Source organism: Nelumbo nucifera, chromosome 3, assembly GCF_055504915.1.
Source record: "Nelumbo nucifera cultivar China Antique chromosome 3, China Antique-T2T, whole genome shotgun sequence".
NCBI classification, from domain to species: domain Eukaryota; kingdom Viridiplantae; phylum Streptophyta; class Magnoliopsida; order Proteales; family Nelumbonaceae; genus Nelumbo; species Nelumbo nucifera.
The window spans coordinates 104878839-104948304 of NC_142651.1; the positions used below are offsets into that span (position 1 = coordinate 104878839).

The 69466-nt window shown below is 42.4% G+C and overlaps 5 protein-coding genes, 7 non-coding genes and 2 pseudogenes across 18 annotated transcripts; 11 read left to right on the forward strand and 3 right to left on the reverse strand.

The window, feature by feature from the left end:
- Positions 1 to 5238: 5238 nt before the first annotated feature.
- Positions 5239 to 11922, forward strand: LOC104598874 (putative polygalacturonase). The gene is made up of 7 exons (XM_010261144.3): positions 5239 to 5352; positions 5578 to 5654; positions 6847 to 7164; positions 8801 to 8921; positions 9013 to 9187; positions 9308 to 9378; positions 10751 to 11922. Exons 2-7 carry the CDS (start codon positions 5643 to 5645, stop codon positions 11428 to 11430), a joined length of 1377 nt encoding a protein of 458 aa, XP_010259446.1. The 5' UTR covers positions 5239 to 5352; positions 5578 to 5642; the 3' UTR covers positions 11431 to 11922.
- Positions 11923 to 20040: 8118 nt separating this feature from the next.
- LOC109114808 (uncharacterized) lies at positions 20041 to 20631 on the forward strand (annotated as a pseudogene).
- A 1184-nt stretch (positions 20632 to 21815) lies between these two features.
- LOC104598873 (uncharacterized) lies at positions 21816 to 26638 on the forward strand. Of its 6 annotated transcripts, none has more exons than XM_088899803.1 (6): positions 21816 to 22136; positions 22239 to 22499; positions 25181 to 25335; positions 25453 to 25587; positions 25999 to 26087; positions 26191 to 26638. In XM_088899803.1, the coding sequence occupies exons 2-6, from the start codon at positions 22462 to 22464 to the stop codon at positions 26365 to 26367; spliced, it is 594 nt and encodes a 197-aa protein (XP_088755929.1). In that variant the 5' UTR covers positions 21816 to 22136; positions 22239 to 22461; the 3' UTR covers positions 26368 to 26638. The 6 variants fall into 6 exon arrangements, with proteins under 6 accessions (XP_088755929.1, XP_088755930.1, XP_010259444.1 ...); XM_088899804.1 differs by having other exon boundaries at positions 21816 to 22111; XM_010261142.3 differs by lacking the exon at positions 25453 to 25587 and having other exon boundaries at positions 21844 to 22136.
- Positions 22954 to 23023, forward strand: LOC148801804 (small nucleolar RNA Z199). Its single transcript, XR_016085076.1, has one exon. It is a non-coding gene; the product is annotated as a small nucleolar RNA Z199 (small nucleolar RNA).
- Positions 23360 to 23427, forward strand: LOC148801805 (small nucleolar RNA Z199). Its single transcript, XR_016085080.1, has one exon. It is a non-coding gene; the product is annotated as a small nucleolar RNA Z199 (small nucleolar RNA).
- Positions 23479 to 23552, forward strand: LOC148801806 (small nucleolar RNA U18). The gene has a single exon (XR_016085087.1). It is a non-coding gene; the product is annotated as a small nucleolar RNA U18 (small nucleolar RNA).
- On the forward strand, positions 23787 to 23856 carry LOC148801807 (small nucleolar RNA Z199). Its single transcript, XR_016085079.1, has one exon. It is a non-coding gene; the product is annotated as a small nucleolar RNA Z199 (small nucleolar RNA).
- Positions 24527 to 24610, forward strand: LOC148801808 (small nucleolar RNA U54). The gene has a single exon (XR_016085073.1). It is a non-coding gene; the product is annotated as a small nucleolar RNA U54 (small nucleolar RNA).
- On the forward strand, positions 24672 to 24768 carry LOC148801809 (small nucleolar RNA R64/Z200 family). The gene has a single exon (XR_016085093.1). It is a non-coding gene; the product is annotated as a small nucleolar RNA R64/Z200 family (small nucleolar RNA).
- Positions 24842 to 24938, forward strand: LOC148801810 (small nucleolar RNA R64/Z200 family). The gene has a single exon (XR_016085091.1). It is a non-coding gene; the product is annotated as a small nucleolar RNA R64/Z200 family (small nucleolar RNA).
- A 4879-nt stretch (positions 26639 to 31517) lies between the features above and the next one.
- LOC104598872 (uncharacterized) lies at positions 31518 to 33109 on the reverse strand. Its single transcript, XM_010261139.3, has 4 exons — positions 32888 to 33109; positions 32696 to 32780; positions 31868 to 32574; positions 31518 to 31782 (listed from the first exon to the last, which is right to left on the reverse strand). Exons 1-3 carry the CDS (start codon positions 32903 to 32905, stop codon positions 31892 to 31894), a joined length of 786 nt encoding a protein of 261 aa, XP_010259441.1. The 5' UTR covers positions 32906 to 33109; the 3' UTR covers positions 31518 to 31782; positions 31868 to 31891.
- A 19104-nt stretch (positions 33110 to 52213) lies between these two features.
- On the forward strand, positions 52214 to 53372 carry LOC104598871 (major strawberry allergen Fra a 1-2-like). The gene is made up of 2 exons (XM_010261137.3): positions 52214 to 52502; positions 52853 to 53372. The coding sequence occupies exons 1-2, from the start codon at positions 52319 to 52321 to the stop codon at positions 53149 to 53151; spliced, it is 483 nt and encodes a 160-aa protein (XP_010259439.1). The 5' UTR covers positions 52214 to 52318; the 3' UTR covers positions 53152 to 53372.
- An 8186-nt stretch (positions 53373 to 61558) lies between these two features.
- On the reverse strand, positions 61559 to 63157 carry LOC104599051 (ammonium transporter 3 member 1-like; annotated as a pseudogene). Its single transcript, XR_016084380.1, has 2 exons — positions 62171 to 63157; positions 61559 to 62077 (listed from the first exon to the last, which is right to left on the reverse strand). The product of XR_016084380.1 is annotated as an ammonium transporter 3 member 1-like (transcript).
- A 1363-nt stretch (positions 63158 to 64520) lies between these two features.
- LOC104598870 (major allergen Pru ar 1-like) lies at positions 64521 to 65671 on the reverse strand. Its single transcript, XM_010261136.3, has 2 exons — positions 65362 to 65671; positions 64521 to 65060 (listed from the first exon to the last, which is right to left on the reverse strand). The coding sequence occupies exons 1-2, from the start codon at positions 65540 to 65542 to the stop codon at positions 64762 to 64764; spliced, it is 480 nt and encodes a 159-aa protein (XP_010259438.1). The 5' UTR covers positions 65543 to 65671; the 3' UTR covers positions 64521 to 64761.
- Between the last annotated feature and the right edge of the window lie 3795 nt (positions 65672 to 69466).

Below are 69466 nucleotides of genomic sequence, written 5' to 3' on the forward strand. Positions count from 1 at the left end.
GGCCATCCGTTCGAACCGAACAGTTGAATCGTCGACTTGAAAACTGGTGGCCAGAATGATTTTGTTTTCAGGTCATATGAGTCACACGCTCGAATAACATAACTCGTATGGTATTGCTTAATGGACCTCAAACACTCAATTTTTTGCTTGTAATTTTTTTTTTGTCAAAATGGGCTGTCATTTTTTTTATTATTTAATTGGGAACCGTCCAGGCAACCAGTTCCATTTTACCCTAATCCTGGTCATTGACAAAAAACCATTGAATCAGTTAATGACCTACTGACCTGAGTGATCGAACCGTTATCCCGTTGACATGTTCAATGGTTTTGACCGTTTTTTATTTTTTAATTTTTGTTGTCAGAATGGGCCGTCCGTTCGAACCGGATAGTCAAACCATCAACTCGAAAACTGGTGGCCAGAACGGTTCCATTTTCGGGTCGTATGAATCACACGCTCGAATGATATAACATCATGGTTTTTAAAACTGACCTAGAGACTGAATTGGTCAGGGGTCTAGTTATTAGGTTGAACCGTCCGATCATTCGAACTGGACGGTCGAATCGTCGACCCAAAAAGCGGTGGCTAGAATGGTTCCATTTTCGGGTCGTATGAATCACACACTCGAATGACATAGCATCATGGTTTTTAAAACCGACGCGGAGACTGAACCGGTCAGGGGTCCGGTTACTGGGTCGAACGGTTGGCCGTTTTGACAAAACTGTTCGAACGATTCGATATAATAACTATTATATATTTGTATAATTAGATAATTATAATTATAATATTTATAATTATATATAATAACTATTATATATTTATCTAACAATATTTATATAATTAATTGGAAATGGAATTAACAATATTTATAATAACTATTATATATTTATATAATTAGATAATTATATAACAATATCGTTTAATTAGATAATTACATCCCAATCCAATTAATATATATATTTTGTAGATGAAGCAATACATTTTAATTTTCAAGAGGTTAATTACTTTTTAATATTACTTGAGAGATGAGACCATGGAAAATGTATAGACACTTCTTTCCCGGTCTCTCCTAAATGGAGCAAACTTCTTGTTCCTACCAAATGTGGGACAAAGAAAATAATATGTGAAATTACGAAGCACAATGTGTAGTAAAACACTTCGTGTTTTGATGGAAACACTAAGGCCTTGTGTTTACCACCCGAGTGAGTCTTTTAGTCTTTTACCCCTAGGTAAGTGAATCTGTCTTCTTTTTAATTCAATCAAGTTTTCCCTATTTTTAATTTTATCCTTGTATTTTTTTATTATTTATTTAATGAACATTTTTGTCTCGTTAAATTTTAACATTTTTTTTCAGCTAAAAAATTACTTATTCACTTAAGAACAGAGAAAGAATTATTCGAATAAATGACCAAAAACATTATTCGACCATCGCCCAGGATTAAGGCTACTGCAAACTAGTGGGGCTTAACGAGTAACTTGAGTCATGAAATAAGGTTAAAGGGCCCGAAATTAAAGCAGCTCGTCTAATTTTAAAATTGGGTTATTCACGTTGAGGTCATTATCTTACTACCCCAGGAATTGAATTGGAAATAAAAAAAAAAACTTATTCTCAAGTCTCAACTCGAGTTTCTTTCGTATTGAGCATTCATCTCTGGCCAAATTTTATCAAAACCGTCCCAAAGCTAATTAGCCTGGCTATTAGATAGAAAAAGGCGACCCAAAATCATTAACCCTATCAGGTATCTCTACTGAAGAATTTAAAATAGCGAAAATTTTGGATTAGTATCTTATATTTTGGTTCAAGTGATAATTTGGTTCCCGAATTTTAAAATGTGATAATTCAATATCTGAACTTTTAAAATGTGACAATTCAATATTCAAATTTTCAAAATGTGATAATTCGATATCTGAACTTTTAAAGTGTGACAATTCAGTACCTATTGTTAATCAGCCGTTAAGTAACATTTGAAAAGTAAAAAATGTCTTAAAAATGCCATATAATTCTCTTTATCAACCATCCAAAGGTTTACAAAAAACTGAAGAGTCCCAAATCTTACTGACCTCTTCTATTCAAAAAAGTTGGTGATTGTTTAGAAGAATCTAGAATTTGGGACTATTCATTTTATTGTCAATCTTTGGATGGTTGATAAAGAGAATTAGATGGCATTCGTAAGACATTTTTGACTTTTCAAATGTCACTTAACGACTGATTAACGGACTGGTTAACGACAGTACTAGATTATCACATTTTAAAAGTTTGGGTATTGGATTGTCGCATTGTAAAGTTCGGGGACCAAATTGTCATTCGAGCCAAAGTACAGGGTAGTGATGGGGAGTTTTCCCTTTAAAATATTAAAAAAAAAGAACTAAATTCAATTGTTTAAAAACTAAAATAGAACAAACACTTCGTGACGGGATCGACTGCCCAAATAGCACATGCCCCATAGGTGTCTCACCACCATCCCCTCTGCGCATTGAGAATATCTCCTCATGACAAGCACGAGAGATGTCCCTGTGCACGGATAAAGGTGTAAATCGGGCCAGCACGGCATGGCCCGCAGGCGGCCAGTGTAAAGTGTGGGCTATCCCGAGCCGTGCTACCCTCCCCTAGGATAACTTGGGGGGTCGGCCTGGCATGGCCCACGACCCAAGCTTGTGCAGGTCTGTGTTGTGTCGTGGGCTGGGTTAATCTGTGGATCAAGCCTTGGGCCAGGCCGGGCCGTGGACTAGGCTAAAACTATTTATTTAAAAAATTTGAAAAAAACTTAATTTTTTAATTTTATATGAATTTTGATGTATATAATTGCTTATATATATACAATAATTAATTAAATTAATATAATAAAATTGAAAATAATTGTTTCTATATATATATATATGGGTCATACTGGGCCGGGCCGTAGATAGCATGGCTTGCTCGATAATACTATGCCGATCCGACCCATAAACCTAAAACCACAGTCTCAACACAACCCACATGATCATACCAAATCTAACATGACTTGTGTGCTGTCGTGCCAGATCACGGACGGCACAGCCCGATTTACACCTCTCTGCACGGAGGGGATGGGCTGTGGGCCTGTGGGGGCACGCTGTGTGGGCAGCCGATCATATCACCTGCACTTCACCCTACAATATTGGATCAACTTCCGATGCTGCTGCACTCCCCATCCCTCGACGACAAGCTAAAGGCCTAAAGGCTAAAGCTGTAAAATTTTTGAATATGAAAGTAAAACCATTGTTACTTAACAGTCAACACATCTCGATTCTTGGTGGTGTAGGTGATCTAGGTCTAGGGTAATGTGAAAGACTTTTCGGTGTTGATTCGAGTTGGACCAATAAAGTGAGTCCACGGGTGTTGCACATTAGAAGAGCGGCGGACCCACAGATGCTGGCACATGGAATGGAAGAGGTACGGCCCACGGAATCATCTAACCCCACATTATTTAATACACCGCAGGCCGATCTCAGACAGTCCAACTGTAATCCAATTCGGTAAACACTGAAACCATCTAAGCCTTCAATTTCAACGAGCCTCTGGAGATGTCTCATTCTCGTACAGTGATACTGTGATACCCAGCAGCCCACCCCCACCACCGCGTTTTGCCTGCATTATTATTCCTCCTCTTCATTATCATCATCACATCACACATACACACACTCACTCTTCTTCTTCAGGACTCAGGAGAGAGGGGGGAGAGAGATGTGCCCATTACATTTAGGCCCACCACCACTATCATCCCCTATTCAGACAGAGACCCATCTATTATTTCTCTTAAGGGTATTTTCGCCATTTAATTCCCCTCGGCAATATTAAAAACAAAAATGGCTATTTAGTAAAGCAACTCTTATAGTTTGCAATGGATTTACTTATTCTATCTTAATGTATTAAATGACAGTAAATAATGATAATTTTGATCTTAATGTTTATTTGAATAATTTTAATAAAAAATAAAAATAACTAATATTATTTTTGCCCTTATTAAAACTCAAACAACCATTTTATTTGTCTTTATTTGATTAATTTTAATATTATGATAATTTTAGAATAAACAATATTGCGCTTATATCCTAATATTTTACATTCGATTTAGGTAATCATGTTACTATTTTCCGATGGTAAAACAAATACTTATTATAGAAAAGGGTGTTTTACGAAAATAAAAAAAAATTATAAAGGATAGGTTTTAATAAATTTGTAAAGATATGAAAGGTATTATAATAAATGACCTAAACAAAAAACTTGTCATTTCCTTTCTTGAGAGTTCAGATCTGTGCCCCATAGACAGTACATTCCCCTCATGGGAACATCTTCCGATGATAGTATCAAATTAATAAATATCATAATCGCGAGATGTTCTTAATACACGGCGAAGATATGCTGTGGGACGTTGTAGAGCGCCCCTTTTGAGGGGCGCAGATGTGAACTCCTTTTTGAATGACTGCAGAGGCAGTGTTCTGCGGTCAATAAATGGGTTCATGCCTCATGGGCTGCAGCGCTGCAGTGGGGCTTGCCGGTCAAAGGTTGATTGTGAGGAGAGGCGGGGGTATTATAGTCATTGCGAAGGTTGTCCAGTCCAGCTAAGAGTTGTCGAAGACCTAAGATGTCCATTGTCCAGTCCAGTAAGCTCCAGCCAGCAAGGCAGCAAGGAAAGGGCGATCCAACAGTGTTGTGTTTTCTTTATTTTGGTGGGAATTTACATTATCGCCCCACAACTTGTCTCACAAGCGTCCCACAACGCATTCCAACCGTGTATTTAGAACATATGTCAATAACAACTTCGAAAAATATTTCTAATGCAGGCTGAGATGTATATGTGGGGCGCGCTTAATGGGGCGCTGATGTGACCTCCTATTGTGGATGGGTGGCCCAGTGGGGTCAGGAATGACGGCAAAACGAGTTGTGGTCTGTCACGGTGAGTAATGCCAGCCTAGCATTGGGGACATGATTGATGTGAGACCCACACCCGTCAGGCCGTCCTGGCATCCACATGCGACCCGAAACCCATGCACACTCTGGTCTCTATACACTCTTCCATTTTTTTTTATTTTCCTACATATTTCCACTATTTTTTATTATTTATTTATTTTTTCTTATTTCTCCTAATATATTAATACAATCATCCATCTAATTAATATAATTATATTAACCATTGACGAGTTTAGAGTTTACACTGACCAAAACCTACCATCTTCTCCTCTCTCTCTCTGTTGTCTGTGTATGTTTCATGTGGGAGAGATGGTGCTGGTGTCATTTTCATGTCTGTATGTCTGTGAAACTGCGGATGTGATGCAGCCGTTTCTAAGTGAATTTAAGTAGTAATAATTTGTATACGTGGGAGAGTGTAATTACTGGTAATTAATTTTAAATTTTAATTATTATTTCTCCTTGCACTTTTAGTAATTCTGTATTTTGATTGATTTGTTTATCGAAGATTTTTTTTCTTACTATATACAATATTGTTCAGTATTTTTCTTCTTACCATTCTTATATTTCATTTTTTTTTCTGAATTCCATATTAGTTAATGCTTATGTACTTCTTGTTTCCTTTATTTTGTTGCTGCTTCTTTGCGTTGCAGAGTCTGTTGTTATTGTTCTTGTTGCCTTTTTTCTGGGTTGGTGTTCACGGAAGGAGCAGAAGCTCATGAAGAGGCTAGTAAGTACGTTGTTTTAGTTTCCTTTATTTTTCTGAATTAGAACGTTTTTGTCTGATCAAGAAGTTTTTCAAGCCTTGGTTGTCCCGAGGTTTTTGTTTCGGTAGTGTGTAATTTGCTGGCAGGAGTGACTTTCGAAGGTGATACACTGATACTTTTCTTCTGGGTGTCCTAAATCTATTTTTAGGATTTAGAGTGGTTTCGAGGCGGTTACTGAGTTCTAAATCATGTGTGCTGTCCGGATTTTTTCGTTATTTCGGTAACAAACGGATGCTGGATTTTAAGAGTTTTCCCCTGTTTGTAATGGATGTATACTCTGCAATGTTTAGTTAATCGGTGTAGAGTCTAGATATCGTCATTTCTGGCTTTAATCGAGTTTGTCTATGTTCTATTTTTTTCTCCTTTTTTGTTGTTTTCCACTATTCACTTGTTTCTCTTTCTTGTTGCTTTGTTTTGGAATCTGATGTCGTGCTAGGTTTTGTTTTCTTGTTCATGAATACTGGCAATCAGAATGATACTTTTGGTGGTTTGTTTTTGTCTATGACATTGTCTTCCTGTTGCTGCAATCACACGTATCTATTAGTCTTCATTTTATTTTCACTTAGGTTACAAGTTCATTACTGTCTAGTTCTTCATTAATCCTATTCCCTGCTTTTATTTTTTTCTAGCCTTTTAAGTTTCATGTTCTGTTGCGCGATCAGTTGCGGATCAAAATTTCTGCTTTATAGAGTTTTCTAGCTGACTTCCCAATTCTGGATCTGGTTACCAGGAAGTTTTAGCTGAAGTTGTTCAGTGCTATCGAGTAGTGATTGTTCTGCTACTCAGTTTACTCATTCAAATTGATCGAATTTCCTCAACTCATCTATATCAATTCGTCGTTATGGATTTCAGTCACTTTTTTTTTTTTTGAACATGCTTTATTTATGCTTGTTTCTCTGAGTGGACCTCTTTTCTCATTGTCGCAGTAGTAACTGAACCTAAAACTTCGTTCAAGTTTCTTGTCTTCCTTGTTTCTTTGTCTGTTATAGTTCCCTTCTAGGAATATCTTTCACTGTTTGTCTTCCTTGTTAATTTATATTGCTTCTGCTTATTTTAGCATCCTTGTGGATGTGAGAAGGTAGAAAATGTGCTGAGAGTTGTGTCCGCAGGGTATCTCTTTTGTTTTAACTCATCTTACTTTTATTCCTTTCTCAGGTGACACTTTTCTTGCTTCTCTCTCTGTGCAATGCTGTTGAAATTGATGGAGAAGATAGTGAGGGAAAATGCAGATTAAAGAAGGCTTTGGACCCCAGACCTCACAGTGTATCTATCTTGGAATTTGGTGCGGTTGGGGATGGGAAAACACTGAACACAATTGCCTTTCAGAATGCCATCTTTTATCTAAAATCTTTTGCTGACAAAGGAGGTGCTCAGCTCTATGTGCCTCCAGGTAGATGGCTTACTGGAAGTTTCAACCTCACCAGCCACCTCACACTATTCTTGGAGAAAGGTGCCTTCATTCTTGGATCCCAGGTCCTTATCTCATCTCTAGCTTGGCACTTTTCTTTTCTTGGTCGTTATCCCTTTCTTTCAGTTGGTGAAGAAGTTTATTATATAAAAGAAGGAGATTCCTTGTACTAGAAAACTAGACGTTTTCCCTTTTGGTGAGTTAGCTTGGAATATGCAAACCCCAACCTGATCTTTAGAGCACCAAAACAATTGCAACCATCTATGTTTACAATTTCAGATATATCAATAAAAAACTCAATTCACAGAGGTGTGTATCGGGATAAACAAAAGCATTACATTTAGATGGAAATATTGGAAGAAATAAATTCTTTTGTTTTTTCCCCGTCCTTTCCTATGACCAATTTAACTCCAAAGCAGTCCTAAGGCTTCATGTTTTTGATGGCTGAGGTCCTTACTTTCAAAAGACCCAACTTTCAGCTGTGAATGCAGCTGATCCTCATGTTGAAGAATATGCTCCCTCACATTCTTGATGGTCTGCAGTAGCATGCAGCTGCACCATAAACAAAGATTCTCTATTGACATTTTTTATTGACTCCAGTAAGCATTATACCTGAGTTCTCCATAAAAACCCAACCCAATGAACACAAGTGAATGGGAGTTCTGGTAAGAGTAATATACAAGGTTGTTGAGGATCACACTAAGGACTATTGGACAACCTCTGCTGCAAAATGACAGGGGGAGGGGTCTAGAATATGATCTTTTGGAAAACAGGTTTTTCACCTTGAGAGTTGATGTTGAAAATTCTCTTGCTTCTTTCATGTGGTAAAGATAAGGCAGTAACTTCCTTGCAGATGGTAAATATCTTTGATTTATATTTTGTGAGATTTTAGACCATTAGTTTGGCAAGACAAACCCTCATTCTTTGAATAAAATTTAGCTATACGGACTTCTAGATAAGGCAATTGTGCCAATTTGTCAAAATTTTCATCCTCAATTTCTTGGAAGTCACTCTGCCTATATTCTACTTTAGGCTTTCCTTTACATCATTTGAGGGCTTGATAATTCATAAACTGTTTACCTTACTAGTAGGTACTAAACCCTTTCCTGGTAGTGCATATATTTGTGGGCCTTCCCAGTAGGCACTGAATTTGCACCCCTCAGAGATTTCTTCCTAGGAACTCAGTTGAGTTATATCACAACCTCACAAAAGAGAAAAGAAAGAAGAAACTTATGTTTAACAACAATTTTATTTTAAAATTTTCTAATGCTTCCACCATCTGCTGTGTGAAGATTGAAATGCTTGTCATGTGCAACTAGATTAACTATGGAACCAGTGGACTAGTGGTTTGGTGCAAACTTACTATGTTAGGAAGATAGGGGAAACCAGGAAAGCTGAAAGTCGACTGTTTTGATGTGGCAAGATATAGTTGAAGAATAAAGTTTAACAAAAATCATGACCCTAGATATCACCGATTGGCATAATGAGATTCATAGACGTCCCAAATAGTTGGTATTTAGGTTTCCTTAAAAGTAATTGATGATGATTATCGACATTTCTATTTATCATGAATGCCAAATTTGTCTCTTGTATCCACACAAAGAGGCAGTAAATTAGTAATGGTACTCTAGATAAGCTACCAATACATTTTCATTAGAGTATTTTCTTTATCTCTAACCTCCATTTTTCTTGTTCTTGTAGGATTCATCTCACTGGGAAGTTGTTGAACCATTACCATCATATGGTCGTGGTATTGAACTCCCAGGTGGAAGATACCACAGCTTGATAACGGGATATAGGTTGACAGATGTGGTGATAACAGGCAAATATACTTCTTAGGAATTTCTCTTGGTTTTTGTTTGATCATCCTGCTTGTTTCTATGATATAACATGCTTCTTTCATAATTAACCAGGTGATAATGGAACCATTGATGGTCAGGGTTCCATCTGGTGGGAATGGTTCAATTCTCATTCCTTAAATTACAGTCGTCCTCATCTTGTGGAATTTATTGGCTGCAATGATGTCATAGTATCAAATATTACCTTCCTGAATTCCCCTGCTTGGAGCATCCATCCAGTCTATTGCAGGTATTTGTCCATCCATTCTTGTGAGTTAACTGTCTATCTTATTCCAGAAATCTTCATTGTTTTAAATAAAATATTGAGCATATGGAATAATTTTATATTTATTTGGTGGATACCATGCAGTAATGTGCAAGTTCAAAATATAACAATCCATGCTCCACCTGAATCTCCTTACACCAGTGGTATAGTCCCAGGTTTGTGGTTATTACTATTAAATCTGAAAAAGGTTATTTATATCGTAAGATTTGTATTATCATATCTTATTTTTTTGGTAGTGGTATTATCATATCTTAGAGTTAGAGTCTTGACTCCCCCATCCCCGTTTATGTGTGTTTATTTCTTGTACCCCCCTGATTTTTTCATGGGGAGAGAATATAATCAACTTCTTTGATGGGTAAAACATAATCAACTTTAGCCACGTCAACCATATGTTTTGCTTCAATTATAATTCATTGAGTGCATAAATGACTGCTAGTTTTTCTTTTAAATTTCCAAACAACAGTTAAAGTAGACATGCGTGTTTTTGCCTTTTGAGATGCTATTTTTAAACTGATACATATGATGAGATGATTGGGTAGACAAATTTTGAAATCTTTTTGGGTTCACTCAAATTCCTTTCTAGATTCATGAAATATAATTTCATCTTTGAACCAAGTATACTATTGTGGTTGGAAGTTTGAATTTATTAGTACACACTAAAATTGGAAGAACTGATCGTTGTTGTGAATGCAAATTGGCAAACTTTTGTGGTAAAGTTTCAGACTTAGAAATTGGATAACTAGGTGTTGTAATTTATGCATACAACGTTTGGATGATTTTTAACACAGTTTTTTGTATTGGTAAATTAGACAAAAAAAAGGATGGAAACAATCACTCCATGTATGCAAACATATACTTGCATGTTATCATTAACCTATGAATACATTGTTTTGATACTACCCTGGAAAAATGAACAATGAGACCATCATCTAAACTCAGACCCTCCCTTTACAAATAAATAAATAAATAAATAAATAGGTTTTAAACATGCTTAACCTATACACCTTTCAACTATGATATAATTTGATAGGGAACAATAAGATGAAAAATTCATTACTACTTAAGACTGAAGTATCTAGTATACATGCAATATTTCTGTAACTTCTTTTTAGACTTTATTACCAATCTTTCTCCAGCATGTGTTTTTAATTTAGCGTGTCACTCTCGTTAAGATCTTGTTTTCAGGTTTTAAAGATCTGATTTTTGTGTCTAACTCATCAGATTACCATAAGTGATAGAAAAGCTATTTTATAACTTTATTGTAGGTCTTCTGAGCTGTTTGGTGAATAATAACATGACAACTTTCACATGTTTTTTAATTTAAACGGTTCACCTGCCACCAAACTTTTTAAATGAGTGGACTTATGTTCAAATATGGCTACCTGATTATATGTTATAATTTGATTTTTAAATGCAATTGTATCAAATCCACATATTCATAGAAGTTATATATCTTGTTTTTCTTCTTTGGAACTCAAAGTTATATGAAGTCTAAAGTATTGCATATTACACAAATGATATTTTCAGATTCTTCAGACAATGTGTGCATTGAGGATTGCAACATTAGCGTTGGCTATGATGCCATAGTGCTCAAGAGTGGTTGGGATGAGTATGGCATTGCTTACGGAAAACCTACAAAAGATGTCCACATTAGGAAGGTTCACCTCCGAGCTTATAGGGGTTCTGGTCTTGCATTTGGCAGTGAGATGTCTGGTGGCATTTCCAACATTGTTGTGGAGCACCTCAACCTACAAAACTCATTTACTGGTATCGGTCTTAGGACTGTTACAGGCAGAGGTGGTTATATAAAAGATGTTTTCATGTCAGATTTGGAGATGAGAGACATCTACATAGCAATTTGGGCTACTGGGCAATGGGGGTCCCATCCAGATGACAATTTTGATCCCAATGCACTCCCTGTTGTCTATGGGATTACCTTGAAGGACATTACGGGCACAAATATCACTATAGCTGGAGAATTTTCTGGAATTCAAGAATCACCCTTCACCTCTATTTGTCTTTCAAATATATCCCTCTCAATCACTTCTCATGCCTATTCCCCTTGGATTTGTTCGAGTGTTTCAGGATTCTCTGATTCAGTATCCCCTGAGCCATGTTCTGACCTCCAAAGCTCACATTCAAATTCTTCATTGGCCTGCTTTTCTCTCCTATATTTCACTGGTCAAGCTAGGGCTGGAGCTTTGTGAGATCACCTCTTCTTTCACCACCATTAGTTGTTTCAGCCCCTTGTACAATTGAGAGAAATTAAACTCTTCTTACATGTCCATCTCAAAATTGTCCTAATTCTTTTCCAATAAAATGCAGATGTTGAATCTTCAATTCCTCAGTTTTCATTTGTTTATATTCTCCAAGTTTCGGCCATACACACACTCTGAAGAAGCTTTTTAGGCCCAGCTGGCAGTTTATATCATCATATGTACAGTTTCATTTCTTCATTTATGTGTAATGAAATTTTTGGTAGTTAGTACCCAAGTTATGTGAGATTTCTAGGAATAGAGTTACTTTTTTAATTTGGTTTTAATATATGTTATCATATTGTCATTATATTGTAAATTTGCCACATTGGAGGATGGGTGGATGGACAGAGGAGATGGAGGCGTCCACAGGGAGCATGTTATTTGAATAAAGTATTGATTGTTATTCAAATTTAGAGATGGAAAAAAGGAAAATTTGTTGAAGGAGCTTGAGTTTTCTTGATCAATTATCCTGCTTCTTTTGTCCGCTCTCTCGTGTCACCATTTCATATTGTGTTTTGTCTGGACAAGAGCTCCTACTGTCTACTCTTGATATGTTCAATTCTCAATTTCAGCTTGGCACTAGTAGAATAATTTGCCAAACTCTGAGTTTAGTAGGCATCATTGTCACTTGGCAAATGCTGGCTGGTGATATGGTTGTTATTATGCTTCCAATAGAGAACCATATTCATCCTTCCAATGGTGTCTATGATTAAAGCCATGGCCCATGGGGCTCACTAATAACAAAACTATTGGCCCTTTCTTTTCTTCTCTTTTTCACCCCTTTCGGATGAAAATATGAAAAGCAATTGACATTGTACTGAAAAAGTTTTTGTACCTTCAGGTCTTATTACAGACAGCTAAATGCGTAAATCAAAATATAAACAAATCTGTTTATACTTTACAGATGATAAGAGCACCAATGTTCACCATTGGGTGTTGTGGTCAATAGGGGTAGTACAATAACGAATAAATCCTGAAGATCAGGAAAAGTATATATTTTATCAGGCTGAGAAGGATGTGATCCTTCATCTTCATGTGGCCCTGTAATAATGAATTCTGCCATTGTAGGCCACCTGGGGAAGCCGGGAGTTGGCAACTTCTTGGAGGGCCACCGGACACCCACGAGCAGCACCTGTTGTCGTGTTCTAGTTTTAAAGTATAAATTACTGGTGTGGATAGCTTGTGGTCTATGGCTGAAAAGTCATCAACTGCACAAACACATGTCCAGGGCCCAACATTTCCGTTGTCCTTTTTGTCTTGTTCTCTTTTCCTTGTTACAAGTTCATTTTCTATTGGGTCAATACCACATCCACACCACCACCCATGATGACCACCGGGTGGATTATTTGATTGAGATGAGCTAGCGTTGAAAAGAAAAATAAAAAATAAAAAATAAAAAATCCATCCTTTCTCCTTTTGACGGTGGAAGATGGATGAAAATGCCGTCTGGGTCATGTTTGACGTGGCTCTATCATATCTACCGTGAGCATTTCTCCAGTGAGATGTAAACAAAAATTGATGCGATGCGGCATCAAAGGATGAAACAGCTTTCAATCATGCCTTTTAGTCACTTTTGTTTTTTCCAGGAACCAGGAATGTATTTATTTATGTTATTTTGATTCAAAGGTAAATTAAAAATTTTTCCCCGACTGTATGTGTAGGAAAGTTATTTATTCATATGAAGATGAGTATCACTTTTGGAAACAAAATAATTTAGATATATAGGAAAAATAATGGTAGACAACAATAAAATCAACCACTTTCCTATTTACCAAATTTCAAAAAACGAACGGGCTTAGTGGAAGAAAGTTATTTATATATGGGCCGTTTGGGAGTATTCTGTACATACATATTTCCCTGCTTGTTTATTTATTTATTTATTTTATTAAAAGAATATCAATTGCAAATGCATTCTACCTCACCAATTCAGTTCACTAAATAAAAAATAAAAGGACATTCCTATGACTGCAAATGGTTCAGATCAGATTCAAATCAGGGTATATCTGGAATCTGATCTGATAGTATATATTCTTGACTTGGTCCGATCGGATCTCAAAAATGATGATTTGAATCCAAAATTATTAAAGATGTTGGATATTCAAATATAATATGATCTGATTTAAATTCTGAACAATTTAATAAATTATTAAAAGAAGGGACATAATAGTTTATATAAAAACAATATATATATATATATATACACATGCCTTTTTATAAGTAAATATGGTTACAAATATATACAAATATAGGTCGGGTTGAATCGGATAAGGGTGATCCAAATTCGATCCAATTCAATTGAGTCCTATTATTCGATCCAAAAAAAATCCGACAAAATAGGATCGGATCGTATATGATCCATTTACACCCTTAAACATTCCATCTTGTAAACATGCAAATAAAACATTTATAAGTTGTGTTTAATTGCTCGTAAAATGAGATAAAAAGTAAAAACAATTGATTTCCTCGTAAGATGATATTCAATAAGAAAATAAACGACGTTCTTAATTTCCAAGGTGAGTACAACAACATGCTCATTAGAGATTTAGAGGCCCAATGGCTTAAATTGGGGATTTAAAGGCCACATGCCCAAATGGCTTAAATGCAGGTTTCTTTAAGAAATATCGGCACATTATCAATGACTCGGTGGCGGTTCAAGCTTTTTTTTTCCACTCAGGAAAATGATTAAAGAGCTAAACAAAGCCTTCTTAGCACTAATTCCCAAAAAAAAAAAAAAACCCTGAGAAACCATTTCAGTTTAAGCCAATTAATCTCTGCAGTGTTATATATAAAGTAATAGTAAAAAATTTGGTCAACAATTGAAGCCTTTTCTAAGTAAAATTGTCTCTCCTCTTCAGTCATCAAAAATTGCTGACAATGTACTAATATCTCATGATATCTTCCACACAATGAGTAAGAAAAAGTGGAAAACAGGGGTAGTAGCTTACAAAATTGATGTAGAAAAAACTTTTGACAGATTGGAATGGGACTACTTAAAAACAGCTCTCTAAAAAATGAGATTCCATGAAAAATGGATTAGATGAATAATGGAGTGTGTCACAATTGTTAACCTTGTCATAATATCATGAATGTTTTGAATTAGATTGCAAACGCTTCAGATTAAAAACCAAAAATTCAAAATCGACAACGATTTTTTTCCAAAAATATCCCATGAAGGTTCCAAAGAATCTTAGCCAAAGCTTCGGGTATCACAAGGTCAAATATAGAAGAAATGGGAGCCCCTATTATCAAAGGGTGACAAAAAGCACCTTATGGAGCGCTTGAGAAAATTAAAAACAAATTGGAAGGGTAGAAAGAAAAGCATGTCCTTAATGCAGCCAAATCGTTAAGGGGCTAGATAGAAGAACCCAGTGGTTTTGGGAAAGAATAACTTCCACCTTAATGCAGCCAAAGCAACAAATACCCCTTTCTAACTCTCAACTAGCAAAACAGCCAAAAAGTTTACGTTGGATAAGATGGATAGCCACTTATTCCGTTATTTGGGTTGCCTTAAAGATAAATTTTGACACCTCAGTGAAAGGCATATGGGACTGGTTGTTTTGGCTGCATTATGAAGGATTCAGGGGAAAAGGTTTTGACACTCAATTGCGGAAAGATAAGTAACTCTTTAGTTGTTGTGGCAGAAATGTGGGCAACCTTTAAAACCCACAAGTTAGCTCTTCTTGGTCTAGAGAGAGTCCATCACCATTTAAGGAGATTCCCTTCTTGTCATCAACATTCTTCAAGGTTGCTCGAGAATCTCGTGGCGGTGTGGTGTTTCAAGGTAGTGAAGGAGTGCAAGCTGATAGCCCAAAGGATAGCAGGTCAAATCTCTTACTCGTACACACACAGAAGGAAATGCAGTTGCTAACTAGCTGGCCAATAAGAGCTTGGATCGGGAAGTTCTCCTCGAGTGCCCCTTGCCCTGGGAACTAAATTCACAACAAGGAGCTTTGATTGGTCAAAGCTCTTCCGGTACCATACATTTTCGGTATCATAGATTTTCCCATTTTAATAAGTTTGACTTATCATTCAGGGGTAGTTTGGTCATATAAAATATTAAAAATGTTTATATAGACAACTTTTGTTAATGATGTAACAAAAAGCTTAAGGTGATTTTTAGACAATAAAATTTCACTTCTAGAAAGCAGAAACACTCCTCCCGCCGAAAAATACACGAAAATGCGAAATAGGTAAGTAGAACTAAGGCCATGTTTGGAAATGCTTAAATTAAAAAAAAGTGCTTAAAAACAAGTGCTTATTCGAATAAGCACTTATTTGCATTTGGCACTCAACTTTTTTTTTGAAAAAGATAACACATTTCATTATATCAAAAAAGGGGAGGGATGTACATGAGGAGATGTACAAAACCTTGTCACCAAAACAAAAGACAAAGCCCACTACCCACTACAAAGGAAAAGTATAATCACTATACAAAAAAGCCCTTCCCAGCCCATATTTGTCTAGATTATCAGTCACATGATTTAATTCTCTAGGAATCCATTCGAAGCTGCATTGTAAGTAGGAGTCCAACTCCCTGATTTCTAACAACAAATGAGATAGTTTCCACGGGTCCAAAGTCTGTCCTAAAAGGTAGCAGAAATGAGAACTTCTTTGTCACGCACTAGCTTGAAGAGAGAAGGGAAGGCTTCACAGAGAGAAATGTTTCCCCACCATAGGTCTGTCTAGAATTTTATAATGTTTCCATTTCCTTCTTCCAATCTAATCAGGGTAGAAAAAGGATTTTGGGAGGAATGAGCTGGTAAGGGGAAAGAGTTGCCCCATCTCCAATTGCTTCTACCATATTTACTGCAAATTACAGAGGCCCACAGAGAGTTTTGTTTCGTTTTGAACCTCCAAAGCCACTTCCCAAGGAGAGCCTGATTTCTTTCTAAGATGTGACCCAACCCTAATCCTCCTTCTTTCCTTCCCTTGCACACAACTTTCCAATTTACTAGGTGGTAGCCTTTCTCTCCTCCTCCCTCCCATAGGAAATGTCTTTGTATTTCTTTCCAATCTATTTCTGATCTTAGCAGGAACTTTGAAGAGGGAGAGGAAGTAGGTGGGGAGATTTGAAAGTGTGGCCTTGATGAGGGTTAGTTGACCACCTTTGGAGAGATAATTTCGCTTCCAAGTGCCCAACCGTCTCTCACATTTCTCAATGATAGCATCCCAAAAACTTGTAGATCTCGGGTTTCCCCCAAGGAGGAGGCCCAAGTATGAGAAAGGGAGGAACTCCACCCTGCAACCCAAAGTTTAAGAGATAATTTCGCTTCAGCCTTGTTACTACTTCAAAACATTTCAAGATCCTTTTCAAGTTTAAGAGAAAATCTTGTTTTTTTTTTTTTCTTCAATAAAGAAAATGGTATCATCTGCATATTGATGGTGAGAAATTTGGATATTCTCTTGCCCCACCGAAAAACCTTTTATAAGATCACATTAAGCCTTTTTCATGAAGGCATCCAGAATGTCTGCTACTAAAGTAAAAAGGAGAAGGGAGAGCGGGCAGCCTTGCCTTAAGCCTCTGGATGTTTTGAAATAATCAACTGAGGAGCCATTTACTAGGATTGAGAGCCAAACCGATCTAATGCACCCTTTCATCCACTCAATCCAAACTTCCCCGAAGCATTTGAGTTCTATGATCCTCGGGAGGCAATTCCAATCAACCTTGTCATAAGCCTTCTCCATATCTATTTTGTATATAGCCCAACCTTTTCAAGTTTTTATATCAGGTGTTTGGTAGCATTTTTCTCTAATAAGCACTTAAATTAGCATTTATGACTATTTTGTCCTTCAATTTCAAATTATACCATTTGAAAGCACTTTTATTAAATTACATTTGTAAAAATACTTTTATGAAAGCACTTTTCTAAAAATACTTTTATAAAGTGCTTTCATAAAAGTACATTTATAAAAGTGTTTTTGTAAAGTACTTTCATAAAAGTATTTTTATAAAATTCAACTACGGATAATTTTATAAGTGGTATTTTAAAATTCAACTAGGAATAATTTTGGAAGAAAAAAATTGAATAAGTGCTTATTGTATAAGCACTTGAAAAAAAGTTGGAAATTTGAGCTTAAAAAATAACCCATTATTTTTAAAATAAGCACTTATTTCAGGCTTATTTCCCAATTACCAATAAATGCTTAATGACCCAAATAAGCACTTATTTTGAATAAACTCTTATTTTTAAGCATTCCCAAACATGGCCTAGTATTTCTTCTTCAAACCCTAACCGGTCATGATAAATCGGTTTAATCCAAAGGTTTTTTTTTTTGATAGATATCCAAAGATTGGGTTGTGCTAGGGTTAGGTTCTTTGAGTTTAGGGTTGGGTTGGTTGGGTTATGGTTGAGTTGTTAAGGACCTGAGGTACCTTTCCCTTGGGCTTGGCTTGGTTTTTGACCTCAACTAGATCCAACAAAGCCCGAGTTGAACCCCATACTTGGGAGAACTACTGCTATCCATTCTCCATGATAGAAGGGTTTAGGGTTTTACTAGTAGGAAAGGTAAATTTCTTAAACTACCCTTATGGTTTAGGTAATTGACTAAATGTATCCTTACTATTTGAAAATTGACTAATACTTCCTTTAAGTTAGCATCCCTTAGTAGAAAGAAGAAAAAGACTCTTTTACCCTTTATTCTTCTTCAAATATTTAAAATAAAAATGGAGATAAGGGGAAAGAGATGCTAGTTCATCAAACCCTAACCTTTCAAACCCAAAGCCCCACTCTGTGGTGAATCAAAAAGAAGAATAAAGGGTGGTGTGGAGCGGCACCCCATTGCATAAGTCTTTGCACATCACTTGTCGCTAAATCATTCTTCATAGGTGCATCCTTTTTGGTGAAGAAGGTAAGGAAAGGGAGAGAACTCGAAAGGGGGAAGTGAGAAAAACAGATCCTGTAAACACATCTCCATCTATTGCCTTTAAATCTGTGAGACGAATTTGCTTTGGAACCATTTCAAGTTCTGGACCAAAATGATTTGAAGAGCTACGTGAGGCTTGAAATTGAATTCCATCTTCGTGCACATCATTTGGCGAGAAAAGCCTCTCGCTGCTCTTGGTACCTCCCATCTCTCCCCAAAACAACAGTGGAATTTGATTCGAACTCCAATGGGTCTCACATCTCTGCACCTCTGCCTAGTGGAGATCCAAAACCTTCAGAAGCTCCTCATCTTTCTCCTCTCAAAAAATCTGCTATTAATCGGCATGGGGTTTCATCTTGCACAAACTCCATTTCAAGATAGAAGCCCATCTCCTCAAGGCAGAAACCCCTGAAAACCAAAGCCAAAGCCAGAACTTAAACTAAAGAACCTGAGGATACCGAACAAGGAGTGTCTATGAAGAAATGGATACCAGAGAGCGAAGAACCAAGAAAACATAAAGCACTTTCTAACAAGCTTTATAAAGCTCAAAAAACACTGGCCGTCCATTTCTAACTGCGAGTAATAGATGCCAGTGCCAGTGCATCAGAGCTGGTGCGCTATAGTTTAAGAAATAATGGTTCGTCTTATCTCTCATGAGAATGTAACACTGTAGAACTCAGACTCTTAGAAGAACATAAATAATGGCATCAAATTTGGGATGCATCTCTTGATCAGAATCTTAAAATGAAAAAAAAAAAACAAAAACAAAATTAACCTAATGTATATACCCGAGTATCCTAGGTTTTGTGCAATCTAGTGTCCATCTCTATTCCTCAGCAAAGTGCATTGGGAAGGATTGGGAAGAATATGCTTGATCGATCCGACCTAGTTTCAAAGGTTGCGTTTGAGTCTGTTGGGAGGTTGTTTTAGGAGTTTGATTAAAAAAGAATGAGCTGTTTAGCTGGGGATAAACTTGTTGATAGTGAGAATTAGTCAATTGTCATGTGAGAACTTGTTGACACGATCGGGAAATACAAAACAACATCAATGTCAGTGTTGGAAGTTATAATAAGGGTAAATTGGGTATTTTTGGAAGTTATAACAGTCACGTGATACACATTTGAATGGTTAATGATGGAACATTAATGATAAGGGAAGTATTAATCAATTGTTAGAAACAATAGGGGTAGCATTTGTTAATTTTCAAACAGTAAGGGTACACTTAGTCAATTAACTAAACCATAAGGGTAGTTTAAGAAATTTACCCTAGGAATTTTGAAATGAGAGGTTCCGTGGCTCTGGTGCCACTATTAACATTTCATCGTTAAAATTTGGGATTATAGCATATAAGGGAAACTTTTGGGTCCTAATATCAATAAAAGTAATATATTTAATAAAATTTAAAAAAAAGTTAACTTTTTTAAAAATAATATAAAAAAGGGGCAAAGTTATTATTCATCTTCTTCTTCTTATATATTATTCATCATAACTGCCTGCCACTGCCTCCGGCACGCCTCCACCCACCTTCGGCAACTTTGGTCTCCAGCGACCTCTGTCGCCTCTCTCTCTCTCTCTCACCTGCTCTCTCTAGAACACCCGGGCACACTTTTCTTCTGTTGGGCCTTACTTTGGTTTGTTTGGGGTTCATCAAAGACCAGGATAGAAGCTTCTCTCCTTCCTTAACAGAGGAGGAATATGTCTCATTGGTGTGGAGCTGAGTGTGTCGTCTGCATAAGCATCTCTCGCTGGGTATGGAAATGCTACACCTATGTCGGCTCCGACGACAACTCCACCTAGCCACTGTCCACCTCAGAAGAATTCGAACCCGTCCCTCGTATGTGCCACTGCATCCTCGCCGTCTACGAGGAAGACCTCCGCAATCCCAAAGTCCTTCCCAGGGATAGATGTCGTATGAACCCGGACTGGGTCGTGAAGCGCGTCACATACGAGCAGACCCAGGGCCATGCTCTGCCTTACCTCATCTACATCGACCACAACCATTGTGAAATCATTCTCGCCATTAGAGGTCTGAATCTTGTCAAGGAGAGTGATTACAAGCTCTTGTTTGATAATAAATTGGGAATGTAGATGTTCGATGGTGGGTATGTCCACCATGGGTTGTTGAAATCCGCAATTTGGTTGTTGAATCAGGAATCTGAGACGTTAAAGAAGTTGTGGGTTGATAATGGGTCATCGTATAAGATGGTCTTCGCTGGGCATTCGTTGGGCTCTAGCAACCTTCGGAGGCGGAGGCGTGCTGAAGGCAGTGGTGGGCGGCTCGGATGAATAATATAGAAGAAGAAGATGAACAATAACTTTGCCCCTTTTTGATATTATTTTTAAAAAGTTAAATTATTTTTGAATTTTATTAAATATATTACTTTTATTGATATTAGGGCTCAAAAATTACTCTTACATGCTATAATCCCTTAAAATTTTCTCACCGGATTCTTTTAAGCCCCAAAATTGACTCTTGCCACTTTCAACTTGTTAAACTTCACATCATATAATATATATGGATGAATGGATGTGCTCTCCGTCCAATAAATGGAATCTACTCATGCGAGTAGATTGGCGATCTCACGTGCATGCAATTCATGCGTGTAGATGGAAGCTAAACAAGCAACCCAATCGTGCGAGAGTCCCACGTGGGTTTTGGGTCTCCTTTCAGAGAGGTCCTTGGCCTTTCGAGTTTCCTTGTTATTGTGAAGGGAGAACAAGGAGGCCTTCCCGTTTCTTTGTCTACTTTTCGGCGACCTTCGAGGGAAGTGTAATGCGATCCGACAACCTTTGAGGAAAGTGTAATGCAACCTTCGATGGCCCTGTTTACGCTGTTGTCTGAAGGAGAGCTTGTCTCCTCTTTGAATGAAGGTCTCTTTCGTTTTGCTATCTCCTCTTCGCATAGATCTGATCGATGGCCCTATTTTTGGCCTTTCGAGTTACTAGCCATTGCGAAGGGAGAACGAAAGAGGCCTTCCCCGTTTTGCTGTCTACTTTCTAGTGACCTTCGAGGGATGTGTAATGTGATCCAGCGACCTTCGAGGGAAGTGTAATGCGACCTTTGATGGCCCTGTTTATGTTGCTGTCCGAAGGAGAACTCTGTCTCTTTCGTTTTGTTGTCTCTTCTTCGCGTAGATCTGATTGATGCTACCTATCCAATGAAAATGCAAAGTAACATTACTTTTTAGGCATTATGGAAGAAGGGGGGTGGTTAAGGTAAACTTAGTTACAAGCCCGAGAAAGGAGCAGCTATAAATTTCGCAAAACCAACATTGTGACACTTCCCTTAAGAAATCAAGTTGTAGTCCGTGAAAATGTCAATGCGAGGTGACGGTGCACGAACTGGGATGCTTAAGTTAGCAAAGGGTGCAGTTGCGAGCTTGAAAGCTTTGTGAGTAAAAGAGTTAGAGAGTTAAATCATGCATACCTTGTAATGTTAGAGGTGACCTTGTATAGGCGTGCTGCCGTATAAGGGTCTCACGGAACACATCCAAGATCCCCAACCTATACTACCTGGTCCGTTTTGCACATGGAGATGGACTTTGTATGAACTGATAAAGCTTATTGAGTCCATCCGGTGTGATCTCAAAAAGGTCAATGGCTAATTTCTAAAAGTGGGCTATATGACACCTCGGCAAGTTGGAGTACCATGAGCTGCTCAGACCTTAATTCTTGCCGAGGTGCTCGGGTTACCTAAGCTGACCTGGCCGGTCGTAACACGTGTCCGCATGCTAATGAGTCGGGCCAAATTAGCCCTCGTCACGAGGTATTCCGTCTTCGATCACGCTAGGGTTAGTGTTTATGTTTCGTCCATGTTTTAGGGTTAGGGTTACCGTTCAGATCAGAGCTTTTCCAACAATGGAATTCTTGAGTTGTTCTTGTTCCCATTGCAGGTCGTGGAGGAACGGACGGAAACAAGTTCCGCATGTCGCTTGGTCTTCCGGTGGCGGCGACGGTGAACTGCGCCGACAACACAGGTGCGAAGAATCTGTACATCATCTCCGTGAAGGGGATCAAGGGTCGTCTCAACAGATTGCCGTCGGCCTGTGTTGGTGACATGGTGATGACCACCGTGCAGAAGGGGAAGCCTGATCTCCGGAAAAAGGTCATGCCGCCATGGCGACCAAAGGACGGTGTCTACATGTACTTCGAAGGTCGGTTATTTTTCATTTTGTTCTATTGTTTTCTTTTCTTGTTATGTTTTCTGTTATATTTTTTTGTTCCCTTTCAAATGCACTGGCAAATCTAATCAAAGTTCTTTCATTTTTTTCTCCTCTTTATTGCTTTTTTCCATGAGATTTTGAGGCTTCCTGTATTCTGGATCGTAAAACTCTTTACTGGTGTTTCTGTGCTACGTGTGCTCAAAGTATTGCCTAACTCATAGCACTTTGACAGTTTACAGTTAACTGTCAAGTTAATGGCTTTTCAAATGGTGGTCCCTAATTCGTGCTGCTCTTTAAGGTTTCTGCATTGTTGATCTATAAATTATTGCTCTCTTTTACCATTTCGTGAACCACGGTGGCCGTCATGTCTCTCGCAGGCCAAAATTGTTTACCTTCTACTTGTTTCTCATTTTTGTCTCTTTCTAGTGCTGTTATTTTGCTACAAGGATCATCTGATGAGAAAACTGCAACAATATGACATCTCATGATTCGTTGTATTTAAGTCTCTGATGATCTTGTTTGATTTACTGCAACTAGAGAAATCTTTTGGTGGAACGCAACCATGCGTGCTTACTCTTTGTGGAGTGAATAACCACAACTGATCCCCTTAGCATAAGGCATTGAACCTTCTCCCTAATCTTATACCTTAGATTCTTTCCCTACTTCGTGTTGGGAACCTTGTGCTTTCTTTCCCCTTAGCACAAGGTCTCTGATGATCTTGTGCTTTCTTTCACCGATTTGTGAACCTTGGTTGCTATTATGTCTCTCGCAGGCCAAAATTGTTCACATGTTACTTGTCTATCATGATTGTCTCTTTATTTTTCTCTTAACATGCTTTTATTTTGCTACAAGGATCATCTGATGAGAAAACTGCAACAAAATGACATCTCATGATTTGTTGTATTTAAGTCTGATGATCTCTGTTTGATTTACTGTTATATTTGATTTTAAACGAATAAATATGTCGGCGGAGATGATGAAATGTTATTGGTCCGTGTTTCTGAATTAACTGTGACCGAGAAACCATTCCAACTTCTGATCTCCAGCAGATCTAAGACAAACTTTTCCTATTTTTGAAAAATTTCTCTTTTTGTATTGAAGACTGAAGAGAACATAAATGTGGCTCGGCAATTGCAAGCCTGAATTTGGCGATATATGCTATTCTGAGTATCTCAATTGACTGAGAACTAACTATTATTAGATTTGCTTATATGTGATATTATTAATGGAAGGTTTCTTCAAAGTTGCCATGGTAATCTTCCTTTTATTCTGCTACAAGGATCATCTGATGAGAAAACTGCAACCATATGACATCTCATGATTCGTTGTATTTAAGTCCCTGATGATCTTTGTGCTTGATTTACTTTTATTTATTCTATGATTTGATTTCTAAATGAATAAATTTGCGGGGGGAGATGATGAGTTCTTATTGGTCCATGTTTCTGAATTTACCGTGACTGAGAAACCATTCCAACTTCTGATCTCCAGCAGATCTAAGAAATAAGTTTCTTATTTCTGAAAAATTTCTTTCTTTTTAGTATTGAAGACTGAAGAGAACATAAATGTGGCTTTGACGATTGCAAAACTGAATTTGGCAATATATTCTATTCTATTCCGAGTATCTCAGTTGGCTGAGAACTAACTATTGTGTGAGCTGCTTCTATGTGATATATTATTAATGGAAGGTTTCTTCGAAGGTTCAATGGTAATCTTTCTTTTATTCTGCTACAAGGGTCATCTGATGAGAAAATTGCAACAATATGACATTTCATTATTTGTTGTATTTTTTCTTTGATGATTTTTGTGTTTGATTTACATTTATTTATTTTTTGATTTGATTTTTAAACGAATAAATTTGCGGGAGGAGATGATGAAGTCTTATTGGTCCGTGTTTCTGAGTTAACTGTGACTGAGAAACCATTCCAACTTCTGATCTCCTGCAGATCTAAGACAAACTTTTCCTATTTCTGAAAAATTTCTTGCTTTTTAGTATTGAGGACTGAAGAGAACATATATGTGGCTCGATGATTGCAAGCCTCAATTTGGCAGTATACGCTATTCTGAATATTTCAATTGGCTGAGAACTAATTATTATGAGAGCTGCTTCTGTGTGATATTTAATCTCCCTTTTTTGATTAGTTATTTTTAACTTTTTGTTGTTTTCCTCTGTGGTGATGAAACATGAAACTTAGCATGTTAGACTTCAGAGATTTTTTTGCCAAAAAATCCATGAGAAGAAAATGCAGTTTCTGATCAGAGATTGACAGTGGAAAGTTTCTTCCAAGGGGTTATGTTAATCTTCTTTTTTTTTGTTTAGATGTTTTTATTATTTTCCTCTGTGGTGATGAAATATGAAATTCTTCGCAAGTCAGACTTCAGAGATTTTTTCCCTAAAATCCATGAGAAGAGAATTCATTTTCTGGTCAGAGATTGACCACTATTTTCTGAGAAGAGAAGAAAATCCATCTCGTCTCATGGTTGATATGAGATTTGTGTCTTAAGCCTTTTGCTTTTGCTTTTGTTTATTTTTTTTTGCAATCTTCTATCATGCAATTAAGTCCTAAAATGCATTACTTTCCTAAATTGTTATATGCTAATCTTAAGTGGCTTGAATAGTCACAAAGCCAAATACATTCTCTAACCAGTGACCACTTTTTCTTGATAATGAGCAGGGGTGTCAGTGCCATTTCATTCTCTGCCCATGCTTTATGTACATATACTGCAGGAGTTGATGGTATGGTTTGCCAAATTGATTCCATGACAGGAAACATATTAAGGAAGTTTCAGGCTTCTACAAAGACAATTTCCTCAATTGTCATCTCGCCAGGTATATATTTTTGATGAGTTCAATGTAACAATTTTTTATTGATTAAGGAAGTGAATGTTGTACAGGAGAAAATGTTTTTTTTTTTTTTATGTTGGTTGTGCATCTGTTGCTGCCTAGTATGGAGCTTTGAGGATGTGGAAGTAGGAAACTTCTCTGTTTTGAGTGGTTTCATTCTAATGCTAACTACAATTTTCGCAGATCAGGTATCAATGTTTCCAGAGCTGTCCCAATTAAAAAATCAGTCTAAAAATGGTATAGAACTTGGGAAGATGGGGTACTCCATCTGTCCATCAGTTATTTGGTCAAATAGTGCATTGAGTTTAGTGAAATTGAGATCTGATCAAATTATGCCAGATATTTTGTCTAATTGGACACCTCTAACCCCTATTAAAGCAATTTGCTTGCTAATCAATTACTAAGCACACTATATGTTCTTTGACTAAATCCAATACATGTTGCTTTGTTTTGTTAATGCTTCTATCTGACACTTTTTTAGCAAGAGCATGTTTTGGGGCTGTTTGCCATTATGCATGACTTTGTTTTTTGAAACAAAAACAACTGCCATGTGTTTCTGTTTTGAAAAACAATGTCATGCATATTGGTGAATAGCCCGTTTGTTTATAGATGCTTATGCCACTCATGATGGTTATTCATTTTTACCAGATGGAACAACCCTAGCAACTGCAGCTGGTCAGATGAAGATTTTCAATTGCTCAGACAATAATAAAATACACAAGTTTTTTGGCCACCCTGTGAGTGTAAAGTAGTTGCTATTTAATCTTTTGTTCCGTGCTTCAAAATTTCTTTCACTGCCTGTTCCTTGTCAATTTAAGCAAGTTATCTTCTGCCGAATAGGGGGCTGTTCGTTGTATGGTCTTCAGTGAAGATGGGAAGTACATCCTTTCTTCTTCTGTTGGTGAGAGAGATCTTGCAGTATGGAGATTAGGTGGAAGCAAAAAAAAGTCTGCCAGCTGTGTGCTTGCAATGGACCATCCTGCTGTTTTTCTTGATTGCAAGTGCAGGGAAAATTAAAGTACATATGATGTTGGTCTATATATTCTGGCTGTTTTAGAAACCGGTCTGTGCCATTTTTGGTATGGAAAAAATATTGAGGAATTAGGCAATATTTGCTTCTCAAACCCACGATAATCTCATTATCAAATGAGGCTCAGATTACAAAGAATGATGTAGACATAAAGTTGAGTAGTTATCAAGATGTGGTTCTTCTGCCAATGATGCTTTTAGGCATCAAACCAAGTCTTCGCAACTATTTATGGCCATTTGTGAATGTTTTTCTTCTGACAAATTTGAAATTTAACACTTTAACAGCAATGCTTTGTGCAATCTGATTGAGAGTAGTTGCAACATATTCATCTAATACTGTCTTGAGAATTTCTCCTACTGTCCTTTGGGATCTACTAAGGTTTACTGTGTGAAAGCCTTGGTTTATTCGGATATGGAACTTCGCTATATCCTTCCTTATATCATACACCTACAACACGCCAAAATGGTTTAGGAACAAGACCATATCCACTCCGGACTCTTCACCCATTTTTTTGGGTCTCCGGCATAAGAAATCCTAGCGAAGGGTCATTTTTTGTTGCAATGGTAAACCTTTGGGCTGATAAACATGAGAATGCAGGCTTATGTCTGAGAGAGGCCACTTTGTGTAAAAAATGCCAAAAGCTAAGTTCTTATCCAGTCCACCCCTCCAACAATCGTGTGTAGAAGGGGTCAGTGGTGGGTATACTCCTTTTAGTCATAATAAGTCCTAGTTAAATAAGCCTAGTTGGATGATGACATCAACCACTAACCATCTAAGTTCTATTGTCTTGTGGACAATTTCCCAAATTATATCTAACCTTCCTAAGTAATGCCATAAATCAGATGTTGCAAAAATCTGAATGTTATTCTGGGATGGCTTTTCAGCCAGGATGTCTTTATTTTGGAACTATTGAATAATGTGGGTCCAGAATCTGCTTGACTATGAACTATGGGTATTGGTCTGTTAATGGGTTGGGCAGACATGACAGACCCTAACTGATGTAGCAGCGTGGGGGTCCTAATATTTTAAGATCTGGTTGTGGGTTTATGGGGTGAGTGAGGGGCTGTGGGTGATTAAATATTGAAGAATCTGGATGGAAAAGCAAGTACAATGCTTGCTGTCCACCAAGGAATGACCGAGGAATCACATGAGAGAAAGCTCTTGCTATTAGGGTAGATGGCAATGAGAGGTCACTCGGAAAAAGAATTAGAAAACTGAATTCTCCATGGATTCTTTCCTCGCTTGCACATCTACATCGCGAATTGGTTATAGATATAATTGCATATATATATTGATATAATTGTGTGTATATATATATATATTGATAAAAAAAGATATAATTGTATATATAATTATATGTATATATTGGCAGATAACAAAGATGCCCCAGTCTGATACCTATTTTTCTCCTTGTATACTTGTAGCTGTCAAGACATGCAAATCCAGTTAAGATGGGTGAGGAGGTTTGCTAATGGTTTGGCGGATGGCTTAACTAAACAAGGGGTGAATAGACATAATTTGTTTGGGGCTCGGTGTTAGCTGGGTAGTGGGGCTCTCTGTTGTATTGGGTGTTATCTCTAACAACTTGTTGTTGTACTATTCTCTTTTTAAGTTCTAGTAAATCTCCAATTGTGTCAATTTAACAAATAAGTAGGTTTATTTGTTAAAAAAAGACTTATCAAAAAATATTATCATATAATTATCTCCAATTGTGTCAATTTAACAAATAAGTAGGTTTACTGTCAAATTTCATGTTCAATGAATAGCTATCAATTATAATAGGGTGTTATTGGGTCAGACCTGATAGTGCCGATTGCAGACCTTATGGGATCTGGTTCAGAACTGGTTATGCACATTTACTTATTGGTTTGAGTCTGTGTCTACTGTCCACTAGGGGTGCAACTTGGGCGGGTTTGGTTGAAGCTCAACCCTGAAGGTGCAAGGCTTGGGCCTGGCTGAACCTGAGGTTTTGCTCAAGTTTATCAATCCAGGCTCAAGTTGGTTGATCTTGGGCGGGGCCAGGCCAAATTGGTTTGGGTTGGTCTCGGGTTTGAGCTGGGCCAGGCCAAGTTGGTTGATCTTGGGCGGGTTGGTTGGGTTTGGAAGAATTTATGTATATATTTTTATATAATCATCTTTTATTGGGCTTTATGGCCCAGTTTAAGAGTAGACTTGATTGAAAACATGTACAATTTTCATTTACAAATGTACATATACATATATACGTGTACATTGTTTTGGCGTTTTTTGAATTTTTTATTTTTAACATTTTCATTTTTGTATTTTTGCGCCTTGCTTAAAAAATCCCTACTGGATAAAGAGCTATGGGAAGTTGTGAGCTGTATCCCTACTGGAATAAACTCCCTTCTCTTGATGTAGTCAAATTATAATGTTTGCTTGGTTCTTGGTGTGGATCTGATATTTGGAGATGATTGAGGCTAACTTGGACAGTCCTAATAGAAATAATGGACTAACCTCTACATGATCCTGTTACATAACCATAAGAAGTCCAATAGGGTGCAGATAGTTTTCCTTTCCAACTCCTACTTACACCCTGTCAATTACTGAGTAGGTCTTAAACAATTCTAGAAAACCAATCAAGAATCTACTTGAGTAATGAAAAGAAAAGATAAATCTCTGAACTAGAAACTATGCCATTGGACCTGTAAGCTTCTTATAGGATTTTGTTTCCATGCCATATTACACTGTGTTCTTTCATTATGTCAAACTTGTTGATGTTTTGATTTCAATAACATACCTGAGCAGCCAACAGATGAGTAGATGTTATTACCTACTTTCATCTGGTTCACAATCTTATTGTCCATGAAATGTAACATAGCTTTTCAGTTGCCTTTTCTGTGCGAATTGTTATCTTGCTGGTTATCTGGAGCTTTACAATCTTTATTATGAGAAATAGTAGGTTCCCTGGTGTGATTTCTTCTAATATTTGACTTCCATTTTCTTTTTAAATATATCTTTGCAGTCTATTTAAAACAGTTTCTCATTTATGGAGCATGCAATGATAGTTGGGCTTTGTTAGGGAATAAAACCTATTCAAGGACCTCGTTTAACAGCTTAAGCTTTTATGTTGAATGGTTCTTTGAGATGATATCAGAGCCACTTTGACCAGTGGTCTAGTGTTCGATTCTCGTCACCCCCATTATAATAAATTAAGTTTCAGCACAAGGTATGGGTGGGCCTGTGCTGTCCACGCTTCAAGCCCAATGGAGTTTCGTGTGAGGGAGCATGTTAGAGAATAAAACCCATTCAAGGACCTCACTTAACAGCTTAATCTGTGCGTTGTGTGCAATTATTTACTTGTTTATTTGTTTTATTTATTTATTTTTTTCTGAAACCATATCTGATGAGACTATCTGTGCGTTTTGGGGGCGCCTCTCCCATGCCTTTTAAAACACTGGTTCTAAGTTCTAACCCATTAGATTAGAGGTGCTCTGTGTCTGTGAAGAGGCAGAGGTTAGTGAAAAATAGTTTTTTCCTTCATTCTCCCTTGAGTGCCTTTTTTATGCTGTATTTGTCCGATACACTCTGGACTTTGAGTTTTGCTTGTCACTGATGTACTATATGGGGATTCTTTTGCCTTTCACCAACTGGTGTATAACTTTGCACTGATTAAAAAATTAAAAATATTATGACTCTGCAAATGGTTGTATTAGTTGGACCATCCTAACTATTGATTTGTCATTTGCAGTTCAAAATTAACCCATTTTGCACAGAAGTGAACCCGAGAAGAGTAATTCATTGGCTACTTTCTCATCAGCTCCCTCACTGTATGGTTTACTTCTTATAGCAATCATCTATTAATATTAGTCAAGCAATATTTTTCAAGCTTTTCTGTCTTGGACTACAAATGGTATTTCTATATTTTTTGTACCATTCTCTGATCATCAAGTGGGAAATATTTTTGTTTTGTTATTTTTTTTGGACAAATTGATATCAGTTGAATGGTAGTTTTTGTAATTTATGTGAGAATTTGTAAATGTGCGAGAAAATGCTATCATTCATTGTTGCCTTAACTTATTTTTGGGCATCTTTGCTTTTTTCTCGGAAAAAGAGAAATCTGAAATTTCAAAAGCATCTTTTTAATATACTGTCTCATTGATTCTGATCATTTAATTTTTCTATTTTCTTCTTAGGTAAAGATCCATTAATTGAGTACGTAAAATGGTTGCTACTCGTTCAGGCTGTGTAAAATGACTCTGGATCTTCTATCCAAACACTGTTCCCACATCCATACCCACATGACAATAACGCCTTATACTGGGAACCAGAAGAAGAAGAAGAAGAAATTCCCATGCATGTAGTGTTCTGTGGGTATACCCACATGTGGGAACAGTTAGTAGGTAGGTAGGTAGGAGATCCGAGCTCATGTGAAATGGAAATGAACAGCTAAAAACTGTTATCTCCCATCTTAATGGTTTGTTTGTCAAATAAAAAACTTGTCTTGGGTCTATGTGGAACGTGAGGGTTGAGTTTATAACTTGCCACGTGTCCCCAAACTTTCCATAACTTCAACCATTAAGGACCCGCTATTAACCCTATCAAATTTGTTCACTAGAAGGCAAAGCGATAGGCTTTTCAGCTCAGCTACTTGGTTGTTATCAAAAGGCCTCTAACTGAGCTTAAACATGATGGATGGCATTTCCATGGTAGACAACTCTTGTTTAATTCTTAAAAAAGAATACTTGAGCGCGAGGGTCAATAAGACTCCTCTGATGATCTGATCACACCATTCTGGAGCATCAGTATCCATCTGATGCTGGTCTTTGCTTTCTGCAATATGCAGTGGTTAAAACATCAAAACATATCCTGATATGTTTGGATTGGATACAGGTCCTATACACAGACAACAGATTTTTTAAAACATTTAATAGATCTCAATTGTCTTCTCCAACCCAACCCTGCAACCCATATGGGGATCAATCCATATTCTGATCTTTATTGGCAACATGTGATGTAGCCCCTTGTTTGGCCTCTATTTTCTTACACAAAACTGTGAGCCATCGACATAAAGAATATATACAATCTGGAAGCTAATCCTACTCCTACCTGTTTCCTCTTTGAAGTTCTGAACATGATGAAAACAACGAAAAACAAGGACAGACTACAGAGGAAGATATTTTCCAAAGAAGTGGAAGTTGAGGTCGTCTGTATTGTACAAAACAAGTACAATAATAATACATAGCTTTATAAGATTCTCCCTTAATAAATGAACACCAGGTAGCATATTTTAGTAGTGGAATGCAGGATCAATTCTTCCTGCATTTACAAGCTAAGAATCTCATTCTACTTTCAAGCGACATTCTGATACGTTTATTACCTTACTGCCATCCACACTAATAACTAAGTATTATTGTATGCCTAATCGGATTCCTTCACCTCACCTGCTCATCATCATAGATAGACTCTCTTTACACGCAAAAGAAAGGAAAGGAAAAGAAAAGAAAAGAGAGTCCATTTCCTACTAACCTCAGTTTCCATTGCTCTTAGAGTCTACACTATTCGGCATGCATTCGGGTTCTCGTCACTAAACATTGATGTAATGTTGTTCCCCGCTGTGTTACCTCGGCTCTGATAATCCTCACCGTAGTGCTCGACCCTACTGTAACGGGTGTGTCGAGGGGGTGACCTTACGTATTCGTATTCAGTGATGTAAGGGGATGGTTTGTAGGTGTTATAGCTGTGGGTCACATAAACGGGTGCCTCGTGCCGAAACCCATATCCATTAGGATAACCGTTCCAATGCCCATCATAACCGTATCCATACCCATACCCGTAGTCATGTGGATGGTGGTGTATTACATGGATCTCTTCTACGTCTTTGGTCTCGGAAGGTTGCACTTGCACCGGCTGTTGTGCTTCAGCAGCGTCGGTAGCTACGGCTGATGGTGCCACCTCCGGAGTTGGAGTTGGATTCTCAGGCGGTGGTGAGTCTTTGGGAGGCTCCGTCGGTGGGGCAGCTTCTGTGGGTGGGGACTGATCTTCCGGTGGAGGGTTCTGGGCGTCGGCCGGTGCTGGTTCCGTGGGTTGAGCAGGTGGGTCGGTGGGTTCTGAGTGTGCACAGATGGTGGCGATCTTTCTTGTCTTCTTGATGGCTTTGACAATCTTTTCGGGATCAGCCCACCCTACAACTGTAATTTTTTGTTGAGGGAAATCAATGTAGTGCTCGTATATACCTGCACAGAATTGAAAACATGAACTCACGACTAGGCTGGAATTCAACATGCACTAAGGAAAAAAAAAAGGAATTAAAACTAAAAAGCAAATATATCAATACTTTCATCATAAACCATTTACCATTTATTCCCTGCAATGCCTTCTTGATCTTGTGAATGCACCCATTACAGTCCATACGGACCTGTATCTCTATGATTCGAGGTTTCTGCATTTCCAATAACTCAATGAATTAGAGACGAGTTATGAAGAAATTGAATGTACGTTAATTAATTAGTAGAAGAATGTAGAGCAGACAAGAATTGAGAGGCATACCTCTAATTCAGGAACCATGAGTGGGGGATGAATAGAGAAGAGAGAGAGATTTTCGTTTCAAAATTGTTTTTCCTTTGGAGGGAGGGGATTTGAAGGAAAGAAGATGGGATTTTGTATGGGAATTGGAAGGTGGAGGAGTGTGTGAGTGAAGAATCAGAGGACTGGATGGCATTCATTTGTACATGGGAGGGGAATATTTGTAAGGCGAAAGGTGTACGTGATGTAAGGAATCTATCTAATTGGTAATGGGGAGGGACGAAGAGAGTGACAGAATGGAGGGAAGCTAGGAAGAGGGGAGGTGTCCTTGTCATATCTCAGAGGGAGGAGTAAGCTAAAAAGAGGTCGGTGTATTTGTTTGGACTATGGAATACTGAGCCAAAGGGAATCTCCCTTTTGCAATGGATGGTCATCTTACCATCTACGTTCTATAATTGAGATGGGTTTATGTGAGTGTGAGGTCAGAGGCTCAGAATATCCAAAAGCCGACCAAAAGATTAAAAATAAAAACTTAAAGTGAGAGAAATCATGGCTTATCTCTCATCTGGGTCAAAAAAACCAAAGTAGCTTTAGTGCAAGGATATCCACTCTCTGAGCATCCCTTCCTTACAAGAAAGAATTTTTTGACATGATAACCAGAGAGATGTGGCTAATGGGTTCCCTGAGTTAGATATCATTGCAGGGTTTCAATGGACATAACCCTCTTTCAGTTCTTTTTCTTTCTGTCATAAAAGGTTGACGAGACTTGGATGCCGGCCTCTGGGTTAGAGAATTGAGACTTTTAGAGGGGGGCTCACTAGTCACTACACACTAGCTGATGTAATCAGGGAAAAGAGTGATAGTGCCACCGATGATTGATCGTGTCGTGATCAATCAAAACTATGACACTCACCATGCAAACTCGCCGTGGTTTGCTTTTTGGTCATCAGGATACCAGGCTTTCTGAGTTTATTGAGAAAATTCGGCTAAGTCAAATGATCGTAAGTATTCCATTTCCATACCTATAAAACGGACCGGCTGTGAATGGGTCGGTTATGACCCAATGGATCCAAACCAATTGGACCAGCTTTGATTCCAGGAACTGATACCGTGGGTTGGTTCCATTTCCTCCCTATTATTCACTTAAAACCGGTTTTATCTAGTCGAGCTGATTCATATTGAACTTGAGCCATACATATATATTAAATATATAATATTTTTAGTAGGTTTATTATAATTGGATCATCGGATCAGATTCATTGTTCCAAGAATGGAATAATTCAGTTTTGGGTAGGGTCTGGTTTAATTCTGGTTCCTTAATATTTTTTGTTGGATCGGTTCTGGGCCTTCGGTTCTGGATCTTCTGATCCTACGCTGATTTGAAACGGGAAACCGCTGAAGAAACTAACATGGGTTGCAGTTATTCCATCTCTACCTGTACCTGACTGACATGGATCCTAATTTAAACTTGATCTACAGGGCTCCATCATCAGTAATCCGAACATCTAAAATCGGGTCGGGTCGTGTAGTTTCCAGTTTCCAGGTCAACACTTCTCAACCACTTTCTGCGGAAGAACCAGTTAGCCCGCCCATTGTTTCACTTTTCTTGTGTTTGGAAGCGTGGGTACTTTTTGGACCGATTTTCAAGAAAAAAGATCCATGCTTTCGAGACCCATTTTTCTCGTTTTTCACAAAAAAGCGCTTCTGTCATGTAGGCAGTGAGCAATACTATGCTGTTTGATAAGGTGATTTTCATCACCGTTTTTCATTATGTGCTGACAGGTAAACACTATATAGGATACACATCAATCAACCGTTGGGGGAAATGGTTCGCTGATGCATACATCGGTGGAGTCCCGATTTTTAAGACATGTCCAAGTTTTTAATAATCGGCTAAACCAAACAATAAGATACATAAACATTTGTTAAAATGCCTATATAAATACGACGTAACACCATTTTTTAAAAAAATGGCCACGATTCCAAACATCCCCTAATTTATTGAGACCACTGTTCTGGGTTCATGGAGTGCTGAGTCTCCAACAACTTACGTAAGCTAAATTGCTACTTCCATTTTGGACAAAACTAGTAGTGTGTTAAATCGTCTTTTCATAGTTAAAAAGTGTCCAAACCGATCAAGGTCCTTTGGTCACAGAAAGATGAAAGATACCCACTAATGAGCTGTGAGCCATTTAATTCATCTTACGCGGTGGTCGCTACTCGCTACAATTCTCAATAATTCTGTTCCATTATGAGCGGAACATGCCCATGTACTCCTCTAACTCCATGGACCTGACCCCACCACCATATAAGTCTGTTCGACCAAGTTAGATCCAATTTGCTCGGGTCATCCTGGTCAGAGACGAGACCGGTCGTCAATCTGGCAAAACAAAAAAAAACTGTCAAAAGTTTATCCAACCCACGTACCTGACCCCATCAAACCGAAAAATAGGGTATGATTCTACTATCTAGTGACCCAAATCAGAAGACATGCCCCACCCGAAAGAATTCGGTCCAGGTTGTCACGGGAAACCTATTTTCAAATCAACGTTTTGAGCCTATGTTGACCCGAATTATCAAACAATTTAAATAATTTGAACCGGATGATTAAACCGATATTCTTGATAAATAATTGTTGACTTGATCAAAGATCAGCTGAGCCAGGCAATTGAATCATTGATCTCTCTGACATATGAATCAACTCTAAACTGAATATATAGGGTTAGGCTCTAACCTTTATCAGCCCAACCCAAAAAGGCCTCGACCCGACTCGATTGGCGGGTCTTGCAAAATATGATATCTAGCCCGACTCACTGCGAGCGGTTCTACGGTTGGCTGGTTCTATTGGCTGATCAATCATTAGTTGTGAGATTGTTTGTTTCACATGATTACGTCTGTGAGGAAACTTGCCAACTTTAGTTTCTTGCCGTGTTGGCTTGGCATACTCCTGCTATGTTTTCACTTTTCATGCATCCTCAATTTTAATTCAGAAAGTGCCAAAAAAAATTAATTCAGAAAGCCGAACCACTTTTGAGACTCAGCTGCTTAACACTTAGGTAGGTATTTGTCATGGGTGCTGGGAATATTGTATTTTTTTTCTGAGAAAGAGGGTGTTGGATATATAAAATTGTAAGCATTGGTGTTTATTTTTTCTTTGAAATCAGTGTTGTCATATATGTTATTTTTTGATAAAATAATGCTGGTTTTATTTAGTATTAGTGGTGGCAGTAATATTTTTAACATACTCTATATTATCCAACATCCAAGATGACGTAACATCATTGTACCGTTTTTTCAGAAAATATTGAATTTGACCTTATTCTAAACCATACTTTCTCAATTTCTATGAGATCGTCTGGAACAATGTTTTTGTCTAGAAAAACTATACCAAACAAGAAGAATCTGATGTAACATTTATGTTGTGCTGTTTTCTCAAAAAACAATATTGATGCTAAACACCAGTGTTATGAGGAGACTCGGTGCCACACAGCTATTATGAGGAGACTTAGTACCCTCCCAAACGAGTGGTTCGTTGGAATGTTAATTGATTCGTTTCACCATTAACATAAAATTGATTTCTGCCACCACCGGTTTGGGAAAGGGAGGGCTATTAGTGATGGATGCGGCACCAATACCCAAAAAAAAAAAAAAAGAAAAATACTTAAGCTTCAACTTTCAGCCTGGTTCATTGGCTTAATGATAAGTCGGACATACAAGCCTAACAAACCCAGCCAAGAAATGTATAGACCTTATTGCTCAGACCCAAGACCATCTCGCTTTAATAACCTAACCAATCAGGCAATCACTAATTATGCTGAAAAAAAGTACGTAAATTGATTAGATAATTTATTCTAGTGGTCTATATATATAAATATTATTGAATATATTTGAACTATAAAATTGTAGATTTTAATTATTTTATTTTTAAAATTTTAAATAAAATAAAAAATAATCAACATTATAAAAAATCACAAAAGTTGAGGATGAAGATAACTTTATTCCTATTGGCAAAAACTAAGATGGAGATAGGGATGATGATTTTCACAGGGACGGAAATGAGAAGTGGCTCCTCTTCTCATTCCCGCCCTGCACCGTTGCCATTTCTTAGTTTTAGATTTGTAAGCCCCAGTTGTATAGAACTTCTATAGCATATGAATCACGATTAACCATCGAAGTAACTTTTGCATGATGTCTGGATTCCTAAAAACAGAAAAAACAAAAAACCTTAATTAGGGGGTGTTGGTTTAATCAATTACCAATCTCACGAACAGTTTCCTATTTTATTTGTCATAGTAGTTATTTATTAACATGACAAAATATATACCAACTAGCTGGCCCAGATATTATTTTTTGTCAATCACTGTATGATTGAGCAGAAACGTCGCAGCTAGGGTTCACTTATTACCAAGCCAACGATACAGTACTGCAGTGCCTGTCACTGTTGAATACACCAGTGGTCACTGTGGGCTTATCTGGGATTCAGCTGTACTAAATACTGACGCGTCCAACAGTGATAGATGATTCAGCCGTGTATGTTTTTATCTCCAGCTAATCCGAACAAAATTAAACCAAAAAGGTTACTAGCATTAGACAAAGTAGTACTCTACCAACAAAGTTGAAAAAGAACTTCCAAAGCATAAATATCAAGGTGCATGTCTCTTTATCGAACACCTTAGCTGTGGGGACCGGACATGCAAATTCGTTGTTAAAAACTGGTGAATGTGAAACTCACGTCTCCTAAGTGAAATCAGACTTGGTCCACTGGACCATCTTCACACCGTCCACAGTCATTTGCAGCCGTTTATTAAGAATATTTTCTTATGAAAAATAAAAAACTATGGAGATACTTTTCATGACTTTCAAAACCAAACTGGACCAGGCGGTTGGACCAGAAAACTGGAAACAGGTCAGGTAACTGATTCCATTTTACCCCAGAACTGTTTGAACCATTTGAACCATCTAACACTTTGGCCGTTTTTTATTATTTTTTTTAAGATTTTAAATTTTTTTGTTAGAACTGGCCATCTGTTCAGTACCATTCGACCTGGAAACTGAACCCCTAACCGGTTTGTTGTTCGATTTTGATGATGCACAATCCGGTCGATCTTATCTGTCAATGATCTTGCCTCTGAACTGAGTGGCAGGGGACCTGAAACGGATGGGGTGAAGAAGCTCTGGGGAGAACCCGGCATAAGGGCTCCGAAACTCAAGTTAGAGTATTTCAAAGGCAAGATAAGCCAGATAGCGCAAAAGTTAGCATACCTTGTTCTTGGGGGGTAGGGAGCCTTTTATAACCACCTCGCGCACTCACTTCCAGGCTTCTGTCAGATCGGGCATGATTATCTCTGAGCTCCTGCCAGTTCGGATGTCATTTCCTCTGGCCGGACAGAACCGCCACTCCTCCTTTTGTCGGAGTCGTCTCCGCGGCTGGTAACGACGGTGGCAGGTGGCGGTAGCAGGAGGCCGTTTGAAATGCGGCTGTCAGGCGTCAGATCCCAAATCAGTCAGGTGCGCCGCCCATGGATACGGACGTCCTTGGTGTCAGGTACGTTTGGTCAGTCTGGTGTTTCGGAAGCGAAGTGCTGGAGTGGCGAGCGAGATGTCTTGAGTTCGGTTTGGGGAGTGTTCCGAGTTACCATGGGCCAGCTCGGGTCACGGCTTTGTGAGGCTTAGGACCCGACATAGTTCGGGCTCCTTGCAGGGAGCTCGGGAGCTCGGGCTCCTAGTAGAGAATCCGTTTTGGTGGAGTTCGGGCTCAGTAGTGAGCTTGGACTTCGTTACTTTCGGTGCTCGTTTTGGGCGCTCTGCTGCCCCGAGTTGCTTGCTTTTGCCACGTGTCGGGTGATTGCGAGGTCGGGCCAAATTTCCCTTCATCAATTGCCCCCCACTCCCTGCGACAAGGGTCCTGTCTTGGTGCGGGGAGTTCGTAAGGTAGCAGGAGGGTTTTGGTCCGCACTGAGGGCGCTCGCTTTAATTTGATTTTCAAAAAAGGGCACGCGTTTGGGAGACGTGATGGTAGCCGTTCGGGAGTCGTGCTGCAAATGCTTTTATTGCGAAGAGACGTGCGCTGACACCCTATCAGTTTCGAGAAGATGCATGCTGACGCCCCGTCCTTTGACAGGACGCGCGCGACGCCTTGTCAGTTTCGGAAAGACATGTGCTGGTCAGCTTCGGAAGAGGTGCGGTTTAGCGCGGCTGTGGGCCGTTGGATTGGCTTCGATCTGGTCCGTCGCTTTCCGGCCGCCGTGGATATAAATAGCGGGGGGGGGGGGCAGTCCTTGCTACTGTACCTCTTGAGCTCGCGCCTAAGTTTCAGTTCGCGTCCAGGTTCTTCAGCTCGCGTCCCAGGTTCCTAGATTGTTCGAGCTTTCATGGTCTACTTCAGTCTTCTTCCCGAGTGAGTGCTCTTGGAATCCCGTTCCATTCCCTGATGTCTAGTTCGGAGGGTTCAGACAGTTCAAGCGGGTCTGATGCAGGTTCTACGAACCAATTTGCGTCCCCCGGTAGTTCAAGTGAGCCCGATGTAGGTCCTGAGGAAGAGGTTGAACCTACAGGCCGAGGTAACTCGGGTAGGTCGGCGTCCACCGCCCGTCGTGGCCAGGCTTTAGATCAGTTCCACCCTTCGACTATGACACCTGAGGGACTTCAATCCCTCATAGACTACAACTTGCCCGGGTAGCACACCTACTTCATCCCTACGGGTAGCTTCCCTTGGGGACACGGTCCTGATGAGATCGTGATTTTCCGGGAGCAGCTCGCTGCGGGGCTGCGACTGCCTTTTCATCCTCTTCTCGTCGAGGTTCTAAACCACTTCGGTGTGACGGTCGGCCAGCTTCACCCGAACTCCATTAGGAATTTAGTGGGGACGATCTCATTATTCTGTGACGAGAACTTTCCTTTGGATTTGGAGATTTTCTCCTCTATTTTAATGCTGAAAAAGCAAGCGGGTCCCCTTCCTGGGCATAGGCGGGCATACTACCTATCTCCTCGCCCAGGCTTCAAGCTCTTACACGGACTCCCTAATGAGGTCCCAACGTGGAAGCGGGACTATTTCGGGGTGCGAAGTGCGCTGGGGTGGCTGTTTCAGACCGGCTGGGGGATGGCCGCTCCCGACTCCGGCGTCACACTCGATAAAGAGACGGCGAAGGGTTCGGCTTGGGCTGGAGTGTCAACGGTATCTAACGGAGGCCAAGCTTATTGCTGCTGGCCTGAGTTCGGGTAGGTTCTTCCCCTAGCGATCTTGTCTTGCTCTTCTTTTACTTGTTTTACTGATGCCGAACTTGTTTTCGCTGGTACGATGGACTCCCGAGAGACCCGAGGTGGGCACTTGTTCCAGGGCATGAAGAGGAGAAAACGGGTGGCTAAGCGAGCTCGCGCCGAGCCACCCCAGGGTGCGGAGCCCGAGGTGCCGGGCTACCCGGCAGAGGATCAGCCTATGGAGCCCGAGATGGTTCCTCCTATGTAGGAGCCGGCGGGGGCTCCTTATGCCGAAACTACTCACACAGGGGCTCCCGCTTACTCCGAGTCTGCCCATACGCGAGCTGGGCCGTCGGGCTCGGAGGCCCCGGGGGACTTCAGGAGTGTGCGGTCGCCTATTCACGCTCTTCAACGAAGTAAGGAGGCCATGTTTCCCGAGGAAGTCGCGGCGTGGACCGAGCTCCCTCTACACCAAGTGGCCTGCCGTGCCGTTACCCATGCCATGGTGGTAAGTGCTCCCTTCTTTAGAGTTCTTTGGCCTTTATTCTTCTATTCGTTCCTTTGATCCCTTGTTTCCCTTTGGAAGGTGAACTCTTCCATTCACGCCTTGGCGAACCAGGTGGAGAGGTGCTCGAGGCAGGCGCGAGCTGCCAAGGAGGCTGCTCGTGCTGCCGAGGAGGCTGCTCGCCTTGCGAGGTCTAGGTAGGCGAGGTCTTAGAGAGATGCTGAGGCCATGGGAGTGGTGGTGAAGCATATGGCGGAATTGAAGCTGGACCTGCAGCATCAGGTCGAGTATCTTCAGGAGGATATCAGGGTGAGGACTCAGATCTTCTCTCAAGGCATCGAAGACACGAAGAAAAAAGCTGTCAGTGATTATATTGCTTCGCCGGATTTCGATGATCTGATGGTGGACTCCTACAGGAGGGGTTTCAAGGTAAGCCGGTGGATGATCCGGAATACGTACCCCGAGCTCGATACCAGCGCCATATCCACTTCGCGCATTACTCAAGAGATGGCTAATGCTGCAGATGCCGAACCGGACTCCGAGGGGCAGGTCCATCGAGTGTTGTCGAAGTGGCTTCTGATAATGATGAAGTAGCCCCTGACTTGTAAAAGATGAAGTGCCTTTTGCTTTTTTTTTTTTTTTGAATGTACACCTTTATCTGAAATGAAATGGCTTTTTTGTTTAAGTGCTGGTTGTCCTGTCTTCGAGCTGCGTTTTTTGCCGAACTGACCATTTCGGTCCTTTAGTTCGTTTTTTACCTCGGCTTCGGGGTACTTGCCTTGGTGGTTTATAGGTAGTATCTTCTTAAGTTGACGATGTTCCATGCTCGGGGTACTTGTTTTCCTTCTAGGGTTTCGAGCTCGTATGCCCCCCCACCGAGTGCTTTTTTACTCTGTAGGGTCCTTCCCAGTTTGGTCCAAGTTTCCCTACGCCGGGTTCGGGCACCATGACCTTACGGAGAACCAGGTCGCCGACGCGGAAGTTCCTCTTCTTTACTCACGCGTTATAATACCGAGCTACCTTTTGCTGGTAGGCCATAGTTCGTATGTGCGCGAGGTCTCTCACTTCGTCCAGTAGGTCGAGGTTGGTGCGTAACTCGCCCTCGTTTGTCTGTTCGTCGTATGCTTCTAATCGCAGCGTAGGTACTTCGATTTCCGCCGGGATCACCGCCTCGGTGCCGTAGGTGAGGTTAAAGGGGGTCTCTCCTGTGGCGGTTTTTTCTGTGGTTCGGTGAGCCCATAGAACACTTGGTAGTTCGTCTGCCCACAAACCTTTCGCTCGGTCTAATCGTGCTTCCAGTCCGCGGAGGATGGCTCTGTTCATTACTTCTGTTTGGCCATTTGCCTGCGGGTGTGTGACCGACGCGAAGTTCTGACTAATTCCCATACTTTGGCACCATTCTTGGAACTTGATATCTTTGAACTGTTTGCTGTTTTCGGAGATCAGTACCCGAGGTAGCCCGAAGCGACATACAATGTTCTTCCAAAAGAAGTTTTGTATGTTTCGGGCTGTAACAATTGCCAGGGGTTCAGCTTCTATCCACTTTGTGAAGTAATCTACTGCCACCACTAGGAATTTTCTCCCGCCTGTCGCTGGTGGGAGTGACCCCAGGAGGTCGATGCCCCATTGGGCAAAGGGCCATGGACTGGTGAGGTATGAGGTTGACAGCGGGCTGATGGTGGATGTTGACATGCTTCTGACACTTGTCGCATTTTCTGACGAGCTCGATTGCCTCTATCTTCATCGTTGGCCAGTAGTATCCTTGTCGAAGTGCTTTTTGGGCGAGGGCTCTGCCCCTCAGGTGTCTGCCGCACAAGCCTTCATGAGTGTCGCGGAGTACCAACCCGGCTTCGGATGGGTGCAAGCATCGCAGGTAGGGGAGCGTGTAGGATCGTCGGTACAACCGTTCGTCTATCATGACGTATTTGGCTGCCTGCCGCTGCACCCTCTTGGCTGCGTTGCGGTCCGCGGGGAGGGTTCCGTCTAGCAGGAAGCTCGCGAGTGGGTCGATCCAGCTCGGCTCTGCTTCTGTGACGGGAGTGACCCCTTCTGCCCCACCGAGAATGCTGGGCCGAGGTAAGTCCTCTACGTACACGGTTCTCCTGGCGTTGTGGCACGTGCTAGCTAGTCGGGACAGGGCATCGGCCTCAGCGTTCTCTGACCTCGGGATTTGCTTGATGAAGTGTGACTAGAAGTTGAGCAGAGCCTCCTTTACCTTTGCCAAATATGTAATCATTGTGAGCTCGCGCGCTTCGTATTCGCCTGTAACTTGGTTGACCACGAGCTAGGAATCACTGCAGATAACTATGTGCTTTGCTCCAACCTTGTGCGTTAGGTTTAGCCCGGCTATCAGTGCCTCGTACTCCGCCTCGTTGTTGGATGCCGCGAACTCAAAGCGTAGTGCGTATTCCAGCTTTGTTCCGCTCGGGCCGCGTAGCACTATTCCAGCCCCGCTGCCTTGCTGGTTTGAGGAGCCATCTACATGAAGGATCCAGGGTTCCTCATCCCAGTTCGCGCTTGGTCTAACCAGGAGGGATGCTACACTGGCTGCTACTTCACGGGGTTCGGACTCGTTTGGCTTGGGAGCTCCGAGCTCGCCCGAACTGGGGATCTCGGGCTCCACCGGTTCAGGGGCTTCGAGGCTAAACGTGCATTCTGCGATAAAATCTGCCAAGGCTTGGGCCTTAATGGCAGTTCTTGGCTTGTATTGGAGATCGTTCTCGCTGATTTCGATGGCCCACTTCGTCAGTTGACCGAAAACCTCGGGTTTGAGTAAAACTTGTCTCGGAGGTTTGTCGGTCAGGATGATGACGGTGTGAGCCTGGAAATACGGGCGGAGTTTCCATGCTGCTATCACCAGTGCATACGCTAGCTTTTCTATCTGCGGGTATCTTGTCTCTACTCCATACGCTAGATTTTACTAACATAATATATGGGTCGTTGGACCCGGTCTGCTTCCTTTACTAGTACCGAACTTACCACATCGTCGCTAGCCGAGAGGTACAGTTCTAAGACTTTGCCTTCCTCGGGCCGAGCTGAGGTTGGCACACTTGCGAGGTAACCTTTTAGCTCGTCAAACGCGAGCTGGCAGTCTTGGGTCCACTCGAACCCTTTGCCTTTGATTGCTTTGAAGAAGGGTAGGCAGCGATCTGCCAACTTGGACATGAAGCGGCTTAGAGCGGCTAAGCGGCCGTTTAGCCTCTGAACTTCTTTTACTTTCCGAGGCGGTCTCATATCTAGGATGGCTTTTATCTTGTCCGGGTTGGCCTCGATACCATGCCGATTGACAACATAGCCTAGGAATTTGCCCGAGGTGACGCCGAAGACACATTTGTTGGGGTTCAATTTCATGCTAAACTGACGCAGGATTTGGAAGACAGAATCCAAGTCTTTTATTAGTTCTTGTGAAAATCGTGTCTTGACGACCATGTCGTCTACATAACATTCTATCTCCGTGCCAATCAGGGGCCGAAACAGTCTATTTACAAGTCTTTGGAAGGTCGCCCCGACATTTTTTAGCAATTCATGTCCCGAGGTCGCGTCCACTAGGCGGTCGATCCTGGGAAGGGGGAAGCAGTCTTTCGGGCAAGCTCGGTTCAGGTCGGTGTAGTCGACGCACATGCGCCACTTGCCGTTCGCCTTTTTCACCAGCACAGGGTTGGCCACCCGGTTCGGGTAATGGACTTCCCTTATGGAGTCTGCCGCGAGGAGCTTCTCGACTTCCTCATCGACCGCCTTCCAGCGCTCTGGGGCTAAGTTCCGTTTCTTCTGCCTAACGGGTCTGACTAAAGGGTCAGTGTTAAGTTTGTGAGTTATAAGGCCAGGGTCAATACCGGGCATATCAGCCGCGGACCATGCAAAAATATCTAAATTTCGAAGTAAAAAACTTACTAGTTCGGTCCGTAGGGGTTCTTTGACGGAAGCACCGATCTGGAGTGTGCGAGCTGGGTCCGTAGGCGAGGTTGGAATCGCGACTGTTTCCTCTATGGGCGAGGCTCGTTCTTCACCTTGTTCCGCGGGCCGCTCCAGATCGAGGTCGTCGGCTGCCTAGGTCTTTCCCTTTAGGGCGGCAACGTAGCATTTGCGGGACTCGAGCTGGTCGCCCCGCGCTACCCCCACACCGAAGTCCGTAGGGAACTTCATGGCCAAATAGTAGGTGGAGACCACCGCATAGCCTAGGAATTTGCCCGAGGTGACGCCGAAGACACATTTGTTGGGGTTCAATTTCATGCTAAACTGACGCAGGATTTGGAAGACAGAATCCAAGTCTTTTGTTAGTTCTTGTGAAAATCGTGTCTTGACGACCATGTCGTCTACATAACATTCTATCTCCGTGCCAATCAGGGGCCGAAACAGTCTATTTACAAGTCTTTGGAAGGTCGCCCCGACATTTTTTAATCCAAAGGGCATGACCTTGTAATAGTACTGACCGAACTCGGTTATGAAGCTGGTTTTTTCCTCATCGGATTGGTCCATCCGGATTTGGTTGTAGCCTGAGTATGCGTCTAGGAAGCTTAGCAACTCATGTCCCGAGGTTGCGTCCACTAGGCGGTCAATTCTAGGGAGGGGAAAACAATCTTTCGGGCAAGCTCGGTTCAGGTCGGTGCAGTCGACGCACATGCGCCACTTGCCGTTCGCCTTTTTTACCAGCACAGGGTTGGCCACCCATCTCGGGTAATGGACTTCCCTTATGAATTCAACTGCGAGGAGCTTCTCGACCTCCTCGTCGACCGCCCTCCAGCGTTCTGGGGCTAAGTTGCGATTCTTCTGTCTAACGGGTCTGACTACAGGGTCAGTGTTAAGCTTGTGAGTTATAAGGTCAGGGTCAATACCGGGCATATCGGCCGCGGATCATGCAAAAATATCTAAATTTTGAAGTAAAAAACTCACCAGTTCGGTCCGTAGGGGTTCTTCGATGGAAGCACCGATCTGGAGTGTGCGAGCCGGGTCCACAGGCGAAGTCGGGATTGCGATTGTTTCTTCTGTGGGCGAAGCTCGTTCTTCGCCTTGCTCCGCAGGCCGCTCCAGATCGAGGTCGCCGACTGCCTTGGTTTTTCCCTTCAGGGCGGCAACATAACACTTGTGGGACTCGAGCTGGTCGTCCCGTGCTACCCCCACACCGAAGTCCGTAAGGAACATCATGGCCAAATAGTAGGTGGAGACCATCGCCCGTAGGATATGCGGGATTGGCCGCCCTATTATGGCATTGTATGGGGAGGGGGTCGCGACCACCAGGAAGTCATCGTTGAGTCTGACCGCACAAGGGCATGTGCCGACTTCCACAGGTACTATTATTTTTCCGAGGGGCCTGACTTCCTCTCTGCTGAAGCCCACCAGGGGAGTGTTTGCGGGCTTTAGTTCACTCCTCGGCAGCTGTAGCTGATCAAACGCTGATTTGAAGAGGATGTCCGCCGAGCTGCCCGAATCTACGAGTATGTGTCTGACCTCGAAGTCGCTGATCCTTAGTTTAATGACAAGCGCGTCATCGTGGGGGTAGCGAACTCCTCGCGCGTCGTCCTCCGTGAAGAGGATTGGTTCTTCGATCTTTGGCCTTTTCAGAGGGTTCTGCTCCTCGAGGACCGCTTCGCGAACTGAAGTCCGGGCTACTGCCGAGGTACACCCTGCTACCACGGAACCTCCCACAATTACATGGATGGCAGTCTTGGGTCCACTCGAGCCCTTTGCCTTTGATTGCTTTGAAGAAAGGTAGGCAGCGGTCTACCGACTTGGACATGAAGCGGCTTAGGGCGGCTATGCGACCGTTTAGCCTCTGAACTTCTTTTACTTTCCGAGGTGGCCTCATATCTAGGATGGCTTTTATCTTGTTCGGGTTGGCCTCAATACTGTGCCGATTGACAATGTAGCCTAGGAATTTGCCCGAGGTGATGCCAAAGACACATTTGTTGGGGTTCAATTTCATGCTAAACTGATGCAGGATTTGGAAGACAGAATCTAAGTCTTGTATTAATTCTTGTGAAAATTGTGTCTTGACGACTATGTCGTCTACATAACATTCTATCTTCGTGCCAATCAGGGGCCAAAACAGCCTATTTACAAGTCTTTGGAAGGTCGCCCCGGCATTCTTTAATCCGAAGGGCATGACCCTGTAACAGTACAGACCGAACTCAGTTATGAAGCTGGTTTTTTCCTCATCGGATTGGTCCATCCGGATTTGGTTGTAGCCTGAGTATGCGTCTAGGAAGCTTAGCAACTCATGTCCCGAGGTCGCGTCCACTAGGCGGTCAATTCTAGGGAGGGGAAAACAATCTTTCGGGCAAGCTCGGTTCAGGTCGGTGCAGTCGACGCACATGCGCCACTTGCCGTTCGCCTTTTTTACCAGCACAGGGTTGGCCACCCATCTCGGGTAATGGACTTCCCTTATGAATTCAACTGCGAGGAGCTTCTCGACCTCCTCGTCGACCGCCCTCCAGCGTTCTGGGGCTAAGTTGCGATTCTTCTGTCTAACGGGTCTGACTACAGGGTCAGTGTTAAGCTTGTGAGTTATAAGGTCAGGGTCAATACCGGGCATATCGGCTGCGGATCATGCAAAAATATCTAAATTTTGAAGTAAAAAACTCACCAGTTCGGTCCGTAGGGGTTCTTCGATGGAAGCACCGATCTGGAGTGTGCGAGCCGGGTCCGCAGGCGAAGTCGGGATTGCGATTGTTTCTTCTGTGGGCGAAGCTCGTTCTTCGCCTTGCTCCGCAGGCCGCTCCAGATCAAGGTCGCCGACTGCCTTGGTTTTTCCCTTCAGGGCGGCAACATAACACTTGTGGGACTCGAGCTGGTCGTCCCGTGCTACCCCCACACCGAAGTCCGTAAGGAACATCATGGCCAAATAGTAGGTGGAGACCATCGCCCGTAGGATATGCGAGATTGGCCGCCCTATTATGGCATTGTATGGGGAGGGGGTCGCGACCACTAGGAAGTCATCGTTGAGTCTGACCGCACAAGGGCATGTGCCGACTTCCACAGGTACTATTATTTTTCCGAGGGTCCTGACTTCCTCTCCGCTGAAACCCAAGAGGGGAGTGTTCGCGGGCTTTAGTTCGCTCCTCCGTAGCTGTAGCTGGTCAAACGCTGATTTGAAGAGGATGTCCGCTGAGCTGCCCGAATCTACGAGTACGCGTCTGACCTTGAAGTCGCTGATCCTTAGTTTAATGACAAGCACGTCATCGTGGGGGTAGCGGACTCCTCGCGCGTCGTCCTCTGTGAGAAGATTGGTTCTTCAATCTTTGGTCTCTTTGGAGGGTTCCGCTCCTCGAGGGCCGCTTTGCGAATTGAAGTTCGGGCTGCTGTCGAGGTACACCCTGCTACCACCGAACCTCCCACAATTACATGGATGGTTCCCCGAATTGGCCTCTCTACCGGAGGCTGTCGCTGCAACGGTTCGGCAGGCCTGCTGCTAGATTCGGGGGCATCCTTTTCGTGCTCGCCCGGTCGATCTGCTTTATTGTTATTATTGTTGTGTTGTACAAAGTTTCTCAAGTATCCGCGACGGATGAGCCCCTCTATTTCGTCTCAGAGATTATTGCGTTGCTCGGTACTGTGACCATGGTCCCAATGGAAACTACAATACAAATTCTTGTATCTTTCGTTCGGATTTCCCTTTAGGCGAGGTGGCCATTTCACGTATGGGACGTCCTTGATCGTCATTAAGATCTCGGTCCGCCTTGTGTTCAGTGGCGTGTAATCCGTCCGAACTGGTAGGGGAGCTCGGAACGACTGGTTCGGTTTTGGGTCCCGGGCCGGGTTTTTCCGGTCGACTGGTATAGAGGGCTCGCCATCCCTCTTTCTTTTCTCGTTTCCGCCCTCGGTTCGTTGGTTGATTTCTTCCTCCATCCTCATGAACTCTTCCGCGAGCTTGAGAATTCGGCCACGGTCGCGAGCTGGTTAGCTACCATGTGCCATTTGAACTCTTTGTGCGTCACCCCTCTTTTTGCTGCCGCGAGCTGCACCGTGGGGTCTAACCGCGGTATCTGTAACCATGCTTCATTGAATCGTTTGATGTAGCCCCGTATGGGTTCACCTTCCCTTTGGACTACCCCGAAGATGCTTTCCTATGCTCTGGGGCACCGTTTGCTGGTGACAAAGTATGCAGTGAAGACCTGCACGAACTGAGCCCAGCACTTTATCGACCCGGGGGCCAGGTTCCTGTACCAAGTGCGGGCTACCCCCCTGAGGGTGGTGGTGAAAGCCATGCACATGCATGATTCGCTGGCTCTGGCGAGGTGCATTTGGGACTGGAAAGCGTCAACATGGTCGTTGGGGTCGAAGGACCCGTCATACTTGTCTAGAGGTGGGAGCTTGAAATCTCTGGGCAAGGGGACTGTCAGGAGTTCTGACGCGAGGGGGGAAGGAACTGAGAGAATCGGGGCAACTCCTACATCGTCCGAGCTAGTCTCGCCTTTGCCTCTGAGCTCTGACAGGACACGGGTGGCGGTTCGTCAACTTCGACGGCGCCTTCGCTGTTGAGTGGGCCTTGTACTGGCGCTGCTGGCCTCCGTGTTGCCGAGTTCGATGGGCCCGGAATGCTAGTAGTCCGCTGCTGCCAGTGCGCCGAATCGGTTTTCCATGAGTGGGAACTCCGGTTTGGAGCCCCGAGGTGCCGATCTCGCGGGCGAAGTTCCCGACCCGCCTACGAGCTGCGAGGCGGGGATGACTTTTCTCTCTCTCCGGCGTGGGGACGAGGCCTGGCTGTTTGGGGTGTTCTGGGGCCTGGAGGCCTTTCCAGGGTGGGGGCGCCCATCCTGCGGAGAGGCCTTGACCGGCTTCGGAGCAGGGTGGCGAGGTGGAAGCAGTGGTTGGTTCGGTGGCAGTTGGGGGAACTGCTGTTGAAAGTGATTCTGGGAGAGGTTGTGCAACACTTGGTGCTGGTGAAGCTGGTGTTGCTGGAACAGTTGCATCTGGGCTTGCATTGCCCGCATGCACTGCATCAGGTCGTCCAACTGATTTTGGCTAGCTGCCAGGGGGACGGCGGTTGGTTCAGCGAAGGTAGTCTCGATGGGGGGAGGAAAGGGGATGTTTGTGGCAGGAAGGTTTATAGGCGCCACTGCTTGTGGCGTATTCAGATTGGGAATTCCGTCCACCGAGCGGGGATGGTGAACTACCAAACGCACACCACGGGAACATGAGGCTGTTCCCCGGTGGTGTTTGTCTCTGTGCCGCGTCCGGCGTTGCTGGAAGAGGCCATGAGTGTTGAGTTTTTCAAAGAAGAAGAAAGGGGTATGAGAGTTTGGAGGGAGGCCTTTTGAAGCGTTCCCACAGACGGCACCAATTGATGATGCACAATCCGGCTGATCTTAGCTGTCAACGATCTTGCCTCTGAACTGAGTGGCAGGGGACCTGAAACGGAGGGGGTGAAGAAGCTTCGGGGAGAACCCGGCGTAAGGGCTCCGAAGCTCAAGTTAGAGTCTTTCAAAGGGCGCGCTCCCCTTTTTTTTGAAATTTCGAAGCAAAGCGCGCACACCGCCACATCTAGCAACATTCAGACAGGCCAACACGCTTCCCGCATAAATGGACGCTCGAAGAAACCCAAGAAACCCTGACAAACACACCTCACGCCAGCAGAGCCGAGGTTCAGAGTGCAGGACAAATCTACCTGACACCTTGCGAACTCCCCGCGCCAGGGCAAGACCTTAGCACGAGGAGTGGGGGGCAATTGATGAAGGAAGATTTGGCCCGACCTCGCTAATCACGGCACGTGGCAAAAAAGGCAAGTAGCTCAGAACTCAAGACAGCATACCGAGGATACAAACGCCAAAGGGAAGGGACCAGCAGGCCCGAGCTCCCTACTTAGAGCTCGAACTCCCTAGCAAGAGGCCCGAGCTTCCTACTTAGTGCCCGAGCTCCCTACTTAGAGCTCGAACTCCCTAGCAAGAGGCCCGAGCTCCCTACTTAGTGCCCGAGCTCCCTACCTAGAGTTCGAACTCCCTAGCAAGAGGCCCGAACTCCCTACTTAGTGATCGGACTCCCTGCGAGGAGCCCGAACTATCCCTTTTGACCCTGTCACCCAAAGCAGAGACCCGAACGGGCCCGTCTTATGACAATTCGGGGCCTCCCCTTCTCCAAACTCGAGACTTTGCCTTACGCACCACTCCAGGCACTTCGCTTCCGGAGCATTGAACTGGACGAACCACGCCGTACCTGACACCGAAGGAGTCCGTATCCAGGGGCGGCGCACATGACTGACTTGGGATCTGACGCTTGACGGCCGCATTTCCAACGGCCACCTGCCACTGTCACCTGTCACCACTCCCTCCAGTTATAGAGACGGCTCCGACAAAAGGAGCAGCGACGGTTCTGCCCCAGCAGAGGCGATGGCGCCCGGACTGGCAGAAGCACGGAAATACTCATTCCCGACCTGACAGGAGTCTAGGAGTAAGTGCGTGAGGTGGTTATAAAAGGCGCTCCACCCCCAAAGAGAAGGGATGCAAACCTTGCGCTATCTAGTTTATCTTGCCTTTGAAAGATTCTAACTTAAGCTTCGGAGCCTTTACACCGGGTTCTCCTCGTAGCTTCTTCATCTCCTACGTTTCAGGTCCCTGCTACTCGATTCAGAGGTAAGGTCATTGACAGTTAAGACCGGCCGGATTGCGCATCATCAGGTACCAGTGCTAAAAGCAGATATGGAGCACTGGTACTAAATAGGAAGTATTGTTATTGCTCCAAGAAACATCCTACCTGACAGCAACGTTTCCAAGGAAAAAAAATTCTCAAAAAGCAATACTTCCAACCCACACATCAGCAACATCCATGCCAAATCTTTGAAAAAATATACAACCAGGACAAGATCAATTGCATGGAAAAAAATTCATTCATTCCTACGACAAAATTCATCGTAACGCCCTGAATGTTCGGTTACATCCTTTAGTCTCTGATTACCATAGAACCTACCTTCAACATCCATTTTCAATTATAAGGTCGTTGTGATAATCAAAAGGCAGAGGTTGTTGGCTATATTATTATTATGGGCTGTTAATGGGTCGGGTCCGATCTGATTGATTTGAAACCAGTCAAATATATGTAGGTCAGGCCCAATTGTTTAGAGGATCGATCAGTTTGGTTTTGGGTCTATGGGTCTAAATTATAGGCCCTATAGGCTCTGGTTCCATTTTGATTTCTTAATATTTCTTGTCAAGTCAGTTCTGATTTTACTTAAACCCGATCCAGACCCAACCCGTTGACAACCCTAATATTAAACCTAGGGCTGCAAACAGTGTCCAATTTCAAATTCAATCCCAGCCTCCCAGGGTTGGGGGGTTATGGGTTTAGGAATGGGCTACCCTTAAGGACGAGGATGGTTATGAACCAGCTGAATGGGCCAGAAAGTATTCTTTTATCAGGGCCCCGTCAAAAGAAGTTAGGTGTATGCAATATGGTTATTGGACCGGCAGACTAAATCCGGTCGTAACAAAACGGAGACTGACCCCTAGTTTCAACGTGAAAAACAAATTTTTCCTGCTTTTTGGGCCGCCTGTGTGTGATACTTTGATGATGTTCTTTCTTCTCTCTTTATCCAAGTCTGGTCTTTTATTAAGAAATATATTTGAATTGGGCCGCCATAGACTCGAAGAGCCTGAACAGGAGACTTTCTCACCAACACCAAACCAACCTCAGACGACCTCCATCTATAAATACCACCTCTGCTTAATTATATACCATGTAAACCAGTTCAGTCTCCTCCATTGAGACCGATTGGATTTCATCTTCCTACTTCTTTTCTCTAATAATTTTCTCACACTTAGCCGAACATGGGTGTCACCACCTTTACTCAGGAGTTTGCAAGTCCGGTAGCTCCGGCAAGGATGTTCAAGGCTTTGATTCTTGATTCTCGGAACCTCATCCCCAAGCTCATGCCTCAAGCCATAAAAAGCGTGGACTTGATCCAAGGAGATGGAGAGGTTGGAAGCATCGAACAGGTTAACTTCACTGAAGGTTAGCCACAACTCACAAGATCAATCTATATCTTATTCTTCAAAATGTTCTGCTAGTAGTTATATACCCATTGGGGTGTTCTTATTTTAGGCTAGGATAACACCAATAAGCATTTATGTGTTTATTTTAAGTGCTTTTTTCAATAAGTGCTAATTGCGTTTTTTATCCGTTTTGACTCACTACCTGATTTCCAAAATACCTATATTAATTACCCCATTTGAAAGAAGTTCTTTTTCACCAAACACACATAATCATTTATTAATTCCAAATTAAACCAAACAACATGAAAACTAGGACTAGGAGAATGCTTTGTTTGTTTAACAAAATTCAAAAATTGTTTTGTTTTGCAGCTATCCCCTTCAAATATGTGAAGAACCGAGTGAATGAGCTGGACAAAGAGAACTTTGTGTGCAAGTACAGCTTGATTGAAGGTGATCCATTGAAGGACAAGCTTGATCACATTGATTATGAGGTTAAGTTCATGTCCTCCAGCGACGGAGGATGCATGTGTAAGATGATAAGCCAGTACCATACTAAAGGTGATGTAGAGATCAAAGAAGAGGAAATCAAGGAGGGCAAGGACCAAGCTAAGGGAATGTACAAGCTTGTGGAGAACTATCTATTGGCAAACCCTGATGTCTATGCTTAGAATCTCTTTCTTAGACTCATAATCCATACACTTTTCAACTTTTCTGGAGTCATTTTCTTAAGCTCTCTATCTTCTGCAACCAGTGAAGATGCTTGTTTTGTTGTTCTCTTTTAATTCTTTTTCCCATTCTTAATCCCATATTGTTCCACAGCTCATCAGTAATAACAATCCCTCACTGTGATGTATCTTTTATGTGGGGATTTTCCCTATTTCTTACGCTATTTGTATTTGATTGCAATATTGATTTGTTGATACTAGTAAAATCATGTGAGTTTTTTTTTTTCCGCTCTATTGTTTATTTATGTATTTTAGAAACAAGTAACTTACCCATGTTCTTTTTTCAACTTCTAGGTGGATAAGTAATTTTTCCTCTTAAGGGGAAAGTTGCCAACACTTGGATGGAACAAAATTGTTCATTTTAATTATAATTTTTTATGGTTAAAACAATTATTGTCTTATTTACTTAGGAAATAAAAGAACATGGGTAAATACACTTACCTAGATGAGTGTACCCTAGAAAATACTTATTTGGGTAAGTGTAGTTACCTGGATAAGTAACTTCCTAAAAAGTAAATGGGACCTGATGATGCACAATCCGGCCGATCTTAGCCGTCAACGATCTTGCCTCTGAACTAAGTGGCAGGGACCTGAAACGGAGGGAAAAGAGAAGCTCCGGGGAGAACCCAGCGTAAGGGCTCCGAAGCTCAAGTTAGAGTCTTTCAAAGGCAAGATAGACCAGATAGCGCAAAAGTTAGCATACCTCGTTCCTAGGGGGTAGGAGCCTTTTATAACCACCTCGCGCACTCACTTCCAGGCTTCCGTCAGATCGGGCATGATTATTTCTGAACTCCTGCCAGTTCGGATGTCATTTCCTCTAGCCGGACAGAACCGCCACTGCTCCTTTTGTCGGAGCCGTCTCTGCGGCTAGTAACGAAGGTGGCAAGTGGCGGTAGCAGGAGGCCGTTTGAAGTGCGGCTGTCAGGCGTCAAATCCCAAATCAGTCAGGTGCGTCGCCCTTGGATATGGACGTCCTTGGTGTCAGGTACGTTTGGTCAGCCTGGTGTTTCGGAAGCGAAGTGTTGGAGTGGCGAGCGAGATGTCTTGAGTTCGGTTTGGGGAGTGTTCCGAGCTGCCATGGGCCAGCTCGGGTCACAGCTTTGTGAGGCTTGGGGCCCAATATAGTTCGTGCTCCTTGCAGGGAGGTCGGACTCCCAGTAGGGAGCTCGGACTCTTGGTAGGGAGCTCGGGCTCCTTTTAGAGCGGTCTGGTGGAGTTCGGGCTCAGTAGTGAGCTTGGACTTGCTTTCGGTGCTCGCTTCGGGCGCTCTACTGTCCTGAGTTGCTTGTTTTTGCCACGTGTCGGGTGATTGCGAGGTCGGGCCAAATTCCCCTTCATCAATTGCCCCCCACTCCCTGCAACAAGGGTCCTGTCTTGGCGCGGGGAGTTCGTAAGGTAGCAGGAGGGTTTTGGTCCGTGCTGAGGGCGCTCGCTTTAATTTGATTTTCGAAAAAGGGTGCGCGTTTGGGAGACGTGACGGTAGTTGTTCGAGAGTTGTGCTGTAGATGCTATTATTGCGAGGAGACGTGCACCGACACCCTGTTAGTTTCGAGAAGGTGTGTGCTGACACCCGTCCTTTGACAGGACGTGCGCGACGCCTTGTCAGTTTCGGAAAGACGTGCGCTGATTGGCTTCGGAAGACGTGCGGTTTAGCGCGGCTGTGGGCCATTGGATTGGCTTCGATCTGGGTCGTCGCTTTCCGGCCGATGTGGATATAAATAGCGCCGGGGGGGGCGTCCTTGCTACTGTACCTCTTGAGCTCGCGCCTAAGTTTCAGTTCGCGTCCAGGCTCTTCAGCTCGCGTCCCAGGTTCCTTGCTTGTTCCAGCTTTCGTGGTCTACTTGTCTTCTTCCCGCGTGAGTGCTTTTGGAATCCCGTTCCATTCTCTGATGTCTAGTTCGGAGGGTTCAGACTGTTCAAGCGGGTCTGATGTAGGTTCTACGAACCAATTTGCGTCCCCCGATAGTTCAAGTGAGCCCGATGTAGGTCCTGAGGAAGGGGTTGAACCTATAGGCCGAGGTGCCTCGGGTAGGTCGGCGTCCACCTCTCGTCGTGGTTGGGTTTTAGATAAGTTCGGCCCTTCGACTATGACACCTGAGGGACTTCAATCCCTCATAGACTACTACAACTTGCCCGGGGAGCACGCCTACTTCATCCCTACGGGTAGCTTCCCTTGGGAACACGGTCCTGATGAGATCGTGATTTCCGGGAGCAGCTTGCTGCGGGGCTGTGACTGCCTTTTCATCCTCTTCTCGTCGAGGTTCCAAACCACTTCGGTGTGACGGTCGGCCAGCTTCACCCGACTGTTCTAAGACTTCGCCTTCCTCGGGCCGAGCTAAGGTTGGCACACTAGCGAGGTAATCTTTTAGCTCGTCAAACGCGAGCTGGCAGTCTTGGGTCCACTCGAACCCTTTGCCTTTGATTGCTTTGAAGAAGGGTAGGCAGCGATCTGCCGACTTGGACATGAAGTGGCTTAGAGCGGCTATGCGGCCGTTTAGCCTCTGAACTTCTTTTATTTTCCGAGGTGGTCTCATATCTTGGATGGCTTTTATCTTGTCCAGGTTGGCCTCGATACAGCGCTGATTGACAACGTAGCCTAGGAATTTGCCCGAGGTGACGCCAAAGACACATTTGTTGGGGTTCAATTTCATGCTAAACTGACGCAGGATTTGGAAGACAGAGTCCAAGTCTTTTATTAGTTCTTGTGAAAACCGTGTCTTGACGACCATGTCGTCTACATAACACTCTATCTTTGTGCCAATCAGGGGCCGAAACAGCCTATTTACAAGTCTTTGGAAGGTTGCCCCGGCATTTTTTAACCCGAAGCGCATGACCTTGTAACAGTATAGACCGAACTCGGTTATGAAGCTGGTTTTTTCCTCGTCGGACTGGTCCATCCGAATTTGGTTGTAGCCTGAGTAGGCATCCAGGAAGCTTAGCAACTCATGTCCCGAGGTCGCGTCCACTAGGCGGTCGATCCTAGGAAGGGGGAAGAAGTCTTTCGGGCAAGCTCGGTTCAGGTCGGTGTAGTCGACGCACATGCGCCACTTGCCGTTCGCCTTTTTCACCAGCACAGGGTTGGCCACCCAGCTCGGGTAATGGACTTCCCTTATGAAGTCTGCCACGAGGAGCTTCTCGACTTCCTCATCGACCGCCTTCCAGCGCTCTGGGGCTAAGTTCCGTTTCTTCTGTCTAATGGGTCTGACTAAAGGGTCAGTGTTAAGTTTGTGAGTTATAAGACCAGGGTCAATACCGGGCATATAGGCCGCGGACCATGCAAAAATATCTAAATTTTGAAGTAAAAAACTTACCAGTTCGGTCCGTAGGGGTTCTTTGACGGAAGCACCGATCTGGAGTGTGCGAGCTGGGTCCGTAGGCGAGGTTGGGATCGCGACCGTTTCTTCTGTGGGCGAGGCTCGTTCTTCACCTTGTTCCGCGGGCCGCTCCAGATCGAGGTCGCCGGCTGCCTTCGTCTTTCCCTTTAGGGTGGCAACGTAGCACTTGCGGGACTCGAGCTGGTCGCCCCGCGCTACCCCCACACCGAAGTCCGTAGGGAACTTCATGGCCAAATAGTCGGTGGAGACCACCGCCCGCAGGATATGCGTGATTGGCCGCCCTATTATGGCATTGTATGGGGAGGGGGTCGCGACCACCAGGAAGTCGTGGTTGAGTCTGACTGCACAAGGCCACGTGCCGACATCCCCAGGTACCATTATTTTTCCGAGGGGCCTGACTTCCTCTCCGCTAAAGCCCACCACGGGAGTGTTTGCGGGCTTTAGTTCGCTCCTCGACAGCTGTAGCCGATCAAACGCTGATTTGAAGAGGATGTCCGCCGAGCTGCCCGAATCTACGAGTACACGTCTAACCTCGAAGTCGCTGATCCTTAGTTTAATGACAAGCACGTCATCGTGGGGGTAGCGAACTCCTCGCGCGTCATCTTTCGTGAAGAGGATTGACTCTTCGGTCTTTGGCCTTTTCGGAGGGTTCCGCTCCTCGAGGACCGCTTCGCGAACTGAAGTCCGGGCTGCCGCTGATGTACACCCCGCTACCACCGAACCTCCCACAATTACATGGATGGTTCCCCGGATTGGCCTCTCTACCGGAGGCTGTCGCTGCAACGGTTCGGCAGGCCTGCTGCTAGATTCGGGGGCGTCCTTCTCGTGCTCGCCTGGCTGATCCGCTTTATTGCTATTATTGTTGTGATGTACAAAGTTTCTTAAGTATCCGCGACGGATGAGCCCCTCTATTTCGTCTTGGAGGTTATTGCACTACTCGGTTCTGTGACCATGGTCCCTATGGAAACTACAATACAAATTCTTGTTTCTTTCGTTCGGATTTCCCTTTAGGCGAGGTGGCCATTTCACGTACGGGGCATCCTTGATCGTCATTAAGATCTCGGTCCGCCTTGTGTTCAGTGGAGTGTAATCCGTCCGAACTGGTTGGGGAGCTCGGAACGACTAGTTCGGTTTTGTGTCTCGGGCTGGGTTTTTTCGATCGGCTGAGTTAGAGGACTCGCCATCCCTCTTTCTTTTCTCGTTTCCGCTCTCGGTTCGTTGGTTGATTTCCTCCTCCGTCCTCATGAACTTGTCCGCGAGTTTGAGAAACTCGGCCACGGTCGCGGGTTGGTTAGCTACCATGTGCCATTTGAACTCTCTGTGCGTCACCCCTCTTTTTGCTGCCGCGAGCTACACCGCGGGGTCTAACCGCAGTATCTGTAAACATGCTTCATTGAATCGTTTGATGTAGCCCTGTATGGGTTCTCCTTCCCTTTGGACTACCCCGAAGATGCTTTCCTCTGCTCTGGGGCACCGTTTGCCGGTGACAAAATGTGCAGTGAAGACCTGCACGAACTGAGCCCAACACTTTATCGACCCGAGGGCCAGGTTCCTGTACCAAGTGTGGGCTACCCCCCTGAGGGTGGTGGTGAAAGCCACACACATGCATGATTCGCAGGCTCTGGCGAGGTGCATTTGGGACTGGAAAGCGTCAACGTGGTCGTTGGGGTCGAAGGACCCGTCATACTTGTCTAGAGGTGGGAGCTTGAAATCTCTGGGCAAGGGGACTGTCAGGAGTTCTGACGCGAGGGGGGAGGGAACTGAGAGAATCGGGGCAATTTCTACCTCGTCCGAGCTCGTCTCGCCTTTGCCTCTGAGCTCTGACAGGACGCGGGTGGCGGTTCGTCGACCTCGATGGCGCCTTCGCTGCTGAGTGGGCCTTGTACTGGCGCTGCTGGCCTTCGTGTTGCCGAGCTCGATGGGCCCGGAGTGCTGGTAGTCTGCTGCTGCCAGTGCGCCGAATCGGTTTTCCACGAGTGGGAACTCCGGTTTGGAGTCCTGAGGTGTCGATCTCGCGGGCGAGGTTCTCGACCCGCCTGCGAGCTGCGAGGCGGGGATGACTTTTCTCTCTCTCCGGCCTGGGGATGAGGCCTGGCTGTTTGGGGGGTTCTGGGGCCTGGAGGCCTTTCCTTGGTGGGGGTGCCCATCCTGTGGAGAGGCCTTGACCGGCTTCGGAGCAAGGTGGCGTGGTGGAAGTAGTTTGTTCGGCGGCAGTAGGGGGAACTGCTGTTGGTAGTGATACTGGGAGAGGTTGTGCAACACTTGGTGCTGGTGAAGTTGGTGTTGCTGGAATTGTTGCATCTGGGCTTGCATTGCCCGCATGCACTGCATCAGGTCGTCCAACCGATTTTGGCTAGCTGCCAGGGGGACGGTGGTCGGTTCAGCGAAGGTAGTCTCGATGGGGAGAGGAAAGGGGATGTTTGTGGCAGGAAGGTTTACAAGCGCCACTGCTTGTGGCGCATTCAGATTGGGAATTCTGTCCACCGAGAGGGGGATGGTGAGCTGCCCAACACACACCACGGGAATTTGAGGCTGTTCCCCGGTCGTGTTTGTCTCTGTGCCGCGTCCGGCGTTGCTGGAAGAGGCCATGAGCGTTGAGTGGCTGGAAGAGGCCACAGACGGCGCCAATTGATGATGCACAATCCGGGCGATCTTAGCTGTCAACGATCTTGCCTCTGAACTGAGTGACAGGGACCTGAAACGGAGGGAAAAGAGAAGCTCCGGGGAGAACCCGGCGTAAGGGCTCCGAAGCTCAAGTTAGAGTCTTTCAAAGGCAAGATAGACCAAATAGCGCAAAAGTTAGCATACCTCGTTCCTAGGGGGTAGGAGCCTTTTATAACCACCTCGCGCACTCACTTCCAGGCTTCCGTCAGATCGGGCATGATTATTTCTGAACTCCTACCAGTTCGGATGTCATTTCCTCTGGCCGGACAAAACCGCCACTGCTCCTTTTGTCGGAGCCGTCTCTGCGGCTAGTAACGACGGTGGCAAGTGGTGGTAGCAGGAGGCCGTTTGAAGTGCGGCTGTCAGGCGTCAGATCCCAAATCAGTCAAGTGCGTCGCCCTTGGATACGGACGTCCTTGGTGTCAGGTACGTTTGGTCAGCCTGGTGTTTCGGAAGCGAAGTGTTTGAGTGGCAAGCGAGATGTCTTGAGTTCGGTTTGGGGAGTGTTCCGAGCTGCCATGGGCCAGCTCGGATCACAGCTTTGTGAGGCTTGGGGCCCAATATAGTTCGTGCTCCTTACAGGGAGCTCGGACTCCCAGTAGGGAGCTCGGACTCTTGGTAGGGAGCTCGGACTTTCGGTGCTCGCTTCGGGCGCTCTACTGTCCCGAGTTGCTTGTTTTTGCCACGTGTCGGGTGATTGCGAGGTCGGGCCAAATTCCCCTTCATCAGGACCTAAGTAAATTTTTTGGCCACTTACCCAAGAAATTCTTAACTTTCTCTGGTAAATTACTTTTCCACCTGAAAAAAAGATGTTAAAATTTAACAAGACAAAAATACCAATTAAACAAGTGCTAAAAACAAAAAGGTACAAAAATAAAAAGGAAATAGCAAAAACTTACTTGAACAGAAAATAACACAACAGGTAAATAGACTTACTAGTTGAAATCTCCTGCCAATAAAGCATATTCTAACCCTCTACCAACCTGATTTAACACTGCAAATCTCACCATGAGACTAAGACCCATCCTAAAAGTAGGACCCTATATCTACTAGATCCACCTGGATAAGTGTTAGGTCATGTTTGGGAGTGCTTAAAAATCAGTGCTTATTCAAAATAAATGCTTATTTGGGCCATTAAACACTTATTGGCATTTGGGAAATAAAGCCCAAAATAAGTGTTTCTTTTTTAAAATAAGGACTTATCTTTAAGCCCAAATTTCCAGCTTTTTTTAAATGCTTATACAGTAAACTCTTATTCAATTTTTCTTCCAAAATTATCCCTAGTTGAATTTTATAAAAGTACTTTTATGAAAGCACTTTTAAAAAACACATTTATAAAAGCACTTTTACAAAAGTACTTTTATGAAAGCACTTTTACGAAACTACTTTTAAGAATTACTTTTATAAGCACTTTTGTAAAAGTACTTTTGTAAAAATGCTTTCGTAAAACTACTTTCTTAAAAGCGCTTTCATAAAAGTGATTTTATAAAAGTGCTTTCGTAAAAGTATTTTCATAAAAGTGTTTATAAAAGTGCTTTTATAAAAGTAATTTAATAAAAGTGCTTTCAAAGGGCATATTTTGAAAATTTGAAAGAAAATGAAAGACAAAATAGTCATAAATGCTTATTAGAGAAAAGATTATCAAATACCCAATATAAATAAGTGCTTATTTTAAAAAATAATCACTTGAAAAAGTTGGGTGCCAAATGCAAATAAGTGCTTATTCGCATTTAACCTTGGTAGAAAATAAATAACCACTCGAATAAACACTTATTTTTAACTTAACCACTCCCAAACATGACCTTGGTAGAAAACAAATAGGGCCAAGAAAGACTTTTGACCCAGATGATTGGTTGTCTTTTAGGTTTGAGAACTTTTAGGTGAAGCAGCTTTGATCTGACCATGCCCACCAGGCACAGGCATGAAAATTGAGATTTGTACCCAATTTTACTTTTAGAAAATTAATGATAATAAAATATCGTTGAGGTATACAAATCAACCCAACGTTACCTTCAGCCATTAAGGAGCTCATGACTTACTTTAATCGCTTATTCGAAGGAATATGTCATTCAGTTCAGCCACTTCAGTAAGTTATCCAACGGCCCAATTAGTGAAGATAACAAGGGAAGTTTGTAACTTTCAACCTCATTGTCTTCTTCTATAAAGTCGATATGTAAGAATGCCGGCCGATATCACAAGAAGTCAAGCCGTAAAGCTTGTTGTAGAGGTCAAACTTCAAACTACTAAGTTCAAATCAGTTCTGGATTATAATTGATAAGGGCAATTTTTGGGCCCTAATATTAATAAAATTAATTATTTTAATATAATTTTTATAATAAGTTATTTTAAAAAAAATATATACAAAAATGGGGCAAAAATACTGTTCAGCGTCTTACTCCCATTGAATAAATATCTCTCAATCATAAATTTTTACTCTTTTTGTTATTTTTTTGTTCATCCTTGTAAAAAGAAATACTGAATATCCATAGCCCAGATGCGTTGCAAACAGAATCCTGTTCGGAGGATGCACCAATCGATCGTTAATTTAATATCCGTAACCCAGAAAAAGAAACAACAACATTACCTGCACTGGGCGTGATTCAGACAAGTCCTGCGATCATTCCCCGGACGGCTCCGATCACCGAAGGTTTGTTAAAGAAGATGACATCAAGGCAAATCCAGACCAGCAAACTCGTCGCTGCACAGATGTTCGTGTCCAGTACGGCCATGGACGAGTCAATATTCTCCGTGTAAGGATCTCCACCATTGAATCCAACCCAACCCATCCACAGCAACCCTGCACCGGCCAACATCAGTAAAACGTTGTTCAGTGGGAACCTCTCCCTGTCCTTTGTCGATCTCGGTCCCACCTGTAAACAGACTCAAGTCATCAAGTCCAGACGACCAATTCCCTCCCCACCGTTTAATTAATGATTCGATGAGATTCAGCAATAAATACTAACCCAATAAGCTACCGTGAAGCCGGCGATGCCGGAGGAGAGGTGGATGACGTAGCCGCCGGAGTAGTCCATGACGCCCCAGTGGAACAAGAATCCACCACCCCAGACACTGAAAGCACCGACTGTGTAAGAAAAGGTGAGCCAGAGCGGGACGAATAGCATCCAAGCCTTGATGTTCATTCTACCCAGGACTGACCCAGCTAGCAAAATCACTGTGACCGCAGCAAACACGAACTGAAATTAAACCATGGACGCCATAGGATAAAACGGTGCAATCATAGCCGTCTCCTCGGTTCCATTATGGTATAACTGCGTCGTCTCCGGCAACCTCGCTTGTCTGATCAGAAACTTCTGGCCTAAAGCAGGGCCGACCTTGCCCCAGAACGGGAGGAGACGATCACCAAAAGACATCTAGTAAGCCCAAGTGACCCAGCAGATTAAGACGGCAGCGAAGGCGTAAAGCGCCATGAAAGCTGAATTGACTGCCCATTTCTTTTTCACTATGCTTCCATAGAGGATGACGAGACAAAGCACGCTCTGCATCCCGACCAGCGTCTCCGATATCATCTGCCATGCGTTGTCTCCTTTGTTTAGCCAGTCCGGCACTGACGATGTTTTGTTTTGGTAGGCTATCGACACTACAGTGGCCGCCATTTCTGAAACAGAAACAGAAATCTCCCACTCCCTGCCTCGAAGTTTATAGAGATTTATTTCGGTAGGCTATTGGTGCATCCTCAGAACAGGGTTTTATTTAGAAAGCCCATCTAGGTTATGGATATTCAGTATTTCTTTTTAGAGGAGTGAACAAAAATGTAGAGATTTATGCTGGAGAAAGATTTTGAGAGGAAGAAGATGAACACTGTTTGGTTTAAAAATCTTGTGCCAAACTGCGGAAAACTATTGTAACATTACTGATCCTATCTCTTGAAAATTAATACCTCAACATGAACTAAGCAAAATGCATTTTCTTTATACCAAATTTTAAAGAATGTGGATAATATGCGTTTTATTTGTTTAAATCGCCAAGAGATGGATTTTTCATACTATACTATGGAATATAGTGCATTAATAAATGTTTGAAGTTTGAACGTAACACCAATTAACTAAATTCTGTTATATGAATTATTCACACTTGCTAACAGTGCATCCGTGACCAAGTACCAAATAATATCAAGGTTGTTTCCCTTAAGAAAAAGCTGTGGCAAATCGTGGCCAAATATCATTATTTAAGAACTCAAGGAGGCCAAGCTGTCAAATAACAAGGTCCTATATATGACTAGTCAAGTTTGGTTCGGACAAGGTCCTATATTTGCAGCAACAGTGAATGATTGTACGTACGTAGTAGCAATTTATTGGTTCGGACAAGGTTCTTAAAATCGACTCGGACAAAGAACCGGTCAAGGTCTGGATTATGGGATGAATGGTCCGACCGTTTGAATTGAATGAATAATCTGTTCTGACGAAAAAATAAAAGAGTGGCCAAATTGTTGAACGATTCAACTGTTCGAATCAGTAGTTTATTGACCAAATCGACGGTTTTGAGAGAAATAACAGTTGAATCAATTCCCAGTTTTTTCGTTCCAACCGTCTAATCTGATCTGGTTTTAAAAACCATGGGTTCTGATATGTGGTGAATGATACATCTGTAGCACCCTCTAATTAAGTTAAATTTAAGGCAGTTTATGAGTCACATAAAAAAAAATGTAGCAGGTTCCGGATTATACCACATTATTTCTACAAATACTGACAACTAAGGTAGAAGCCAAAAATGAGTTCCTTTCAACCATCCTCCAAATCGGTTCAATCCATTCCATTGGACAGTGGTTCTCTATATACACATTTAGGGCCCAGTCCATCCGGTTCATGGGAAAAGGGGTTTAGAATTGGTCAATTATTTGATTGGGCGGAATTAAAATCTAGTTTGGGAATGAAATCCCATTTCAGTTTATTCCAATTTCTATTCTCATTCATGTCTGAATCAAACAAACTATGAAAATAGACTATCTCAAGTCCTTAGTTTTAATCTTTGGTTCTCAATTTTGAAGATGAAGACGCTATATCCATCTATGAGATTATACTGTTTCTCATAATCATGGCATCATATGTACACTTATTACAGGTGAGAGAAGTGCTCATCAGTAAGTCCAAATAATTAATCCCTAAACTAAATTACTTGAGTTTGCATTTAACTAGCTAGACTTGGATTGATTGGATTCAAGAAACTCAATTCTGCAAATTTTATGGACTGGTTGTTTGTTTGGTTTCCGATCCGAATTCAACACCTCTGGGCTCCACTCTAATCCGAATTCCAAATACACACCTCTTGATCTCTTGGGTAATGTAACATATAACATTGATAAATGAAAGAGGCGAGGATCACCTGTTGATTAATTGATAACAACTTCGTTTTTCCACTATAACACAGAATACTTATTATTCACGCCAAGCCAAAGGCAAAGCAATTTTGCCTCTAAAAGAAAGAGAAAGAAGACTGAAGGCAAAGGGAAAAACACACACAAGACGCAACAAAATAAGAACAAAAGACTGGCATGGGTGCTGAATATGTAACCCAACAATTAAATTAAAGTAACAGATTAAGCATAGGCGTCAGGATTTTGTAAGAGGTAAGCTTCCACGGCCTTGTACATACCCAGAGCTCCTTCTTTGCCAGCCTTGACATCCTCTTCTGTGAATTGGGCATCACCAACAGTATGGTACTCACTTGACATCTTACAAATGCATCCTCCATCAGCCGATGCCTCAAATTTAACTTCATAAACAACCGATGTAAGCTTATCTCCTAAGGCATCACCTTCTATCATAGTGTTCTTGCAGATGAAGTTTTCTTTGTCCAGTGCATCTATTCGGTGCTTCACATATTTGTAGGGACTGGCTGCAGATGACAAAATTAAACAGAATATATATATATATAGTTATATGCTCCTTTCTTGTCCAATATCTCCCCAACTAAGGGTGGCTCAGTTGGTACGTTAGTTGGTTAATTAATTCTAATAGAGATAGGGATTCGAATCTTGCTGCCACCAACTTCGGTGATGGTGGCGGTGGGGTTATTAGTGTGGTGTTGCACTACTCAACGGCCCTAATGGGGGATTCGGGTGTATCACCAAATACCAAAAAAAAACACTTGTCCAGTATCATTAAACTGTAAATCAAGTGAAGTTTATAAGACAAACCTTCAGTGAAGTTGGTCTGTTTGATGGTTCCAACCCCTCCATCTCCGAGAATGTCGATGCTCTTTATTGATTGAGGCATGAGCTTGGGGCACAGGTTGTGTGAGTCAAGGATCAAAGCCTTGAACATCCTGGCCGGAGGGATAGCACATGTGAACTCCTGGGTATATATCACAACACCCATATTCAACTAGACTAAGAAAAGAACTTGCGAGAAACAAAAAAAAAAAAAAAACACTGAACTAAGAAAAGTAGGGGGCTTCTATTATGGAGTGGCAAAGAACATTACAAGTATTTATAGATGAAGAGTGAAGTTTGCTGTATACACAATTTCATTCTTTGGTAGTGCATTATTTAAAAGAAATATTAGATGGTAGGTATGTAAGAATATTCTGAATTGAATGTAACCTATTAACAGCCGAACCAAAGAGTCATTTTCAGATGTGGGGAAGTTTATCAATGTGTCAAAAACAAAAGATTGTAGAGTTTCTCCAACGTGAACTGTTTTTAATGTAAAATTCCGATCCGAAACATAGGTTCTTCGATTCGCTGTCTAGTTTTATTCTTGTTGTTTGAAAGACTGAAGCTAGAAATTAATACATTGTTGAATTTCTGTTTTTGCAAATATGTTTTCCTTTATCATACTTGATGAACATGAAGCATATAATATTCACAAACAAATTTTGATCAAATAGATAAGAGTTGATGAAGGGAAATTTGGCCCGATCTCGCAACCACCCGATACGTGGCAAAAGCAAGCAACTCGGGGCAACAGAGCGTCCAAAACGAGCACCGAAAGTAACGGTCCAAGCTCACTACTGAGCCCGAACTCCACCAGACCGGATTCTCTACTAGGAGCCTGAGCTCCCTACCAAGAACCCGAGCTCCCTACTAGGAGTCCGAACTCCCTACTGGGAGTCCGAGCTCCCTATTAAGAACCCGAGCTCCCTATTGAGAACCCGAGCTCCCTGTAAGGAGCCCGAACTATCTCGGGTCCTAAGCCTCACAAAGCCGTGACCCGAGCTGGCCCATGGCAGCTCGGAACACTCCCCAAACCGAACTCAAGACATCTCGCTCGCCACTCCAGCACTTCGCTTTCGAAACACCAGACTGGCCAAACGTACCTGACACCAAGGACGTCCGTATCCAAGGGTGGCGCACCTGATTGATTTGGGATATGACGCCTGACAGCCGCACTTCAAACGGCCTCCTGCCACCGTCGTTACCAGCCGCAGAGACGGCTCCGACAAAAGGAGCAGTGGCGGTTCTGTCCGGTCAGAGGAAATGACATCCGAACTGGCAGGAGCTCAGAGATAATCATGCCCGATCTGACAGAAGCCTGGAAGTGAGTGCGCGAGGTGGTTATAAAAGGCTCCTACCCCCCAAGAACAAGGTATGCTAACTTTTGCGCTATCTGGCTTATCTTGCCTTTGAAAGACTCTAACTTGAGCTTCGGAGCCCTTACGCCGGGTTCTCCCCGGAGTTTCTTCACTCCCTCCGTTTCAGGTCCCCTGCCACTCAACTCAGAGGCAAGATCGTTGACAGTTAAGATCGGTCGAATTGTGCATCATCAAGAATGATCAATATCCAAAGATGAGCAATTTGAATTTATTTTATGTTACGTATATATTAAAATTGTATTTACTTATCATACAACAACCTAAGATTAAAACATGATCATCCGATACTCAAATATAGATATTAGTGTATACTAACTAGTATGTCTGATATTCATCTTTTTCATTTTTCTTAATTTTTCTATTTTATAATGATCAGGGAATTGATTAAGACACTCAAATGTTTTACATCTTTTGAAAAGACTTAGTTCCACGCAATCTGTATACACTAATACACGTCTTCAATAATAATTGACACGTCTTTATGTGAGAAGTAGATCATCCCACCATGTGGACGTACAATGAATAAATACCGGGGCCCTTGTGTGCTGTCCTTTGCTCTTGGATCTCTCTGCTCGACATGATATCTGGGTTTGAACCCGCACCTAACTAATAGTAGATCTCTTTGCTCGACATGTTTGGATCTACTCAATTAATTATCAGTTGGCTTAATAGAAACGAGGCCATTTCTTGATTTTTTTTCTTTTTGGAGAATTTCAACAAATTGATTCTGTGTGCTCAGATAATAGTTTTCATGTGCTGCCGACAAGTACCAAATCTCTAAAAATTCTATTTGTGTCCGCATCGTGGTTGGAACATAAGTGATTATTTTAATCCTTTTCGAATGTTGATAGACAATAACCCTTTCCATCTTGTTATGCATTTGACATTTTTTATTTTAAGGATTTCTCTTTTTTATCGTTAAAAATTTAGTATTTATATATAAGGACATTTTAACTATAAAAAGGAGATAAATCCTTCAAATAAGAAATGCCAAATGCAGCCTTGATTGGTAGATATTATTGTCATTTTTACCTATAAAAATGTTTGGGGTTGGTTAATACAAATCGTTGAGAAGTTTTTTTTTTTCTTTTTAGTTATTAATTTCTAACTACTTATAAACCCCAATTATCAATTTCATGTATGCATTTTTCTAGTTGAAGTGACTATCTTATATGATGTGATAAGATAAATTTCTCGAACAGAACTGTAGAAATGGCAATCAAATTAATTCTATCATAATCTCAATTCCACCCTGATCCAAAAACAGTTTCCCTGTGACTGTATTCAATATTAGAATGATTGCTACAAAAATCTTGTATTGGTCTATTTAATAATCATGGAATAAATTATTGCCAGGAGATGGCCAAAATACGATGGATTAGGTGAGAGATCACAATCGTGCTTTTAGTTTTGTGAACGTAACCTAGACTTTTTGCGCTCGGTGATGAATGTGTTTTGTCTCATTGTAATGGTATTGAGAAAGGGAATGAAGAGATAAGAATTTAATATGGTTTAATAAATCTGACTGCATAAGACTGATAACTAGTTTTTTTCTGATATCTTGATAGTGGGGAGCTCATAAGCTGGCCAAATTTGACATATAAATTATCAGAGAATAGTCAAATTCTATTTACCTCATGATTTTTTTTTTTTTATCTTCAATTGTCTTGAAAGACCTGATATAATACGAAATTGATTAATGGAATTAGCTTAATGCTATGTTTGGTTTAAAGGAAAAGGTAGGGAAAAGAAGAGAAACCTCTACAAGGTTTGTAAAGGTTTCTCTACCTTTTCCTTCCTTTCTCTATTTTTTTTTTCCTTCAAACCAAACACAGCATAAGGGTCTGCAAAGAAAATGCCTAAATTGGGTAGATTGAACTGGGTTGAGGGTTAAGTTAGGATCGAAATTTGTTAAAATTTCAGTGGGCTTGAACCTTAACCCAAACATGATGTAGTTGGATTGGATCAGGCTTGAGCTATTCAGGTCTCAACCAAGCCCAATTGGAGTTTAGGTCAAGCTGAATTTTTTGGTCTAAGCCTAAGCCCAGCTTAGAGTCTAACTCGAACCTAACCTAACTTTACTAATAAGTGTTCTAAAAGACTTGCGACATGGGTTTGGGTTGGGCCAGACCATGTTTCCTTGCAAAGAAAATGAACTAGAGAATTAAGAAGGAGAAGAATGGGCTTTAAACAATCTAAATAGATTGGGTGAATATTCGGGTGGTGGAGATGAAGAGCATTTGAAGAAGACGTATTTATAGATTGAGATGGAAGCATAGTGTGTGTTGGGTGTGAAGTGTGAACCTTATGCGTAGTTCAATAAGAAAGCTGACCAGCTTTTCTGTATTCACTTTTCAGAAAGTGTAGGTTTTACGGTAAGTTGCACAACTTATTTGGGAAAGTCTTCCTATCTCCCAAGTGGATAAGTCAATTGTCCATAAGGGCGAAAATTGGCTAAACTATGGGGCGCTAAAATCGCTTGTCAACACATGAAAGTTATGGGTTTTTTAGAAAATTATCTCATCTATTCAACTAACAATTTTTTTTTAATAAAAGAACATGGGTGAATGTACTTGAAAAACACTTTCCCAAGTAACACATACCCGAGTAAAAGCATTTTACCTAAGTAAGTAACTTATCAACAAACAAATGAGGGGAGGGGGGCTCAGAGTAAGTTCTGGGTCCAAGATCAATCATCTATATAGTGA

Coding starts and splice junctions, on each gene's coding strand:
- LOC104598874 (XM_010261144.3), top strand. Junction 7,165..8,800: donor CCTTCATTCTTGGATCCCAG/GTCCTTATCTCA, acceptor TTGTTCTTGTAG/GATTCATCTCACTGGGAAGT. Junction 8,922..9,012: donor GACAGATGTGGTGATAACAG/GCAAATATACTT, acceptor ATAATTAACCAG/GTGATAATGGAACCATTGAT.
- LOC104598873 (XM_088899803.1), top strand. CDS start 22,462: ATGGCGACCAAAGGACGGTGTCTACATGTACTTCGAAG. Junction 25,336..25,452: donor CTCAATTGTCATCTCGCCAG/GTATATATTTTT, acceptor GTTGCTGCCTAG/TATGGAGCTTTGAGGATGTG. Junction 26,088..26,190: donor ACAAGTTTTTTGGCCACCCT/GTGAGTGTAAAG, acceptor TCTGCCGAATAG/GGGGCTGTTCGTTGTATGGT.
- LOC104598872 (XM_010261139.3), bottom strand. Junction 32,575..32,695: donor GGCATTGCAGGGAATAAATG/GTAAATGGTTTA, acceptor AATTCTGTGCAG/GTATATACGAGCACTACATT.
- LOC104598871 (XM_010261137.3), top strand. CDS start 52,319: ATGGGTGTCACCACCTTTACTCAGGAGTTTGCAAGTCCGGTAGCTCCG. Junction 52,503..52,852: donor ACAGGTTAACTTCACTGAAG/GTTAGCCACAAC, acceptor TTTGTTTTGCAG/CTATCCCCTTCAAATATGTG.
- LOC104598870 (XM_010261136.3), bottom strand. CDS start 65,542: ATGGGTGTTGTGATATATACCCAGGAGTTCACATGTGCTATCCCTCCG. Junction 65,061..65,361: donor ACAGACCAACTTCACTGAAG/GTTTGTCTTATA, acceptor TGTCATCTGCAG/CCAGTCCCTACAAATATGTG.